General features: G+C 44.9%; 1 protein-coding gene and 1 long non-coding RNA gene across 3 annotated transcripts; both read left to right on the top strand.

The window, feature by feature from the left end:
* The first annotated feature begins 4,803 nt into the window (after nucleotides 1-4,803).
* LOC310763171 lies at nucleotides 4,804-10,154 on the top strand. Its single transcript, XR_014548525.1, has 3 exons — nucleotides 4,804-4,853; nucleotides 7,060-7,192; nucleotides 9,932-10,154. It is a non-coding gene; the product is annotated as an uncharacterized lncRNA (long non-coding RNA).
* An 8,943-nt stretch (nucleotides 10,155-19,097) lies between these two features.
* TLX1 (T cell leukemia homeobox 1) lies at nucleotides 19,098-39,304 on the top strand (the record flags this gene model as incomplete). Of its 2 annotated transcripts, none has more annotated exons than XM_083614287.1 (3): nucleotides 19,098-19,617; nucleotides 24,644-24,845; nucleotides 37,917-39,304. In XM_083614287.1, 3 exons carry the CDS (start codon nucleotides 19,098-19,100, stop codon nucleotides 38,137-38,139), a joined length of 945 nt encoding a protein of 314 aa, XP_083470413.1. In that variant the 3' UTR covers nucleotides 38,140-39,304. The 2 variants fall into 2 exon arrangements, with proteins under 2 accessions (XP_083470413.1, XP_083470412.1); XM_083614286.1 differs by having other exon boundaries at nucleotides 24,608-24,845.
* Nucleotides 39,305-72,089: the final 32,785 nt, after the last annotated feature.

Here is a 72,089-nt window from a genome sequence, read left to right as displayed (position 1 = left end):
GGAAAGAAACGAGGTTCTTGTCGGTTGATGGACTTCCGAGAGAGCTTGGTAGGAACTAATAAATAAACAGGAGCATTGAAAATGGATGGCTTGCTGTTTGCAACAGGCGCACTCTCAAGGAGGGCAAACTGCTGACGTGAGGCTCCGCCAACCCAACCCAATGCCTTCTCATTTAATAAAAGCAACAAGGCACAGTAATTACTAGAGTTTCAAATATCTGCCACATTCTGGATTGCCTTATTGGCCTTTGGCTTTCTTACGCTCAAATCCCCAATTATTGCAGATTTCTCCTTGCTCAAAATTTAATGGAAATGGAGTATTGGTTGGTGGTTTGTAATCTAATGCTGGGTGGAATTGACCCACCTGCCAGAGGGAGTGGACGTAATTCGTATTTCCCAGCGGCAGATTACTTGCTTCTGCTAATGTTTCCCATTTATTTGAAAATCTGAGCTGCCCCTATATGTACATAACTGCCATTAAAGGCCTCAAAGGGAGCCAACATTATGACTTAATACATGCTAAAAAGTTTTATTTTTTCCAGAGTAAACTTGTGTCTGATAAGCACATTCCAATTTTACTATAGGAAATGAAGAGCTAATGACCTCCACTGCAGAGTAGGCCTATCCAATTAAATTATGGAACATTTGTCCTGGTTCTGGCCATGCAGCTATTGTTGTTTAGCTAATTGCTGGAGATAATTGCTAAGAGCATCCCCATCACCTCCCTTGCCTTTATTTTGCCAGGTCCAAGGAAAGTTGGAAATGTTAGGTGATCACAGTGAGAGCTCAGCTGGCTGTACATCAGTCTGAAGAGGAAGGCAAGGAAGTGGAGGAATGGCTTGGTTGTTTCAACCCAAGGAAAATGGTAGTATCTACAGAATGTTATTTGACAGCTTTTTGTGTGGTATGCACATCTAGAGAACTTTTATGGACACTCCTGATCAAATTGTTGCTGTGACAGAGCCTATTCTTACTCATGGTCCCAGAATTATGCCAACTGGCTTTGTTGCACATTTTGAATTCACAGATGATTAGCTCTCTTGACAATTGTGTGGTATCACTCTAAGGTTGAATATGATGTAGACATCACTGGATCAATATGGTACTGTGTCTGCTTGACTGGCCCTAGATTTAGGGACATGCAAAGGCAGTAATTAAGATGGGAAAGTCAAACTATATAGTGTATATAATGTTGTGTTTCAGACTTAGTCAAAATCTACACAGACAAGAGTTTGTTTCTTTGGCTATGCTAGCCAACAAGGCCAACCTTCCCACTCATTTTTGTTGACTGCTTACACTGAGGGTTTACCACTTGACAAGGGTTTCATATTGGCAGCGGACTTGATGAAAATATTGAACACTAAGTGATATAGACCTTGCACAAAGATCTAACCATTTACGCAAGAAGATCAAGATGGATGAATCAGAGGGAAGGGATGGGGTAGGCCAAGCTGGAGGTAAGGGAAGTGGAAATATTTGCTATAAATAAGCGAAAGCAGATGATAAGCTGAAATGAGGGAGTGGAAACAACTTAATAAATAGGGTGAGTGGCAGAGGAACAGGAGTCAGATGTTAGAGAGGGATGAGGGGCTATCAGTAAGCTGCCAAACAGGGGAGCAACTTGTGAAGTGGGGAAGCAAGGGGGGGCTATTCAAAGCTAAAGAGGTGGAGAGTTTTAAAGGTAAAGGTAAAGGGACCCCTGACCATTAGGTCCAGTCATGACCGACTCTGGGGTTGCGGCACTCATCTCGCTTTATTGGCCGAGGGAGCTGGCATACAGCTTCTGGGTCATGTGGCCAGCATGACTAAGCCACTTCTGGTGAACCAGAGCAGTGCACAGAAACGCTGTTTACCTTCCCGCTGGAGCGGTACCTATTTATCTACTTGCACTTTGACGTGCTTTCGAACTGCTAGGTTGGCAGGAGCAGGGAGCGAGCAATGGGACCTCACCCCTTCACGGGGATTCGAACCGCCGACCTTCTGATCGGCAAGTCCTAGGCTCTGTGGTTTAACCCACAGCGCCACCTGCATCCCTGGAGAGTTTTAAAAGCTATGGTTAAAAGCTAGAAGTGGATGGATGCAGAACATGATAGGGAACTACAGTAAAATCTTAGGATGAGGTGGAAGGCTGAGTATTTAAGACGAGTGCAGGTGGGTAAGATCATCTAATCCAGATTCCTGTTATCCCAGTGGCCAGCTGGAGAACAGGGTGTTGGACATTTGGTCTGATCTAACAGGGCCCTTCTTAACCTCACTCCTCCTCCCATTCCTCTGCTGTGCTGCCTTCTATCCCTATTCAAAGACATTTTCAATTGACTGGGAAAGGAATAAGTGGTAGTAGCAGGGAAAGCCAACAAGAAGTAATAATCAGGATGATGTTTAATGCATATTAATCCACTTGTATAGCTATATTTATATTGTGCTGTTAAATCTCCTTGAAGTTAATGGGGACTCTGCTCACTGGTTGGATCACCTCCAGATTAAGCAAGTTAAACAAGACTTAATTTAACATATATATTTTTAATGTTGAATGGTGCAAAATCAACTGTGTGATTAATCTGATGGGAAGTTGTAATGGCAAGAACAAAGACAATGTAATCTATGTCAAGGGGAAGATTGGTCACAACAGCGCAGGCAGGCAAAACCAATTGGAGCTCATCCACACAACTAGCCCAAACTGGTTTAATAGTCATTCCCTCTGCCAGGAAGTCCTGGGAACTGTAGATCTTTGTGCAGCTGAGCCAAAAGTACTCCCTGTGTTTAGTGAACATTGTTAGAAAAATCAAGAAGATCCCCTCCCTTTATGCTTTCTTTTTCTGGCTGTTCCAGAATGATCGCCTCTTGGATGGAATTATCTTCGTTTGCCTTCAGTGATGTAATAATGTAGCTGAATCTGATTGGCAGCATAGTATAATGCTACCACTATATTAATTTTGTTAGGATCACCATGTGTCTAAACCAGAAAACATTGCCTTCTCCCTGAATTATATTTACTTCATTGTTCAAGTATTTATAAATTGCCTTTGGCCCTAATTTGGAAGGTTGTATATATTTAGTGGGTAGAATGTGTTAAACCTGCCTTTTATATGGATTAATGTGGGTTTTTTAAAAAAAAAAATTGATTTGGTTTTCATATTTGTACTACTGTACTTTGTAAGTCACTTTTGATTACCTTTTGTAAAGAAAAACTACTAATAAGTGCAATGAATAACAATTATAATAATCTCATTAACATATTTTGATGTGGAGCGATAAAATAATTAAAACATCATAAAACTGTGAAATACAGAGAAAATGACCACCACTAAATCAAATCAAATCGAATTGAATTTACTCATTTATTTGTTTGTTTGTATATTTATTACAATTATTTATAAATCTGCAGGGCAATTCAGAATCAATCTGCAATGAGCTTTTGCTTTTTGAAATGTAACCAGTTTCTCAAGAAGCACTTTTCAGGAGTAAAACATATGCAATAGATCTAGACTGTGTGTGGACTACATGGGCGGGGGGAGTACTCAGTCTCCACTGATTTTAAAATAAAATGTCATGTGTACAGTCCCTGGTTGCTTTGCTCAGCTGTTCAGGGCACGGTCTAATGTTAGTCCCCTTGGCTATTAACTTGGACCTGCATTTCTGTAATAATATCTTTCTTCCAAAAGAGTTAACCTACACCATCCTGCCAGGCCTTGGAGTGGCCACAAGGCACTCATAAGAAGAATCACAAATCCCCATCTCAGCCATAATAGCTCTCAAGTTATGCTGGGTTTGTATTTGTACCAGTGATCTGCCAGCATGAAGCTTTACATAGTATTCCCCAGCCTACCACCAGAGAAATCCAGTTATCCATCACAGCTATTTTTATGGACAGGCAGAGGGGAACTTTGACAACCACTCACTGCTGTTATCAACAGGTGTATACTGTTATTAAAGAGACTTCAGATACAGCCAGGCTTAGCAGGGTGGGAATGGACAAGGCTTTGGAGATGAACTTCAGCAAGCATTGTGCCAGCATCAATTTGCACAGATAGAGCCATAGCTGGACATTTAATGGTTGCTTAAATCCCCTCTTCCCATGTCGCCTGCTAAAAATAAACAGCTTAGCCATGAAACACCAGCAGAACAGTTGGAATAAATACTTAATTCTGCAATCCTAAGCATTCAGACTTGGGAATGTCCCATTAAACTCGGGGGGGGGGGGGCTGACTTCTGACTGAAGCAGACATAGATAGGATCACACAGTTAGCTCTCCTTAAATTTTTTGATGTGCGAATTACACAAGTGCAGCACTGTAAACAAAACCCAGAAGGAAGCTCAAAGGACTGTATAGTATTTTTAAAAATCATACAATGTCCCTTTCCCTTACTTATGAAGTTAGACAGACACACACCATATCATATCTATATTACTTCAGGAGGCCTTTGCACCTTGAATGCTTCTCAAATGCCCTCCATTTTGTAAATACATATATTTATATAGATAGGATTTTAAATTCTTGAATTTTTTTAAAAAAATTGGAAACTTAAATAATGTTTTATTGTATATTTTATTCTCAGCAGCTTTGGGACTTACATGGCAAAAAGTGGGATATAAATTTTAAAATAAATATAAATAAAGAAACAAACAGTGTATTACAGTGACCTTATTTCAGTGACAGGATTTGCCGTGGCAGCTTGTGAAACTTGAGTCAATTTTCTACCTCCTCGGTAGTATGATACATGTTAGATATTACTGCTATTCTGTTTTTGTTTGTTTCGTTTCAATTACGATTATTTTATTTCTTTGTTCTCCCTTATGATTCATGGGTGAAACAATAACCACCAATCAGCACAGGCAGGGCAACTTATACAACAGGTATATTTTGTATACATAAAACATAATGCATGCTGTCTTGAGCTCCCATGAGGAAAGGCAACTTATAAGCAGGTTCTTATTTTTATTGGGCAGCAAAGCAGCCTCTGGAGGCTGAGGATTTCAGTGGTGGAGCAGCTGGGGAGGGGCTACTTAACCCTTTCCCTTCCAGATACTTTTCTATTTAAAAATGCTCCCTCCGTAAGTTGCTTTTCCTTATTTGTGGTGTGGGGGCGGGGGGGGGGGGAAAGATGTGGTGCATTCAGTTGTATCTTTTTCTTTGTGTGGTGATCAGCAGCTTTGAGGTGGGATGTTGAGTTTTAAGACAACATTTCGGAAGGGTTAAATAATCCTCCACAGGCTATTTTTATTGTTCTTTTTTAAAAAAATGGTGCTGCATGAAACATCTATTTTGGCACTAAGAAACATTGTAAACAACATCCTCTTCCTGTACCCCAAATCCGAAGATACAGTATAAATAATAATACGTAAATGATCTGCTGGAAGTGTAGCCATTATAAACCAATCAGTATGCTGTTTGGTTCTGAGCCAATCTAAAGAGCTCTGTACTCAAAACGAAACAATTGTGTTATTAGGGCAGGTCAATCACATTGGCATAAAGTTGTCAACAATCATGTTAGTTTTCCTTCCGTGATCGGAGTGACTGAATCCCAAGCCCTCATTCCAAAAGCGCACTCAACGGGTTTCAGAGTTCCACCATCAGCTGATCTCTAGTTATATCGTAGGCCTACAGAATTATATTCAGCTTAACAATACAAAAGCAGAAGGGGGAAGGAAAAGATACGAGGATCTCTGTATAAACACCTTAATGCAGATGTGAACTTGCAACCTTCACATGTTTGTCATGTACAAGAGTTTCAAGTCTGCCCAAATCTGGTCAGAACCAGGGCCAGCTCAAGAGCCAGGAAGCCAATAAGCTGGCAGATGCTCCGATGCCCACCTTTTATCCCACTTTTCCTCCCATTTGGAGATCACAAGTGGCTGACAAACTCAGGAATGATGATGATGATGCATCAGAGGGAGAAAAGGGAAGCTGGTCTATTCCTCCTGCTTTGCTGAGACCAGCTGCTCATGGTTTTTCTCCTTCATCTGTCAGCCAACAGCATCGATTCCATCAGGCTACCAGAGCTCTTTCCATCCCAGCTGGCCACTGTAAAAACTGATGCTGAAGTTTGCTCTCACCCCCACCCCCAGCTGAATCTCTTTAACCTTTTGTAATTTTCAAATGAAGGACTTTATACAATTTTAATAAATAAAATGTTTTATTTATTAATAAATAAATAAATAAATAAATATTATTTATTAAATATAAATAAATATTATTTAATAAACCTGAGGACAGGGACTGCCTTTTTTATTGATCAGTAAGTTGTTCTGGGACACTTTTTGCCAAAGAGTGGGATTCTTAAAATGCTTTAAATAACAAACTGAGCATTGAAACCATGTTGAGCAGAGCAACCTAAAGCAGGGTTTACTCAGAGGTTAGTCCCCTTGTGTTCAATGGATCTTACTCTTGAGTAAACATGTTTGCAGCCATGTAGGATATTTCTGAGCATGCTAAATGGAACTTACCCCCAGGTAAGTGTGCATGGGATTGTTAAACATGTTATAATAATACTTACCATTGGGACAATGCTTTCAGATATTTGAAGTGCTTCACATGCATTATTCATTGTAATCTTCATAAGAACCCTGCAAAGCAGTATTTGCCAACGTGATGCTCTCTGGATGTTTTGGACTACAACTCCCATCAGCCTCCACCAGCATGGCTAATTATAAGAGATGGTTCAAACTGTAGTCCAAAATTTCTAGAGTTGGAGAAATAAGTCAATGCTACTATCACCTTATGCTGCAATCTATGAAGTGCTAAGCCTACTTGTGAGCAGTATGCTTTTGTACAGTAATAACAGGTAGGAGACACCAAGTACAACTCAGGAGGTTGAATTTTGCATCATCCATGAGCCATATGCAAGCTGCTCTCTCTCTCTGCCTCAGGCCTATCTGCAGTATAGAAGAGAATAAACACTGTCATCTTACAGGGTTGTTGTAAGGATTGCAACTAAATAATGGATGTGAAGCGCTCTGAACACTTGAAAGCAACACATCTGTATTAAGTAATACTATTATTAGCTCCCCATGAAATGTACCTTCCATTTCCTGGTTTGTTTGTTTGTTTTTCGTACCTAAGAAACTGTTCACAAGGCGGATGGATATTAGAGAGAAGAGGGATGGCATCTGCATTGTTCCAGCAAGTCTCTTCACCCCCCAGATGCATACAATAGACAAGGTGGAGAAGAAGGGGAACGCACATCCCATTGAAAGTAAGCTGGACGTGCCTTTGAATTTGGATGCGGTCCCTCCTCACATACTTTGAAGTGGAATCTTATTCAGATATACATCTTGAATGTACCCACCCCAGTGATAACATAACTACAGGGGACCAGAAATGGATCGAGGCTCTTTTACACTGCTGGGATGACACACACTATACAATGACACAGAACGGGGCCTTCTGTACAAAGGAGGGACCTTGCTTGTGGCATGATCTCCCTTTGGAAACACACTTGGTTGCTGACACTTCTGTCATTTCAGCAGCATGTAAAGACCCACCTGCTGCTCAGACATCTAGAGTATTTTAGAGTATGACCGAGAGTGAGTAGGCCACCTTGCACCTTTAAGCAGCATTTTTCATTTCAATGAGTTCTTTCAAGGTGCCCTTACATTGATTTATACTTTTGATTGTTTTCAGCTGATTTCATTTATTCAGTGTATTTTTAATGTGTGTGCTGCACCTTGACCTGAGATCTATTATGATGATGAAGGGTGGGCTAAAAAATATCCTTAAAAAATAAATAAGACTCAAAAATTGTCCTGCAGGGGTCCCTGGCCACTAACTAACCAGCTAGCACGGTGTAGTGGTTAAGAGTGGTAGTCTTGTAATCTGGTGAACTGGGTTTGCTTCCCCTCTCCTCCACATGCAGCTGCTGGGTGACCTTGGGCTAGTCACACTTCTTTGAAGTCTCTCAGCCTCACTCACCTCACAGAGTGTTTGTTGTGGGGGAGGAAGGGAAAGGAGATTGTTAGCAGCTTTGAGATTCCTTAGGGTAGTGATAAAGTGGGATATCAAATCCAAACTCCTCCTCCTCCATGGCTAGACAAAGCAAGTACACCTGTCCTTGCCTGAGCAAGTGGGGATGGAGGTCTTTGTTTGCCCAGTATATCAGGGTTATGAATAGGCAAGAATGCTAATTCAAAATGCAGTGTATCCATTTCTTTAGTATGTTGATACTCTAGGCTTTCCATAAAAATGCCCAAAACAAAAAAAATCCACATGAAAAAAGTGACCAATAGAAACCCATTTCAAAGTGCACCAGAAACTGAACTTCGCTAAAGTGCCTCGCATGAGAACATGCACACACAGTGCTGGATTTACGTATAAGCTAAACAAGATATAGCTTAGGGCCCCACTCTCTTGGGGGCCCTCAAAAAAATTAAAGGAAAGAAAGCTGGACATAAGATAAAAAACAAATAAAATAAAACCTACATACAGCAACAGTGTTTTGTGTTGTGTAGGCTCCTATGATGTAAGTAATGATGCAAGCCTCCTGTGATGCAAGCCTGCTCGCCTGCTCCCTAAAATATCACTGGTTTGCTCATTTCTATATACAGGGTGCCTACATTCTGTATGGACTGTTATGTGCAATTGGCTTTAAAAGGTAAAGGGACCCCTGACCATTAGGTCCAGTCGTGGCTGACTCTGGGGTTACGGCGCTCATCTTGCTTTATTGGCCGAGGGAGCCGGCGTACAGCTTCTGGGTCATATGGCCAACATGACTAAGTGGCTTCTGGCGAACCAGAGCAGTGCACGGAAATGCTGTTTACCTTCCCGCCAGAGTGGTACCTATTTATCTACTTGCACTTTGACGTGCTCCCGAACTGCTAGGTTGGCAGGAGCAGGGACTGAGCAACGGGAGCTCACCCCGTCGTGGGGATTCGAACCACCGACCTTCTGATCGGTAAGTCCTAGGCTCTGTGGTTTAACCCGCAGTGCCACCCGCGTCCCTTTGTATACAAGCACCCTGTACATATTCTATATACAGGGTGCCTACATTCTACATGGACTGTTATGTGCAATTGCTTTAGGTACCTATAATTAGGTCCATAAATTACCATATAGCATATATTCAACACAAAAAAACAGCAACTAATTGTTGTTGACAAAGGACAGCTGGGCATATAAAGGACCCCATTACCTTCATTTCCCCATTACCAATATCGAGGGAGAAAGTATGAGAGGACTAGCCTGAACCAACCTCCCACCCAAGCGAAACTAAGCTTTGAAGCAGGCTGCCTATTGGATGCTTCCTTGTCACTGGGTTGCACTTTTTTGAGGGAGGTGAAGTGTATATTTATCCACCTTTCTAGGGATCAGCCTCCCATTACACAACAAGGCAGAGAGGGTGGGGTGGGGGGAGCCAGATTCCCCACCAGTAGCCTCCGGGAGTGCAATTAAACCCTTGGGGGAGGGAGGGAGGGACCCCCTTGAAGCAGTCATCAGCTCCTTCCTCCCTAACCCCCGAAAGCTTCAGCTCTCCCAAACCACAAGGACTTTGGATGATGGAGCTGGCGCCAGCAGGTTCCCTAAAGAGTTCAGAAGTCAAGAACTTGAGGCAGGTAGGGCGGGTGCGGCGGGGGAAACCCGATCGCCTACAGACAAGGCGCTGCAGGAAGGAAGGGAAGGGGAAGATCCTGCTGGCCAGAAGAGGGGGGATCAGGGCCCTTTCTCTTGGGAGGGGAAGGAACAACAGGATATAGCCTCTGAGAGGCGCGGGGAGGGAGGGAGCTGCGTGTCAGCCTGTCTGGTGTGGCACGAGGAGGTCGCGTTTTCCCATTGCTTCAAATAGAAACGAGTGGCACTTTTCTCAAGTTTAGCAGGCACAGCTTTGAATGCTGGAATGGGCCTCTGGCAGGGCTTTTCTTCTGTTATTATGTCAGATACGTAGAGTTACCATATTTAAAAGAGCAAAAAAGAGGACACCTTTGCCGACTTCTGCTTTTAGCTATGGATCGCTTTGACGACCCCACCCATGAAAAGGAGGACGTGTCCTGGAAAAAGAGTCCTGACTAATTCGAGGAGTTCCTAAGGATTAGCTCCAAATACAGAGGCATTCAGATGTTCGGTTTTCATTAATGAGAAAGCCCTCGAAGGTCTCTCTCATTTTCACACACGTGTTTGCTGACAATCTCGGGATAAACAAGGCTTGTGGCCCTGCGTGTGGATGACTGAGTGTGTGCCGGCGAGTAGAAATTAAATGGCTGTAAATGAATGCGAAATACAGATTTCTGTGCAAACAGTAAAAAGAACTTCTCACTGTGTGAGAAGCAGATAAGGCTTGGTTTGGGCCAGGCTTCACCCTCAAATTCTCGCAGCTTTTGAAAGCACCTGCCTTTCAGCATATACACCTGGTGCCTAAGAATTCAGCAGTGGACGCTTTTGCATTTGAGGTGTGCGCGGGTGCGCGTGCCCACGCGTGTACATTTCCCCGTGTATTCCAACGGCTGCTGTTTTATTCCATTTCCTACTTTGAAAAACACAGCTGGCCAAAATGGAAAACCTTCAAATGCAAAGTAAAACGGGAGTGGAGGGTGGGGGTAGAGGGAAGAAAATGAAAACATTTTAGATCCACTCCTGTTTTCTTACTCGTCGCCAGTGGAGAAATCTAGCCCTTGGGTGACTTGGAGTGGGAAAGGTCGGCAAGGAGCGGCTGCGGTTGTGGGGACGCTTCTTATAAATTGGAAGTGACACGGAACGAAAACGTCCTCGCAAATATTTATTTGGCACTTGGGAAGCCCGGGCTGGGGTTTCCTCGGGATACTTGAGAGCGCTCAGAGGAGAGCTCCGGCTCCGCGCGAGAGGCGAGGCCACGTTTCCCAAGTGAGGGGCAGGGGAGGGTTTGTGCCTGAACAGATGCTCTTTTCCCAATAATATCGTCTCTCCATCACTTAGCATCGGGAAAGCAAGAGACCATCTGGTGAGGGCCTGTTATTCTATATAGCCTGGGGGACAAAATTTGGGGGTCCCGCAAGCAACTGGGAATCGAAGCACTATTACAAACTGAAGAGTTTGGTTTATTTATTTATTTTCCTTTTTTAAAAAAAGAAAGACCTGTACAGATATACCAGGATAAATAATTTGAATTTCCAGTATTTTCTAGTCCTTCCCAAATGGACTGCAAACAGCTACATGGTCACACCATAATGGGTCGTGGGCCTTTTTTGAACATATTTGGAATTCCCTTTCAGCTTAAAAATAAAAATACAATTTTCTGCCTAGGCGGTTGAGTCAAAGTAAAGATCTGACTAACTGTAAATTTTTGATTTTCTCCGCTTCTGCTATGACTAATCAGAGCTGTCAGTTAATTAAAAATTGTTAGTCACTGCATTAAAGTTGCTTTAAATCGGTGCAGTTAATACACCGAGAATATTTTGATAAAGAATACGGTGTGGAGAAGTGTAAAAACACACACACACACCAAAGGATAAACAATTATAAAGGCTAAATGAAGAGACGGGTGGTGTTCGTTCTCTAAGATGCGCTCAGTAGGCTGTCGCGGAGCACGACTGGTACTTATTAAAATCTGATTTAGAGTCCACATTCTATAAGATCAACGTGTGACTCGATTACCCTAATGATTAATCGATTAATTCCATCAGACCCATTAACAACTCTGCAGTGGCAGTTTTTTAAAAAAACAACAACTGTGCTTATCAATGTAATAGCAACCCAGCGAAGAATTCGACCTGCCCTTTAAAGTCCATTGCCTACCACCTTTTAAACTCCTTTGATTCCTACGAATTAAGTTCAACGGGACCTAACTTTCAAGGATGTTGCTTCAGAATCTGGATCATACATTACCTTTAGCTATTTCTGTAACAGAACTACTAAACAGATCTATAAATGCAAATTCGAACCGTATATATAAAATCCAGCCATATATTTTTTTCCATTTCTTTCTTTCTCCAACAGAAACACAAACGTTCCCTTTCCCACATTTGCCGATTGCGTCTCAGGATCTTCCAGCAAATAGATAATCTTCATAATAATTGGAGGCTGACAGCGCGATATAAACGTGACTCTTGGAACTAATTGTTGTTTCCGCTACCTGCTGTTAAGGGAGGAGGTGGGAGGAAGAGCTATGGCTTTGCGTGTTCTGGCATTCTGCAGGCACTCGGAATTAATTCCTGTCTGCTGAGCTTCCCCAAACAAACCTCGCTCCAAGACGCAGCTCTGCCGTTAAGTTTGCGCGCCTGCGTAAGCGCGTTTCTGCGCGCCTATTTCTACCTCGACGCGCGCGCGCCCCCCCACCCCAAGAGTTGCATTTTGTGCCTGCGTGATAATGGCTCCCGGCTCTAAATAATCCCCCTGGCCTGGTAGGCTAGCATTTCTTTTTAATTATTTACCTGTTAGTGAAAGTGCTACCGCTCCCCTCCCCATTATTATTTTTTGCGTGCTAATGGTCCCTGCCCCTTTGGGCTGACAAGCCTTCTAAATCTGGCCAGCAGATCATTTCATTAAAGTTTAATGTCCGTCAATTGCCCGACATAAAAAATATAGACTCGGATCCCATCTAAAATATTAATACTTTAATGCTTGCTGTTAAATAAGCCAGGCCCCCGAGCGCCCCAAATCAATTCGCCATAATGCACTCCTCATTTGGCCACCGGCTCGGAGACATTTTTCTTGCGCTGTTATTAACTTCTGTCAATTGCTCACCCAATTAGTGCTCGCGAGAGGAGGAGGAGGAGAAGGCTTTGGAAAGAGAAAGCCTCTCTCGGTTCCTTTGAAAGCCAACACCGAAAGCGAGGAATGCTGTGAACTCTCCGGGCCGCAGGACTGGAACAGGCAAGGAGGCACTGGCAGCAATCTAAGGATGGATGGATGATGGATGGATAGGAGAGCCAGGAAAAGACTAGCTCCTGGATAGAGGTGCTGACTTTTGTTTTGTTCCAATCCCATGTCTTCATTAAAACACCCTAACAGTGCAATCCTGTCTGTTGAGTCCAAAGAGGTTTCCTCGCTTGGGAGCAGCTATAGGACTGGACCTTAAGTCGTTATCTACAGCTGCTGCAGAATGAGAATGGTAGGGAGAGTAAGCGCAGGCGATTTGGGAACGGGGTGTGTGCTGTGATAAGCGAGTAAGCAAGCCCTCCTCCTACTGTTTTTCATTCAGGGGGTTGTTTAAGAAGTGTGACTCCCCGACCCCCCATGCTAAAATGGCACAGTGCGTTTTGGCTCACCAGGGCTCTGCCACTTCCCCACCTCATTCTGCTAGATGTGTAGACCCGGAGGAAGCGAGGTGTAAAGAGAGAGAGCCGGTATCATCCTTGTCAAAAGCTTAGCCTGATCCTAAATACTGCTCTGAAGTAAATCACACTAAGTTCGACGTTGCTGTTTCCGAAGCCATTTCGAGCACTGGCCGGGTGAACAGATTCCACTATGTTCAGTAAGTACGGTACCTTTAGAATGGCAGCCTCTAACTTCAGTCTGGATCCCTCCCCTCCTTTGCCGGGTCGACTCCTTGTGGGGCCTTGGACAAACCTCTACTTTTGTCGGGCTGCTGTAAATCCCTTGGCAAATTTGTAAGAGCTGCGGGAATGACACCCTGCGGGAGCAGGAAATATTAGCGGAATATTTGCCCTTGAAAATGAATTGCGGAGAATTTAGGCTGGCCTGCGAGTTTATAGACCGGAAAGATGAACAACAAATCACTTTCGAGAAGCTCAGAGATAATTGCCACAAAGCTTTGTATCCAAAATTAAGAAACAAATACACAAACAAACAAACAAACCCCTCTGCCTTAAATAAATATGGTGATGGATTGTCAGACACTGGACCAAAACAATAACAACAACAACAAAGTTGAAATGTTCTGAAAATATTAACGAATTAGAAGCACGGTTGTGGAACGACACGTGATGTGGTGGGTGACAAAAATGCTTTTTATGTCGATAATGCGATGGGTTGCTGGGATCTCCGTCTGCCACTTACTCTCTCGTTCTTCATCCTGAGAATATAAACCTCTCTCTCTCTCTCTCTCTCTCTCTCTCTCACACACACACACAAAATCCATCTCACCAACTGCGATCAGATGCGCTCTGATTTGGTACCGTGGAGTTAAACCTTTCCTTTTTAGCTATTTTATCTTCCCAGGCATATATGCCTGTTGACATGCCAATTTAGCAGACGGAACGGTCCGTTTCATTCAGTTTAAAAACAATTATTTCAAACAGAAATACTTTAGCTCCTTGAAGCTGCCACAGCGTCTGGTCAATTTCAAACAGCCAAACGGTCTCTAGAAGAAGACGGAGTGGGGGGGGGGGAGCAAAGGAAACGCCACGTGTTGATTTACAGAGGTGAAGTTTCCGCCGATCCCCCCCGTGACACAACCTCCATAGTGAACACATATTTTAAATAAAGTGTAAGCAAATCTGAACAAATGGACAATTGACTCGAGTTCATCTTAAAGGGTTGCTTTCTAAGCCCATGAAAACTGCTTGGCTGTGTTTTATATTATACAGAAGTTTATCCAGGCTCTTAATTTCGAAAAAGAAAGATCTGCTAACTTGCTTCATTGTTCCGAAATGGATAATAGCTGTACTTATCCAATAATGAGGGTCACTTTCAAAGCACATTCTCAATAAAAAGTCTGCATTTTTGTCACCATGGTTTTGGTTTAAAATTATGCTGATTTATGCCTTTGACTTTCACGAGAAATCGGCTTACATCTAATAAAAGGATTGCACTGAGGTCTTTGTTAAATGGTTTGAGCGAAATAGGGGGGAAATGGTTGCATGTGTATTTATATAGGCTTGCGCACTTTCCTAAGAACAAATCCCTGTTTAAACACAATTGGATGTGCGTCGGGTGACGAATACAGTTTGGTCCCAAATTAATTTCAGTTCAAGTATAACTGAATCAAATTGAGTAGTAAGGGAATCCCTTGAGTCCAGATAAAAACCTGCTCTCTCCGTCTGCTCTCATTGGAGAGATGGGAGGGGAAGAGAGGAAGTTCCACTTGAGAACTGGAGGCAAACAAGGTTCCATCTATGGCAGAGTTGACCAAGTTAACAGCAGGACTAAGAACGGGATCTGCATTCTCTGGGAATGTTTTCAAACGGGTTATGCTGCCTTGCGTACTTGTAGCGAGGTGTATGTGTGCGGAAATAATAATGGCAGTAGCAAAAGCAAATGTTGTAGTGGTGTAGTCGCATAAACATCACCGGGTGGAATTCAGCTTCCTTGAATAATAAGAAAGTGAGAAGAGCCCTGCAGGATCAGACCAAAGACTCATCTAGTCCAGCATCCTGTTCTCACAGTGGCCAACCCGATGCTTATTCTGGGATGGCCGCAAGCAGGACCTGAGGGCAACAGAACTCTCCTCTATGTGCCTTCGAAATATTTGGGTTTCAAATTTCGCCGAGTGACATTGACTTCCCTGAGACTTAAATCACCCTGAAACCAATAAAATAAATTTAATTAGAGATGATTGTAAGGTTAGTGTCTTTGTTCTCTGACTCTCAGTCAGTGAGGTTTTGGTTCAAGTCCCACCCACCCCTTCTTTTGTTTGTTTTAGATTGTAAGCCCCTCGGGGGAAGGGACCTGTCTAACCTGATTTTCTAAAGCGCCACGTCCATAGATGGCGCTATATTAAGAATAACAACATTAGCCTGATCCTGCTTGGGAAGAACTGGCCAGTCCATCGGTAGCTGCAGCAATTAGTAAATGTCGAAAACTTTCTGGCTTATAAATTTGGAAAATATGCAAACTATTTCCTCTGTGAAAGTAATTCTAAACTGATGTGAAAGGGGAGGGCTGCAATCTGAGGCAATAAGAAGGGAAACAAGGGGGAACGGAGATGATTCTAGGTCCTGGGAAATGGGGCTCCCAATTTCACTCAGCTCTGAATGGACCCAGCAAAGCACAGAAACAGGTGTAGTGGAATCATCTGGAATCAGGAAAAACCTTCTAAGCAAGTTCCCCCCTTCGCCAGTGTAGGAAAATGTGGTATTTCCTACATGTATCCTATTCAACTTGCATAAATCCGTGATGGTTTTGAAAATGTCTAGGAAACTCCCCTCCCTTCTAAAACAATATTTCCTGGACACAATTCCTCGAATGGTTAGTCAGTGTGGTTTAGTGGTTAGAGTGCTGGACAGGGCCACGGGAGCTCAAATCCCGACGCAGCCAAGAGTAACTTTGGGCCCAGCACTACCTCTCAGCCTAACCTACCTTCCAGGGTTATTGTTGTGAGGATAAAAACACAGAGAAAGAAGACCATGTGTGCCACCTTGAGCTGTAATTAATTAATTAAGTCCTGCGCTTTCTGACCTGACCTGGAAGCAAGCGCCCTTGCCGTCAGTGAGACAGCGCCTGAATCAATGTGGATAAAATTGGGGTTCACACGCAAGAGACTCATTTCTTTAGTTCTGAAATCGTCAATGCTGCTCAAAACAATATTCCGTAGAAATATTGGGGGTTTGGGGGTGGGGCTTTTTATAGGAGCGTTCAAAAGTGCCATTCTCAACCCTTTCCTGTGGTTTTCGTTAGCAGCAGCAGCAGAACTAGCAACAAGCTTTCCATCATAGCTGCGTAGACGCGATCCTGAACTTTAACGAGTCTCCTTCTTTGCTAGGGGTTGCGATTGTATCTGTAAACGCGTTTTTAAAATGAAATGATAGCTCCAGTCCTCTACACACTTGAACTCAATGGGACTTAATTCTGCGTAGACGTGCATAGGGGCTGCTCCATAAACTTCTTAAAAGTTTGTGTTGTTGGCACATTACTTTTAGAGGACGCAAACTGCTTGGTGGAAGGGGTGTGTGAACTCCGGGGGGGGGGGACATCTAGAATCCAGAGGAATGATAATTTTCGCGTCATTACTTTACAGGTTTTCAGAAGCTCAGTACTAGAGCTACTTTTTGAGTCATTGTTGTACAGTGGGGAACGCTGGAAGATTTGGGTTGGGGTTGAAGTCCTGTCTCTATATCCACCTTGCCCCGTGGAGGGAATGGGAAAGTGCAGCACATAACATAGTATTCAACTAAGTTTTACCCACTGAAATTAATGAGCACGACACATTATTTCAGTGGGTCTATTTAATGGACTTGCCACCCCACGACTATAACCTCTGCGTTTTAGCGGATTCGACTTTCTTGTTCTGAGATCTTCGTGGTCCAACCTGAGAAAACGCTACGGGGGTTACCCTGCCTTTCCTACCAAAGCTCCAGGGACCCCAACTCCTTGAGATCTAAATCACAAGCCTATCTTATTAAGAAGATTGTTGTATTAATAGACTAAGAGGCGCGGGGGGGGGGGCAATGCTTCGGTTTAGGCCCAGGTAGGACAACCTCGAGAACTGAAGTAGCTCTTGCAGAATTATGAGGGCACAATGGAAGGATGGGTAGTTGAGGGGATTCCTTGAAGCTGAGGTTCCATGAGGCTGGTAGAAGCCGGAGTGGCTTTCTCTAGAGGGAACCCTAAGACGGAGTTCAGCTGGCTTGGAATCCACTTGTTCGACGCACGGACGGTCTGGACTCCTTAAATTTTCTGCGCCTGCCCGCCCACGTGGACAGACCAAACCTTGCACTGGAAACCGAGTCAGCAGCCAGAGCAGATCAGGCCATACTCTGAAATACATTATGCGGGTATAAGTCTTGTTGAAGCACCTTACTTCTGAATTTTGAAAAACAGCTTCTAAAAAATTGCCCTGGGACTGTTGAGCTGAAGGGAAGGACATCCTGCGTGGTCGCTGGTGCCCACTCTTCACCAGCTCCATTGGCCAGAGTTAGAATCCAACAACACCTGGAGAGCCACACGCTCCCTATCCCTGGCATAAAGTGGGTGGGGTGTGTACGTCACTTGTGCATGTCAGATGATACTTCAGAGATTATATAATTTCAGAAGTTGGTACCCGAGTTCCCCTCCCCTCCCCAGTTGTCCATTACATTTCGGTGTGAAGATCTGATGAACTCCAATATGTTCATTTTTCTTCTTCCATCTGATCATGAACAACAAAAAAATATGTATACAAAAAGCAGTAGCTGGGTTCTCAGCTTTGTGGTTTTTAAGAGGTATGGAAGCGAAATTAAAATGAAAGACTCAGGCCTTTAAAAAATTAAACGCACACCCACTAAATCATAATCAGAGTAGACCCTACTCTAAACGGTCTTAAGTTCATTTATTTTAATGGGTCTGTTGTGAGGACGACTAACGTTGGGTATCACGCACTGTGTGGAGAAGTATGAATGGCCCTGGAGGACATGTTCCGCTTAGGTGGGGTCGTGTAGCATGAACCTGGGGATCGGGACCACGAAGTGGCCCATTGGAAAGCCGTAGCCGACCCATCAACTTGACCCTCCATGCTCCATCTTCATCTCGTCCTCCGTCTTGCCCGCTAACTCCATTAGACCAGGCAAGTCCATGGACGGTGCGCAACTTAGCAGACTCGGGTGCCCAGCCTCTGCGTGCTGGGCCTGCAGTTGACGAGGATCTCAAGAAGAAGGAAAGGGCCTCTTCCTTTTCTTTCCCCTCCGTGGCTTTTAACATTCCCTGCCCCGCCACCGGCTGGGTCTGGGACGCACGCGATGCTAAAAAATAACGGGGCGCAGAATTGCGGCCGCGCGGATAATGCGCTGACTCAGGCGGGAGGTTGCGCGGGCGCTTCGCCGTCTCCCCAAGCGCCAGCGCTCTGACTCTGCTGCGCAGACGACTCTTCTTGCTAGGGTCCCTGGGTGCCTGGCGGGGCTCCCCGCTTGGGTTTGGCTGGGAAAGAAACTCCTTTTCTTCTCCCTCCCTCCCTCTTTCTCCTCGGCTGTCATTCATCCAGCTTCTCCGTGCTCCAGCCAATGGCGGAGCAGGGCCTAGCAGCACCAGGCTTTTGGCTAACATGATTGATGCCCTCGCAGCTAGGCGAGAGAGGGAGCCCACGGGCGCGCACATCCCCCACACCCTCCCCCTCCCCCTTCCCCCAGCTTTTCCTTCCTCCGCTTCCATCCTCCTTTTTTTTACCTCTTTGGGATCAAGTGAAGCGCGACCAGGAAAGCTGCGCGTATTTTGAAAAAACCTCTCGCCTGGAAGAAGAAGGGAGGAGGAGGTGGAGGTGGTGGTGGAGGTGGTGGAGGGGGGAGGGTAAAAGTCGCCCTCTTTGGGGTGGCTGTGGGCCCAGCATGGATCACTTAGGGGCTCACCACCTCCACCAGAGCCACGCCGAGCCCATCAGCTTCGGCATCGACCAGATCCTCAACAACCCGGACCAAGGCAGCTGCATGATCTCCAACGCGCGCCTGCAGGACGTGGCGGACTACGGCCTGGGAGGATGCGTGGTGAGCAGCGCGTACAACCCCATGGCCGGCCACTACGGCTCGGCCACCGGCGGCGGAGGCGGCGGCGGAGGCGCAGGAGGAGGAGGGTCGTCCTCCGCCGGAGGTTACAGCAACGGCGGGGCTTGCAGCATGGCTTCTCTGGCGGGGTCTTACAACATGAACCTGGGGGTCGGGACCATGAACGGAAATAACCTCAACGCGGCCGGGGGCGTGATCCGGGTGCCGGCGCACAGACCCCTGACCGGAGGCGTCCACCAGCCTCTCTCCACGGCCGTGCCCACCGTCCCGTCCGTGAACAATCTCACGGGGCTGACTTTCCCCTGGATGGAGAGCAACAGGCGCTACACCAAGGACAGGTTCACAGGTGAGTGGGTCTCTTTCCCTCCTGCTGCACACCTGCACTGGTCTCCCCCGTCGCTCGCTCACTCGCTCACTCGCTCACTCGCTCTCCTCTCTCTTCTCTCGCATCCGAAAAACAAAAACAAGCTTACTGGCTCGGAGATGGAGCGTCCCTTCTCTGCCCCTAAGCAACAAACCTACCGGGCAGGCCTTGGGCACGATTTGTAACTGGTTTAATGGCATCGATTGGCGTGATTTATAAATAGCTTTGATGGATTGATCTTAGATTTATGGCCCACTAGAGCGCTCATATATATGCCTGGGATTTGGCGGTAAAAAAAAGAGAGGCCTCCGTAGTAGAGAACTTTAATCACATTGATTATCATTATTAAATTGGCTGTATTTGACAGCACTGTTATCCCGAGGTTCTAATGTTGTTGAAATTTCCAGGGAAGAAGTAGGCTTTCACCCTCTCGAGCTACTCAAGTATTTCTCCCAGAAATGGAATTGACATGCTAATAATCCGTAGTTTATCCATACTTCGTTCAATGACATTCATAGGAGCTGAGGTCTCCTTTATTTTTATTTTTAAATTGGTGGAATGATCCAGCAACAGTACTCACGCGAATGAATTTATAAATGATGCATTCCTACTGTAGCTGGATTCCCCCCTCTCCCTCGCATGGCTATGTCTCTCTATATCTCTTAAAACTGTGACAGATTTATTTATTTTAAAGGCTATAATAAATACTACCACTAATAGCAATAATAACCACCACCACAACAGTAACTTATAATGTGGTCAGGCGAATAGTGTATGTGTGTAAAATATAACATTTTGGCAAAATAATTATGTTTATAAAAAGTAATAATAATTCATCTACTGCCGAAAGAACAGCCTATTCCAATGTTCAAGTAACATTTTAATAACCTTCACGACTGTTTTCAATAGAATATACAGCACACGTGCGCGTGCCTTTATAAAATAATTTATATACACATATACATATACATGTTTCCCAGCCCTAGACAGACGGCATTACGTGATACTGATCTGTAACATAAATAATGAAAAGGGGCAGGATCCAGATGCGAATGGCAGGGGCGAGAGTGGCCGATCAATAGTCTGGTCTTGGGAACTACGTCTTCCTTTTGCGCCTCCTTTCGGATCCAGTCTTTTCTCGAATCTCTGGCCTGTAAATGGAGAGATCTGCGCTGCTGTTATACATGCACGAAACAGAATACGTGAGCCGATCAAAATGTATATTAGCTCAGAGGCAGATCCGTTCGAAGGAGAACCGCCACATAAACCGGTGGCTTTCGGAACATCTCGGGGATTTCCTGCCCCGCTCCCCTCCCACTGCAAACAATGACGGCCATAATATTTCAGTTTTAATTTAAAGAGTGAAACCCGAGCTTCATCAATAAAATCCCCATTATCTTTCGCTTGGAGAAGGATAGGATTACCCCAAGGGCTGGCAACTTACCTATCTCCCGGGGGGTTGTAAAGTTCAAACCAATGACTGTTTGGAGAGCCCCAAACAAGACAGATGGGCAGATAAACACCCGCGCAGTCGGGGTCTTTCCACCGAATAGAGCGCGCCCACCGCGCCGCGCGCGCCTAGGCCTGCGATCCGCGTTGTGATTGAACCTCGAACCCTCCGCCCCGCTTCGGTTTCAGGAGGGTTTCCGGGATGTTGTTATTCCACAGCAGGGAAAACGCCCCAAGGTGGGGAGAAACCGGGGGTTTCGTTGGAGGAGCGAGGAGAATCCCAGGAGCAAGACCCGTAAGAACTAGTCTTTTATTACAGATGACCCAATAAAATATAGAAATGTAGATGTTATCTTGCATTCCCTCTGCAGCCTTTATTTTATTTTATTTTATTACGTATTGCAGCCATGATTTCCAGGCCTCAATGAGACGGCTGCAGCACGCGTGGCTCTGTGCCGCTTGCTTTTAGAGCACGATTTTTAAAAAGGTTTTTTTTAAAAAGCGCAGTCTGATTTATTCATTTATTTCAAGGAGAGCGCCTTGGGCTCCTAGTTTGTTCTTCCGACGAGGCTCCTGTAGCAAGTTAGAGGCCTACCTCTTCCTCTCTCCGCTTGCCTTCCGCTGAAAGCATTCGGGCAAAATAGGAAAATTGTTGCCGTTAAACCTGAGGGAAACACGTGTGTGTGTGGATTGGGAACTGTGCGATAAAATATACGGAGCGTTTGTGGAATTTATTTTCCTCGCTTTGCTGTGGAACGCTTCTTTAATATTCATAAGCAGCGCAATAGCATGCACATTTACTCGGAAGTAACGCCCGCTATGTACAGTTTCACTAACTCTTAGGTAAAAAGTGGATTGCAATCGAATCTAGCCATAAATAAAGATATTTTGAAAAGTCTCTTAAAGTCTTCGGATTTGCCACTAAACTATAAATCAGCGTTCAGATATCCTAGGACGGGGGGGGGCGGGTTTACAAATACTAAAATAAACTCATTTCAGATTTTCACCTATCGCCTTCCCCTTACTTCCAACTTATTTCCAGTTCTCCCAATTCAGGCTTATGGTATGTATTTCGCTCCATGCTGCCCCTATAAATGCCTGGAGTATTTTTGTTTGTTTGGAAATTAAAGGAGAAAAAAGTACATTAGGCCTGAGTAGAGAGGTGTTGGAGGATCGCGCTGTTAAGCGTCCTATTTAAAAGAATAATTCCCAGTGGAACTTGGAACCAGAGGCAACACTCCAAAAGGTCCCCGTCCTCAACCCCCAAGTGACTCTTAAATCCTTTTGTTTTCCGCGTCGGAAAGTTTAATGTAAAAATCTTGCCACAGTGGTTTTTGGAAAACATCTTCCATAGGAAAGACTAATCACAAGGGAGAGGAAAAGTTGAGAAAGCAATCTAAATAGTATTTTGGGGGCTTGCTTGTTTTTGCTCTGCTTTGTTACTTACATAGCAGATTGTTGTTGCCATTTGAGAATGATTTCACGCCAGCATCGGAAAGGTCGGAAAACAGGCCACATTGCATCGATTTAAAATCAAAACGACAACCATATGAAAAATCAAAAGAATATCTTTGATTACGCGGCCCATTTCCCATTCCTTCCCCCTCAAACACACGCGCGACTCATGCCACCCGCTTTTTACCTAATAGTCTTCGTTCGTATTCTTAATAGTTTTTACGAGCATTCCTTTAAAAGCAACCCGCAGGTTTCGTGTGCGTGTGAATTGTATTTTTAAAATTAAACAAGCAAGTGCTCTCAGTATTTCATGAAACGCTGTATCGATTATATCGAACTGCATCCGCTTGAGACACAGTAACACCCAAAGAGCAACGTAGTTTTTCGGGGGGGCGGGGGGAAGGGAGAAGTGTAGCCCAATTCTAACCACGTTCGTTCTACACTAAGTCCCACGATGGCTGCAGTTCTGTGCGCACTGATTCGAGAGTAAGCGCATTTGCATTGGGTGAGACTTAGTTCACTGGTAAGCCTTACAGCGCAATCCCGCGCGTCTTTCTTCGGAGGGTGTCCCATTGTATTCAATGGCTTTTTCTAGCTTAGGGCTGAGGTTTACAGCAGGGATGAGTAACCTCCAAATGTTGTTGGGTCACCACTGCCATCATCCCTGTGCATTGGCCCGGGCCTGATAGGGGCTCCAGGATCCCCAACCCTTACAACTTTACCACCGCTGCTCATAGCCTGACGCTCTGCACCCTTTTCTTCCGAGGTAATTCGACCCAATGTTTATGACCCAGTCCTACGTTTTATTTCGAAATAAGCCCCATTGATTTCAGTGGGCCTTGATTCGTGTGTTGAGAGTCACCCGTAGCAACGTTTTTTGGGGAAAATAAACCAAAGTGGTTGTTAGGGAAATGGCCTGAAAGTCAGAGCTGCTTCAGCCTTTGCAAAATTAAAGCCTTCGGGGGCAGGAGCGGGTGCGGTGAAACATTAATAGGATTTAATTGCTGCAGTGATTCGTGATTCCTGCGAGGCCCAGATGAGTTTTGTCCTCATTTCGCTCGCGGTGTTGCTCTGCGCTGGCCTCCGGGCTAGCGAGGCAGCAAAGCCCAGCCTTAGAGGATTAGCCAACGTTTTGCACGATTACATATGTATTTTGAAAAAAGTCGCGCCCGAGTCCCTCGATGATCATCCATTTACTGTCATGTTGCCCATTCTGGGGTTGTTGTTTTATTGTTGCTTTGCGGGGGGGGGGCGGAATGCTGAACCCCCAGAAAGTGAATGCTAATGGACCAACCTAAGGTGTTTCACCCTCGGTCACCTCCCCAAAGTCAGCTAGGGACAAGCCCTTCTCATCCTTGATTCCCTATCTGGGAAAAGGGACGGAGATGTTTTGTGGATTGTTCCACTGGAAGCCTTCGATAAATGTGCCCTGTGGACCATTCAGTCTAGTTTTGTCTTACTTCGAGGGGTGAGGGGGAAAGGGAAACCCCAGTTTCAGTCTTCAAGGGCCTGTCTGCTTGTCTCTAGAATATCCCATCTCTGGAACTCCTTTCCAACTCGTCTCCCGGCCCACCAAGAGCCCCCAGATTAGATCTGAAGTCTTTTCAATATCCAGGGGACTAGTCTCGTGGCTAGTTTACTAACTTGATAGATGTCGTCGTAGTGCTCTACATGTGTACGTCTATACCCAGAGGCTCTTGGAGCGATATAAATAAATAGGATGATGTAAATAAAAAATAAATAAAAAACTGGAGAAGCTCAGGCAAGTCGAGATCTTAGGAGAGAAATTTGGAGAGGTTTCCACTTTCCCCTTCGCAAGGCTAAACGAAGAGAGGGTGGGGGTTGTGGGCCATAGCATGTCTTGAGGGGAGTGGGGGTGTCTGCTTCTGTGGCTGGGATTTCCTCCTGTGCTCTCCTCGGCCCACCTCGGCCCAGCCTCGCTCTCTGACTGTCTGTCTGTCTCTTTCTGTCTCTCCTCTGCCGACGCTTGTGGACCCCTCCTGATCATGTCGCCGCTTGCTTCTTTGCCCCCACCCCCCACCCCCGCCCGCCCTGTCTCCCCCTCCAGTGGCCCTCTCACCGTTCACTGTAACACGCCGTATAGGTCACCCCTACCAGAACCGGACGCCCCCCAAGAAGAAGAAGCCCCGCACCTCCTTCACCCGCCTGCAGATCTGCGAGCTGGAGAAGCGCTTCCACCGGCAGAAGTACCTGGCCTCGGCCGAGAGGGCGGCTCTGGCCAAGGCACTGAAAATGACCGACGCGCAAGTCAAGACCTGGTTCCAGAACAGGAGGACAAAGTGGAGGTGAGCGGCCGAGGCCACGCCTCGTGGGGTGTGTGAGTGTGTCTGTGTGTGTGAGAGAGATTCTCCTCTTTGCAAGCGCGAAAGTGCCCTGGGATGCGCCTGGGCCTGCCATCTGATCTAAAGATGCTCTCCCCCTCAAAAAAAAGGGGGGCCCCCATTAACTCTGTGGGCTTCACTTTCCAGCCAACTCCTGCATTAGGATGCAGAGCCAGGTAATGGTACCTCCGCTCCTGCTCTTTGCTTTCCTCTGGGTTTTTTTTTTTCCTTTTGTGGGGGTTGGGGGAGAGATGGGCCTTCGGGGTTGCCTGAACCTCCTCTTTTCCCTGAGGTGTGAGCCAGTTGTGACTCAAACCATTACTGGCGGATGGGATGTGTGTGTGCGCGCGCGCGGCCGCGCGACAGTGGCGCCATTGTATTGACTCGCAGTGTCTTCCGCGCGCGATGAATGGGAGGCTATTGTTCATGCTCTAAGTGGTTCTCCGCAGCCTTGTCTGCACGTGCAGCTTGCTTAATACATGACGACCCTGAAGTTTGAGTTGGTTGGGAGCAGCGGAATACTTTTACCCAGGAAGTCATATCTGCAAGCGGAATCAGTATTAAGGGACCTGTCTATGACACCTATTGAATTCATGTCTTCCTTATCTATACCAATGTATATGTGCGTTATTTAAACCCTCGGTTATCTCTGCCTGCCGCGTGTTCCTTTCGGTTTTTCGTCGAGCCAGTCGCTTCCACGTTTGACAGCCTCTTGCATTCTTTTCAATCCCCGTTTCAGACATCTTTATAAATCTCGGATGTCCCGAATTTTACACACATCATACAAAAACGCTTGTCCACAACCCCTCCCCACGTGGATGTTTTATGATGAAACAGATGCTGGCATCATCTATCTGCCTGCTCTCGCCCCCCTCCCCCAAGCCGTGCGCCTTCTAAATTGTCACGTGCATAGCCTGTCTCACAATTTGCCTTGCTTTCAAAGCGAGAGAATTTGATGGCCTGCCACTGGAAGGGTTAACGCCGTTCCAGTCTATCTATCCATTGACCGCTTTCCGGGGGGAGGGGGTCTCGGAGGTGTTATTGCGTGTTGCCTTTTCAAACAAAAGGATCGGCGGGAAAGAGTCTCAGGCCCGTTGCTATAGTTGCAGAAACAAATCAAGAGCCATTGTATTGAGAGGGTCCAAGTGTACATCCGGCCGTCGGAAGTGAGCGAAGGTTCCTGGAGCCCTCGCGAACTTTCTGAAGGAGGCGCTTCGCTAATCTTGGTCATGGCCAGGGCAGCATGGAGCCGAGGTGAAAGAAGCCCCTGCCAGAGATGCTCTGCAGGCTCTGTATGTTCTTCCTCTGGCTTCAGTGACCGTGTAGAAAAGAGGCCTCATCTTGCACGTGCTCTGTTCTTCTCAACAGAGCATTTAATCGGATTCAAAGTCCTGCCCCACCCTAGGAAAGGAAAGGCGTCGCCCCTGGGTATTTTTGTTTTAATTTGCAGGAGATGGTTAATAGTATTATTAGCACTAGTACTATTGCTACTATTAATAGTGAGAGAGCCGCCTTGGTGTAGTATTGGACGCCTGGGAGACCAGGGTTCAAATTCCTGCTCAGCCACTAAGCTCACTGGGGTGATATTGGGCGCACTGCAGTTGTTCAGCCTAACAGGGTTGTTGTGAGGATAAAATGGGGAGAAAGAGAACCATGCATGGCTCCTTGGAGGAACGGTGGAGTGTAAATGAAGCAATACATAAATAATGGGTATTTTGGGGAGAGGGAGGAGCGCGCGCGACCAGCATGCCAATCAGAAGTATGATTCTGAATTAGACTGCAGTCCAATCCGCTCACGCTTTTCTGAGAGTCCCATTTAACGGAACAGAATTCACTTCCGGGTAAACGTGCATAGGATGTCACTGTTAGGTTGCAAACCTATCTGGGAGTAAGCACGACTGAACGCGGCAGGACCCATTTCAAAGGAAACCATGGCTAGGATTGCGCTATCGCGGGTAAGAGAGCAGCAGGACGAATTCGGAGTAAATGGTTTGCCCAGGCGAGAAGGCATTTACATGAGTTCAAGGGCCTCAAGGGAACCAGCGTTTTTCAGAGTCACTTCCTAGAGAGAGAAAACTAGAATCTTAGAATAGAATCTTAGAATAGAAAGTCTGGGTTTCCAGTTTTAATATAAGAAACTATACATGGAGCGGGGGAGTCTCCCAAATACTTTTACAGTGGAGGTTACAAGCACTAAGCGCATGATAAAACGCTAATGCCCCTTTTGAAAATGGGCGCTATGAAGCCAGCAAGTTTAAACACGTGTTTGTAGAATGCGGAGTTAAAGCCTTTTTGAGGGGTTAGTAAAAAACAAACGGGTGACGTGCGGGTCACGGCTGTGCCAATAGCCTCTCCACTGTCTTTCCACAGCTAGAGCTCAATGGTAGAACATCTGCTTTGCATGCAGAAGGACTCAGGTTTGCTCCCCAGCATCTCCAGGTAGGGCTGGGAGAGGGAACTCTACCAGAAATCCGGGAGAGCCGCTGCCAGTCAGTGTAGACAATACTGAGCAAGGTGGACCAACGGTTCAAGGGAACTAGGGAAGCCGGGAGCCTTCAGGGGCACACGCTTGCGTCCAGATCACGCGTGGAGGCCTGGGCTGAACCTTGGTCCCTTCATACCTTCTGCCTTTAAGAATATAAGAAGACCTCTACTGGATCAGACCCAAGGCTCATCTAGTCCAAGGGGTGCCAACTTTAATAAAATATGGGGTGGGGGTGGGAGTAAGCCCCTTTCCACATCGATCACATGCCGTTGTGCAGGCACACCCTTTGAATGGCAATGCCCATCAACGTGGTGGTGGTGGCAGTGGCGTAGCGTGGGGGGTGCAGGGGGGCCGGCGGCACCGGGCGCAACATCGGGGGGGGGGCGCTCGCACTCGCAGCTCTCTGCCCCCTGCTAAAATCCACGGGTTAGGGGGCGCAAATTACTTGCTTTGCCCCGGGTGCTGACAACCCACGCTACGCCACTGGGTGGTGGGGGGAGAGGACGGGCCTCTCAACCTCGGCCCCTAGGCTCTTAGGTTTAGTCCAGTGTTGTTAGCATAGTGCCCCCTTCCCGAGGCTCACAAGAAACCAGCAAGCAGAACCTGAGATCAACAGAGAATAGCCCCGTGAGCTTACAGGACAAGCTTCTGAAGGCAGGGATGGAAAGAGTTCTTTCTACAGGCTGCCTAGTGATCTACAACCTTCCGGATCGCGTGGAATCCTGTGCCCGCAAAGGTTCTCTGCCGCCCTTCCGACGTGCACCTGAGGAAGCCAGGGGGAGCAGCTACCCAGCGCGACTCCGCCCACCGCGCCCGCGTGTTCTCATGAACTAACAATACTTAAATCGGGTTTGAATCTTAGGAATCCGGCGTTTAAAGCTCAGAAAAGTGGTTTGCGGTTTCCTAGTCTTAAATTAGCCAGACTAGACAGCAAACTTTGCCCTCACTGCGAATGTAAAAGCAGAGTCGTAGCTATGGGGCGGCTAGCCAGCTGTTTTGTTTTGTTTTGTTTTGCCCCTGGAGCCTTCAGAGGGGCGCCATTGAGGCTCCCAGGCCCAGCCTCTGTGTGTGCATGCAAATGCGCATGGATATGTGCCAAACTAGCTCTTTGACCCGAGTGAAATAAAGCCTAGTTTCGCCCCTGGTAAAAACAAGGTAGCCCTTTCCCGAGCAAGTCCCCCTGCGCTGCCCGCTTCGTTTTGCGGTGCTGACATTTCACAGCGCCCAAGAGATTTCGGTCCTAAAACCCACCGACAGAAGATGTATTTGAACGCTTCAAATGGGAGCTCAGTGCCTTTCACATGAAACATCACTGGGCAGGATAAGCAGTTTAAACGTTTTTTAGAAAGTATTGGGAGCAAGGATAGATTTCATCAAAGTAGATTTGACATTTTTGCTCAGAATGAGTATATTCTGCGCTAAGCGGGGCGGGGGGGGGGAGGTTACTGTCGGAATTTTGCAGTTCTGATAAAGAAACAAAAGTCTTACGTCCTCAAAGCGAACCATTATTGTTAGCCATTAAATGGGATTAAACGAACTATGGTGAAAAAGGACATATAAAGACAAGAATTTGCTTTAAGTTTGCGCGATCCCTTCAGTGGATACTAATTCTCTAGGAATATGAATGTTAAGATAAACAACTTCGTTAAAACACAAATTATTATTATTTAATTTATTTTTACAACTGAAGCAATTTCAATGGGAGAACAACTCTCCGGTTTAGAATAGGGGCTTTGTCCCTATTACGCTCCCCGATGTTGCAAATGGCCCCTCCCGCTCGGCCAGATCAAAATCCGCTTGAAAACTGCACACCTATTACAGGACAAAGCAGTGAAAGCGTGGCTTTTCCTTCCTGTAGACCCGAATGCCTCTTCATCCGTTTTCAACCTTTCCTTCAATTTATAGTTTTTAAAAGGCTGGGGGCATAATTTCGCTAAAGTAGAAAGGAGTTGGGTATTAGGGATTCCATTAATCCCCCAATAAACCTCATCTCATAACTGAGTGTTTGTAAGATGAATGTTCCAAATGTTGTCTGTTAATATATTTTAAAATAGTTATCAGTATGTGTTGAGCTATGTATGTAGGTATTTCAACTTTCTGGGTGACTTGGAGGCACACTTATTTCTCCCTGGGTATGATTGTGTCAGCTGGCAGCCTCACAATCTTTTCAGAACAACAAAACTGATCCTTGCAGTGTAATTCCCTTTGCATTGGCTTCAGTAGGGTGAAAAACACTTCTTTCATGGTTGATTCTCTCTCTCTCTCTCTCTCTCTCTCTCTCTCTCCAGTTGTAAACTGCCTTGAAAATTGTTGCAGTTCAAATGCATCCATGAAATTAAATCGCTTATTTATAATTGGGTATAACTAGTGACACAAGATATGTAGCTTTTATTTTATTTTAAAAGCTCAGTCGGATTTATTCACATTGCCTGGACTTTAGGGCTGTGTTCATAATAAAATATGGGGTGGCTTTCATCTAAGTTTTACTCAGAATACAGCCACTGAAATTAATGCATCTAACTTGCTCATTGTCATTCATTTCAATGGCTCTACTCTGAGTAAAAGCTACTTGCATACCACCCATGGTCTCATAGAAGACAACTCCTAGGGGCCGAGGGCACTTCAGCCCGCAATAAAATAGCTGAGGAGCAGGGTCCCCAAAAGTTGATGAGCATTGTCATTCAAATGGGGTGTGTGCGCCTTGTGAGTGATTATGCAAGATGGGACTTACCTGCCCCCCCATATTTTATTCAGGTTGGCACTCCTGTATCTCATTAGGCACATCTGCAACAGTAATCCACTTTAGGGCAGACAGGGCAGTCTATATGGGGTTTGCTGTAGTTGTTATTTCACATTGAAGGCTCCAACCTTATGAATGTATTTCTATTTATTTAAAAATACACATCCTGCTTGTCTCAAAGACATAAACGGAAGTAGCTGAAAACAAAGCACAAAATACAAAATCAGTTCAAGATTGGTGACATGCATTAAGCTGCGATTCAAGTTGCAAAATCGGGAAAGCTACAGCTCTAAAACCACACTACAAATTGAAAATTGGGGGGGCGGCCTTGGTACTGTAGTTCCATCCGCTTGGAAGTCTGGAGGGTGGTGGGAGAGGGAACTTTCTGTGGCAGGAAGCCCCTAAGCTATGGCGCTCCCTCTCCACGAAGGTGCACATGACCCCTTCATTCTACAGCTTCCCAAGAATGCTGAAGATGCATATTGTCACATTGGCCTTTGAGGCTTGAAATGCATATTTTTTAAGGACCCAGACAATACTTCTGATTGGGAATGGTTTTAACTGGTTTTATATTGTGCGCTTATATTGTTGTAACCCACTCTGAAACCTTATGGTGAAGGGCGGGTGAGAAATCCTATCAACCCACAAATAAACAAACGGAGCCACAGGATCAGAGCCAGTCAACAGAAAGCGAGGAAGCATCAAATCAAAGAGCCTGCTTTTAACTTGCTGCCCGAAGGGCCGAAGTGCTGGAGCCGGATGGACCTCCCTGGGGAGGGCATTCCATAAAGGTAGTATCACAACTACCTTTGACTTGTGGCACTGTAATATTTTACCGGGTCAGGCAATTGATTAAGCTATTAGAAGCTTGACAGTGGACTGGGCTATTAATGGATTGACTCCAAGCCAAGGTGCAACCTGATCTTCTGCATCGAAGGCAAGGCCCACTTGGGGTTTACTCGTAAGGAAGCGTGCATAAGCTTCCAGGACGAACCTAGGCAAGTTTACTCTGAAGTGGTAAATCCCACTGAACGGGACTTACCCCCAAATAAAGTGTGTTTAGGTTTTACAGCGTTTAGCTTACTGACAGCGATGAAACTTAGTCGTGACTCCTTTAAACTGCCTTAGACTTCTATGGGACTTAGCTGCCGTGAGTCATGTTCCCTAGATTGGGGTGGGTGGTGGTGGAAGACGGCCTTTGCTGCATTTTCACCGGTCCCAGCGCAGCCTGGGCGGGAATCCTTCCCTCGAGACACTTAATCTCGGTGCTAGGAAGGTTTGCTTCTATCTGCATATTTGCAATTAAGGCGCTGGACGTTCTGTGGCGGAGCTGTAACTAAGCTGCTCGCTTTCCGTTTGCAATCTTGAAACAAATTGGGCTGGGACGCGTGGCTCTTGCTTCTTCTTCCATCTCTCCCTCACCCACCCACCCCCCCGTCTTCCTTCCTACCTTCCAGAAGCCCGGACAGCGCTTCTCTCTTTCTGACAAATTACTCCTTTTTGCCCGCGCCAAGTGATGCTAACTGAGAAAAATGCCCCGCGCTGAAATTAATAATCTGTTTTTCACTAATTATCAAAGCGAGGAAGCAGGGTTGCAATTCTCTCCGAAGTCAAAACAATATTAAATATGCATCAGGAGTGAATTTGTGGTGGAAAGAAAGCGAGTGCATTATTCATGCGGTTCTTTCCTGAAGCGGAGCGAGGCTGTAAAACTCCTTTAGACCTCTCTCCCAGGCGTGGGTGCAAAAGGTGCGCGCGCAGAGAGCCCGATCCCGACCCTTTTCAGACCCTTTTCGTTATGCGTAAATGTGCCCACCGAAATCAGTGGGGGAGTGCCAAGCGCCAAGATTTACGTCTTTGGCTTTTATCTTAGTTGTGCGGGTCTAGAAAGTAAGTTCCCTGACTTTAATTTTTGTTCTAACCGGTGTCTTCAAATGAGCTCAGAGCTCCTTCGCTGCTTTGCCTTTGCCAGATGGGCCAGGACAGCAGCACAGCTAAATTAAAAGCAAACCGGTAATTACAAGACAAACACCCGTTTTTGTTTCGTTTTTTAATTGGGCAGGTCTTCCGCGAAGTGGGTCCTTGAATGTGTTATTAAAGAGGAGCCTGAGATGACTCATGGAAAATTATTCCTCCTTGCCCGCGCGTTCCTTCAATGGCACGTTTTAAAGTCTGATGTCAGGACGCAAGCAGGTGGCAATTAGACGGTGGATAAATAGTTATTTGGAGGCCGAAGTTAAGCAGCGTTCAGGGCCCAGTGCAGTCAGCGAGATGGAGTTTTGCAAGTTCCCTCTCTTCCCATCGAAAACAGACCCTCTTCCCATCAACAATATACTGTACCAAAAGGAACCTGGGATGCTGGGTACCTCTTTGGGCTCCTCCAGCCTGGAGTATACACAATATGGATTTTAAGCTGCTTGTATCTCTATGTCCTCATCTAACTGGCAGCTTGCATTCCCCCCTATCCCGTTAAATTTGGATTTTCTTCACCAATGGATAATTCAATAAAGGAAGAAAATACATTTCACCCAACTGAACTCACAGAAGCTTATTATGTGGGTGGGTTGTGGGTGTTTTTTTTTACATGTGTGGTGGGGTTTCCCTCCGTGGTGTCTATCACTAACCCCCCCCCCCTTCCATTTTGTTTCCATCAGTCCAAAGAAAGGGATGTAGTTTGCCTTTTTACACCTGTTGTTGCTGAAGGCATGTTCCTGGTGTTTTTGTTTCTGAAACAGCTCTTTTGTGCAGAACTGCTCTTGCAGAAAACATCTGTTTTTTTTTTTTTTAAAAGGAGGCAGGGAAGGAAAGGGGGAGGAAAGGAAGTGGGCCTTTCATGCAAGCAACTCCAAATCCTTGCTTGGCATGGAACAACACACATATTGTTATTTAAAAAACAAACACACCTTTTTGTGCAAAACTGGTGTATTAAAAACTTGTGTTTAAAAAATAATAATCTTTTTTAAAAAAAGAAAAGAAAAGAGGGAACATGCACAGGTAAACAAATACTTTTATGCATGCCCACAATGGTTTTCACATATTCTGGCTTGGAATTATTATTATTATTATTATTATTATTATTATTATTATTATTATTGCATTTTGTGCAAATCTGGTAGATGAAAAAACTTGTATTTCAATAATAAATAAAGAAATAAGTGAAAATGTGTGCGTGCACAGGTAAATGGAATACTTATATGTATTTCATCCACATGGAACCAGAACCTATGCTGGGCAGCAAAGTATTAACTGAGGACAGGGCTTACCCGCCCCACATAATTGATCACAAGACGCAGCGCACCCTTTGAATGGCAACTGGGGGGTGCAAGCCCCTCAAATATTTTATTGGGGGATCTGAAGGGACCTTGGCCCCTAGGGGAAAATTAAGGTAGAATTCAAAGCCATAACATTGAAAGTGTTCATACCAAGTGTGTACAAAGGTGCACAAATGCACACATGAAAATAGCAACCGCTTTAATGCATTTGTGTGAACACTGCCTCTTTCCCCCACACCCTCATTTTCTTGACAGCAGTTTAGGTTTTCAAATGAGAAGTGGTCATTTTCTTGTGTTTCCGAGAAGCTAAAATACCTACCGTGATGTGTCACTTTCACTTCCCTGCTCTCTGTCTCTCTCACTCTTTTAGTAGTAGTAGCTATCTATAAATATTCTAGAGCTGCTGGAATCATTGCATTCAGTAACTGTTTAATATTATTACCAAAACTGTAATGGACTTTGAACTTGAAGCACTGTAAGGCGATCAATACTAATAATGATAATAAAAAGGAATCTTCTATAGTTTCAATATAAACAGAGTTTCGAAACAATTTATTACCAAGTGAAAGAGAAGAGGAGGGAGTTGATATAGTAGAATCAGTCAGGTAACCTCCTACACCTGATTAGATTGGCTTGATAAAAAGATGGGAGAGTCTCTTTGGGTCATGCAAGAGAGTGAATGAGCAATGGGTGTCAGCCTGGCATGTCCTCATTTGCCATCCTGCTGATCTAAAATGTAAAGGAATGTGGTCAAAATGTGTCACAGTGAGCCCCAGATTAGTGGGCCTGAATAGTTGGCCCACTTCTGGGGAAAGCTAAGCAAGTCTATGCCTCAGTTTCCCCTTTCACCTTTTGCAAGCCTGGTTTCACAGTGTAGATATTGGGCAGAAACCTTTATGAATAAAAGAGGCCTTAGCATTTTTACTGGACCAATTTAACTTGGCAAGATCAAGAAGAGATACAGCAAAGCTGGGTTTGTCCTGATCTGTAGGCCTGGAAATTGATTTCATTGTAGTCTAAGCACATACTATTTAATAGTTTTTAATTGGCTTATTAATCTGGCATCACAACTGATGAAGTGGATATCATTTTTAAAAATCCAGAACCCACTTCTTAAAGCAAAATTTAGGCAAAGGATTTGTGATTTTTAAAAGGGAGAAGGAAACTGGAAATAATGCCACAGGGAAACATCTGACTCACTCTTTCACCGGAGAGAAGCTCTGTTGAAAGTCTTCAAGAACTTGTAGCTCAGTGGCAAAGTATCTGCTTTGCATGCAGAAGGTCCCAGGATCAAATCCTGGCATCTCCAGGTAGGGCAGGGAGAGATCCCCCTCTGAAAACCTGGAGCACCACTACCAGTCAGGAGACAAGATTGAGTTCGTTGGACGGACCGGTGGTCTGGCTTGGTGAAAAGGGGCTTCCTATGTTCACCACACCAGCCTTGTTTAGACTCTGTGGAAGAGATGGGAGGTGAGAGATTCTTTATAATCTTTCCCTTCTGTTAACCCCCCTTCAAAAATATAACAACAGCCTTTCCCTTTAATGTTTCCTCCTCTTCTTCCATTTTTTCTTCTTTGCCCCTCTTTCTCCTTCCTCTCCCTCTCTCCTTCTTTGTGTCTCCATCATTCTTTTCCATTGTTGCCTACAACCATGAAGATCAGGCCCACTATCTGTTTGAGCAAGTTCCCATGACGCTCTGAACAGGGATGTGCTGTGCTACTCTTTAGACTCATTATTGTGCCATGAACTTTCACGATACCTCAAATAACTGATGAAGCCAGCAAATGGTTTATGAAACTGTGATTATGCCACAATAGATCTGTTGCACTGTGTTCACTAGGGACCTTAGAAGAACCTTCCTGCCCAGTCAGTGGCGTAGCGTGGGTTGTCAGCACCCGGGGCAAGGCAAGTAATTTGCGCCCCCTAACCCATGGATTTGCGCCCCCTACCCCTAACCCCCAGATGTTGCGCCCGGTGCGGCCGGCCCCCCTGCACCCCCCACGCTACGCCACTGTGCCCAGTCAACAGTAATAGCTCAGTACAGGCATATCTTTCACTTTCATCATGTAAAATTATTTAAAGGGGGTGTATAAATACTTTGGGAAACTTTCCAAGTGTCATCCAGGACATTGCCCTAATGAACCAAGCTCATCTACATTCCGTCCAGTCATAAGTGACATCAGTCTGATTCTAATGCAATGCTCCTTCAGCTAATGTGTGCTAGGCGATACCTTCATTTGCATGGGACGCTTTCAGACAGAAGCATTATGGGAGCTTTACATTGCAAATGCGTTGTTTAGATTTTCTATGCACACACTTGGCGCATGAGAGAACAACTCACTGTTTTTTAGTTTTAGGTTTCTTTATAGGTATTCTGCTCTTTCCTATCCATATTATGGACTCTTAACTTGGAAGTCCTAATCAACTTTCTGGAACTTCTGATTAAATCCCATTGTATTATTATTATTATTATTATTATTATTATTATTATTAAGCTCAGGGTATTAATATGGATTCAACTTTGTATCCTGCCCCCTCCCCATTACTTAAATGGGAGAGGAATATGCACTGGGTGTAAACACTTCATTTATAGATGCCAACAGGCTATGAGACCTTTTGCCAACTCTCCTCTAGTTCAGAGGATTCTGTCCTGAATCTTCCAACACGCAACTTATTCAGATGTCCCTGAGTTCTAGTGTTATGGGAGAGGGATAAAAACTTTTCTCTATTCACTGTCTCCTTGTTGTGCATAATTTAAAAAACTTCTATCATGTCACCTGTTACCTTTTCATTAAACTAAAAAGTCCCATATAAAAAGTATAGAAAGGCTTATACTTTAATCCTTGCTGAATCCATAGGCTCAGGGAATTACATTCTAACACTTACTGGGCCCAGGAATTTAGAAGTGTTTATCACCCACAAACTCATAACAATAGTTATAGAACTTATTGATGGCATTCTTACTATCTTTAGCAATGTGTTGCTCAGATTTCTTTTTGGCATCCTGTACTCTCCGCTGGCACTTTTGGGGGGTGGGATGGGGGACAAAGTTCATGTTCCTTTCTGTTATCTTCACCTGGACAAGATTTCATTTTTTGTAAAGGAAGCATTTATGTGAAGGAGATGTGTACCATCTCCACTGAAGACAAAAATCCTTTTCTGTTATGACCAAGCTGACAAGAGTAGTTTCCCCAATGTTGATTTACAGAAGCTTGGCAGTTTAAGAAAACGATTGTTGTGCTCATACATATTGCTATGCTATCAGGAAGTCACATTTATCAGATGGTTGCACCAGGGTAGCCATTATTTCCTCCATGTGTACTTCACTGTGATTGCAGGTTTGAGGGCTGGGCTGCGAATGAGGGAGTGTCTTACTACAAAACCTGGGGGACTGATGATTCTCTTCAAGACCAACCAGGGCTTATTTTATTCTACAGAACTGTCACCCCAAATATGCTTTCATGGAGGCCAAAGCTGACATTGAAAAGACTTTTGGGATTTGAGCTCTGGGGCCCGGGGGAAATAACCCTGTTTGCTCTTGAAGAGGATCCTCACTCCCCAGGTACTGTAGTAAGCTACTCTCTCATTCCCAGCACAGCCCTCTAACCTGCAATTGAAGCATTACAGGGAAGTATGCTGTGGCATTGTTGAGTACGATTTTCTCAACCCAATCTGCAATGTGGAGATAAAACCAGCGGATAGCATTGCAAGGTTGTTGCACTCTCTCCTCTGGAGCTCATCTGAACAAGTGTGATGTGGCCTGAAGCAGAAGCAGAGAGAGCCAGTGTGGTATAGTGGTTAGAGCAGAGGTAGGCAACAGGGTGCCCTCCAGTTATTGTGGAACTACATCTCCCATCATCCCCAGCCAGGGTGGCCATGTTAAGGCAATTATGGAGTTTATTTTATTGATTTAGGTCTTAAATTTTTATACTGCCCTTCATCTGGGGCAGGCAGTTTAAAAACACAAAAAATAGCATAACAACAAACAAAAACAACACTCCACTGCCCATTCAGAGTTTAAAAGGCATAATAATAATAATAATAATAATAATAATAATAATAATAATAATTTATTACTTATACCCTGCCCACTCTGGGCGGCTCCCAATAGAATATTAAAACCATGATAAATACATCAAACATTAAAAACTTCCCTAAACAGGGCTGCCTTCAGATGTTTTCTAAAAGCCATGTAGTTGTTTATTTCCTTGACATCTGATGGGAGGGCTTTTTTAATTAGCCAAAGGCTTGGGAACTGTAGTCCAACAACATCTGGAGGGCATCATATTGGTTTCCCCACGATGTAAGACTAAGGCCAGGGAGACCTGAGTTCAAATCCTCATTTGACCAGGAAGCTTGCTGGGTGTCGTTGGGCCAGGCACAGACTCTCATCCTCACTCTCACAGGGTTGTTCTGAGGATAAAGTGGGGCAAGAAGAACCACACATGATCCCTTGAGCAACTTGGGGGGAAAGGCAGGGTGCAAATCTTATAAATAAAGAGTACTGAAAAATGATACGGTCTGCATCTTTCTCCCAGGCGACAAACTGCAGAGGAGCGGGAAGCGGAGAGGCAGCAAGCCAATCGCATCCTCATGCAGCTCCAGCAAGAGGCCTTTCAGAAAACCATCAACCAGCCCCTCCAAGCAGACCCCATCTGTGTTCACAACTCCTCTCTCTTTGCCCTCCAGAACCTCCAGCCATGGTCAGATGACTCCTCGAAGATTACCAGCGTAACTTCTGTAGCCTCGGCCTGTGAGTGAAGCCTTGACTTTGCCTGTGCATGGACTGTGGCGTCCCAAAATGGCTGCCCTTACCCAATGCCATTGGGAGAAGATCTATGACCCAGAAAAGGGAGTGGTGAACCAGCAACCAGATCGTGCCCTATGCAAGCAAATACTCTCTTAGTGGGCAAAATGTTGGCAGTATTTCAATAAAGGGCATCGCTTTTGCTACTTCTTCTTTGAGATTGCAAGGCCCGATTATGAAAATTCATGAAGGGTCATTTAAAGACTTTTCTGGGGAGAAAAGAATCTTACTGTTGTTCTTTTTTAAAAAAATATTTCCAAGAGAAACCACTCATGTAATTCAGTTTTACTGGCAATGTAGGATTTGTTCTCCCATTTAAACATTTTAGACTGATCACTTGTAAGCAAAATAATGACACCAGTTTGAATTGGAAATGTTTTTGAACAGCCTCTGCATCTTCAGCTAGGGTTTTTTGTTTTTGTTTTTTTGCCTCTAAAGACAGTAAGATCCTGCAGATGAACAAGAACCTCCCTCTTTTCTTTTTCTTTTTAATTTTCAGAGATGAATTCTTTGGGCTTCTCTCCTTTTCCTTATTTTCTCCCTGCTGAAGGAATGAAACCGGAATTATTGTTGAATGTAAACATTACATTGAAACCATTGTGTGAAGGTTGTGATCAGTTTTCCTGGCTACCACAGACTCTGCATTGATCAACTTATAGTTTAATAACTCTGAGGCATCTGTGGCATTTTTGCAGGGCTAATGCAGTTTCACTTGATGGATTATTTTGGTATCGTTTATGATGTTGTTCAATATTTTATTTACTTTTGGGTTGAGAAGTCTGCTTTGCCATGGGTGGAAAAGCCCTCTTTTCCCATTTCCTGACCAGCATTTCACAATTTTCTTTTCATCACGCTGAGGAAAAGCTTGTGATTAATTTAAGCACTTCTTATAGCAAACTCCAAGAATATAGAAAAGATATCTACAGCATATAGTTTTCACTTACTTTAACCTAACCATCACTGCCATTTTAAATCGGATGATACACAGAGCCAGGCAATTTATCAGAAAAGAATATTTTCAGTGAGGTTTTGAAATGCATTCATCAGTTCCCTTTTTTATTATTAAGTTATGCACTTATAAGATGGTTTCTTTTTTTGTGTACTCATTTTCTAAAGTGTTTGTGTAATTTATGTGGAAAAAATTGAATAAAAACGAAAAAAAATAAATCAGTCCAGGTTAGTGGAAAGGGCAAAACAAAATGAAACCCTGACAAGCTGCTCTCTCTCTCTCTCTCTCTCTCTCTCTGGTTTTTGTGCTAATTCTTCTAGTGAGAAATGAGCTCAGAGATTATACAGCAACTGCCTGTGCAAGCTCTGCTTGGAACAAACAGTAAAAGGACTACTGCATGTTCACCAGCATGCAGGGATTATGCATTAATTTTAAGCTCTGATTTCGCAGCCTCAGTGTATAGAATCATAGAATTGTAGAGTTGGACCCCCAAGCCCCTGCAATGCAGGAGTGTGCAGTTGTGTACCTCTTGACAACCTTACGTTTGTGCTTAATTTCAAGCAATGCTGAGCATGAATGAATGAAAACAAACATGTAGACTTTCAAATGGGATATAATGAAAGTAAAGCAGATAGGGCAATATGTGGAACTCCAAGGTGGTTGTTTTTTCAAAAAACAGATGACTCTTTGACTTGAGAGTCAATCTGGTTTGCAATGCAAATGTAATAATACACAATACTGATCAGAACGCTCTTCCCATTACAAATGTTTTGCCTTCACTTTCCCAACACACGTAATGAGAAGACACCTACTTAAACAACTTGAGAAGCTCAAGAGGCAACTCAAGTCTCACATGTGAGGACAAAGGGTTGCATCCAGTGGAGGCTTTTTGTCTTGAGGAAACTTTGGTCTTCTAGCTGCTGCAGAACTACAACTCCCATCAGCACTACCAAACATGGTTAGTGGGCAGGGATGCAACTGTAGTTCAGCAACATCTGGAGGGCCAAAGGTTCCCCAAGCCTGCCTTAGCAGCAGCGGTGGACTTTGAGCTCTCACATTTCAGCGGTATCTTGTGTGACACTAAAATTTGCCCCCCCCCGTTTCTTGTGCTCTGCTCTACAGCAGGGGTTGTGAACTGCGATCTATTCACAGAATTAAAAACTGGCAGTGATCTACCCCCTTTTTTAGGGGAGCCAAAGTTGTTGAGCCACTGATCTACCACAGACGTCCAGTGATCTACCAGTTCAGGATCTACCTGTTGGATGTGCCTGCTTTACAGCATTGCTGTGGCACCTGTAGGGTGGTACCCAGTGCAGCTGAACCGATCACACTATCCTAAAACCACTTCTGTTAGCAGGAAGAAGCATTTCTGGTCACACATTTGGGGCCCTAGATTTTCTCGACCTTCTCACTGTGCTATTGCCTGTTCTGTTCCAGTCTGCTGAACCTGCAGAGCAACTATTGGGAGGGAGACAATGTGAGGTTTAAGTGAGAAGGAGAATTAGCAAAAATTGTGTATCCTGGCTGGTGGCGGAGCCTCATGCTCTGGCACCAGGGGGTGGAGACCAGGTGGGGGCATGGCTGGCATGCGTCCCAGGGGGCATGGCACGCATCCTAGGGGCGTGGCACCCAGCATGGATGGGGGCAGCCACGATGGCGCCCCACTGGGATAGCGCTGCCAGGGGCGGTGCGCTCCCCCCGCACCCCTCTTCCTTTGCCAGTGATCCTGGCCTGCCTAAGCAAAGGCAACACTGGATACAGTCCATTGTCATTGTATACATTACCCACTGAAGTTGCATGGCTTGGCCAGTACTTGTTAGCACGGGAGAAAACGTTTGCTTACTTACATGCACATCATAGCTGCATTGAAAAGCGAGGCACCATATTTATATAATCATTTCCAGCAGGCCAACAAATGGACCAGCAAAGGTAGGATCATTAGTATTTAAGAATCAGGGCAAAGTCTGGTTGTATGGAAGGTAGATAGCAACACAGAGGCACCCATCACTAACTGACAACTGAGGCATTGTATCAACTCCAGATGGACCAGGATCTTAAAAAAAACAGTAAGATCCATGTAGAATTCTCATGACATTCCCAAATACATTTTGGATTTTTAAAAATGCTTTCATGCTTTTTTCTTGATGAGAAATCACTAGAACTAGGAAAAGGAAGTGTGCACTTTAAAATAGGCAACTGTAGTTTTCATAACTATATAATTTTAAAAAAACAAACAAACAGGCTGGGCCGCAGGAATTTCTTTAGGTATCTGAAGAATCTACCTTGTGTATCACCAGATATTGAAGGACTTCAGGTTGGGAAGACATTCAAATGGAGTCAGTTTAAAACTTAATCATCACCAACTCAGCAAGATTTGAAGAGCCTCCAGGCTATTGGTCAATATGCCTGAAAACATACTGAAAGGGAAATGGATGGGGATATTTTGCCTGGTTTCGAACAACTGCACAGTTCAGCAACACACAATTCAACCAAAATTAAGAAGATCATGTTCAAAGAAGTGTTGTTGATCATTCCTCCCCTCCTGCCCACCCCACATCAATTCTGTATTTACACTGAGATGTAATTTTGGTCTGATGCCGGATGATGAAAGGCTGAATTTGTATTTCAGTGTGTTGTCATTTTAGTATTTGCTCTTTTGTGACCATATTGTGGAACGTTTGAATTTTGAGTTATGGCAAAATGAAATGCTTGAGAGACCATCACGGATTTCACAAGGCTTTGAATTGGTTACTTGCTTTCTTCTGTGAGAAAAGAACTGTGTATCTTTCAGCTTTGCACAGCAGAAGTCTGGTGGGTATAGACTTTCATGGCCCAGTGTGTTGGTTTTGTTCATAAGCTTCCTATTTACAATCCCCTTCTTGATTTTTATTCCTTTTGCTGGCTTCATTTATTTGTGTTTATGCACAGGACTGATGCTGATGCTGCTTTTTTAAGAATCATGGCTAATACAAAAAACATCATTACCAGTGTGCTCTACCATTGAACTAAACCACTGGGTCATATCACTGGGCTGTAGCCCAATGGTCAACCACATCTTTACATACGGAAGTTCCTAGGTTTGGTTCCTGGATCTCCATGTTCAGCTTGGAAAAGCTTCTGTCTGAAATTCTGGAGAGCTGGGCTGTGTAGACAGTACTGAGCCAGATGTACCAGTGACCTGAGACTTTGTATAAGTGTGGTGTAGCAGTTAGAGCATCAGATTAGAACCTGGGAGACCATGATTCAAGTCCCCTCTCAGCCATGAAACTCACTGGGTGACCTTGGGCCACTCACTTTTTCTTAGCCTAACCTACCTCACAGGGTTGTTGTGAGGATAAAACAGATAGTGAGAGAACCATGTATGCCACCTGGAGTTCCTCAAAGATGTGCTATAAATGTACTGCAACTACTATTAATAATAATGGCAGCTCCTTAAGACATGAACACATAAAGCCTCCTAAACTGCAGAGAGTCATTGAAGGCCTGGAGCTGGCAGTGCGAAAATACCCATTACCAACTGAATTGAATTGAAGAAGGATGGTAAATAATATAAATTTAGTTTGTTGTTGTTTCTTACTATTAGAATTGTAGTACAGTGGTACCTCGGGTTAAGTACTTAAATCGTTCCGGAGGTCAGTTCTTAACCTGAAACTGTTCTTAACCTGAAGGACCACCTTAGCTAATGGGGCCTCCTGCTGCCGCCACACTGCCGGAGCACGGTTTCTGTTCTCATCCTGAAGCAAAGTTCTTAACCTGAAGCACTATTTCTGGGTTAGCGGAGTCTGTAACCTGAAGCGTATGTAACCCGAGGTACCACTGTATTAAAATGTAATTCTAAGAATAAGAAACAGTAACAAACTAAAAGAATGGTTGGATTTGTTTTGTACTTTTATAGAGCCTTGGAAAATCAGTACAACCGTGTGTGAATAATATTGCTGATTTTGTTGAAAAATACTTTTATGGGAAATTTGAAATTCTACTGTGAAATGTGTGTGGACTGGAGAAGTATCTGGAATGGAAAAGAACAGAGATCTACTAGAATTTGACTCAACATTTTTTGTTTCTTAAAGCCCAGGAGTTTGTAAGAGGAGTCTTCATTTCCAATAGCTAAAAATACATCAAAGGTGGTTTAGGCATTTAAACTCAGCCTGTTTTGGCTATCTGTAAACATGATGCTGGATAATGGCTGAGCTGGAGCTGGTTGGTTCATTTATAAGATTTCTTAACTGCCCTTCACCATAAATTCGTAGTGTGGGTTACAAGATAACAATACAATCTTCAAAACTATAAAACCTACATTGGCTCCCAGTACATTTCCGAGCACAATTCAAAGTGTTGGTGCTGACCTTTAAAGCCCTAAACGGCCTTGGTCCAGTATATCTAAAGGAGCGCCTCCAGCCCCATCGTTCTACCCGGACACTGAGGTCCAGCGCTGAGAGCCTTCTGGCGGTTCGCTCACTGCAAGAAGCCAAGTTACAGGGAACCAGGCAGAGGGCCTTCTCAGTAGTGGCACCCTCCCTGTGGAATGCCCTCTTACCAGATGGCAAAGACAGCAACAACTACCAGACTTTTAGAAGACACTGAAGGCAGCCCTGTTTAGGGAAGCTTTTAATGTTTGATGTATTACGGTATTTTAATATTTTGTTGGAAGCTGCTCAGAGTGGCTGGGGAAGCCCAGCCAGATGAGCAGGGTATAAATACTACTACTACTACTACTAATTAACCATAACAATTTAAAAACACATCAACCTATTCCAAATGGAACAGAACAGTATGAATGCAGAGGACAGAGATCCCATAAAACAAAATACCTTAACTGTCAAAGCCAGGTAAAGAGGTATGTATTCAGCATACGGTGAAAGCTGTGCAATGGAGATGCTAGGTACACCTCTATGGGGAGCTACATGGCACTGGGCAAGGCCTCTTCCTGATGATGTGGTGGCACTGACCCATTTTTCTACTTCCTGTTTTGATAGGTTTTCCTTCTTCTCCTCAATTCTTGCCCAGAGTGCTCCCACTTAATTTTTTGGGGGTAACAATTATCCTCTCCAGTTCTGAGGATGTGACTGAGCGTGAGTCTCGTCAAGCCTTTTTGAGAAATGATCAGGAACGCTCAGGAAGCGACAGCGGAGCGCCTTTCCCCCTTGCCGCCTTCAGAGGGCTTCAGCTTCTGCACTGGTGACAGCGAAGGCTTGAGACAACTTGCTCTAACTGGCCTTCCCAAGAATGTGTCAATCCCTTGTCACTTGAGCACGGCCTGCCGTTCCCTGCCTGTCTCTCAGAGGTTGCTCTCCAGATGAAAAATAATAAGATGAAATACTTCTAGGACGGGGGTGAGTAGGAAGGAGGGAGGGCGTGAGTAGGAACCGAGATGTCAAAAGACAGCTTGCTGAGACCCTGTCAAAGAGAGGCATTCATCAAAATATGGAGAAGCCTTGCAATATCCTCAGGATAAACAATTTTGATAACTTAAGAAAAGCGTTTCTTTTTATGAATATCTAACTTACTGGGGTTTTTAAAAATAAAAAATACCTTTTCATTTACCTTCCTTTTTCACATTCTCAAAGGACAGGACTTTGATGAAAGCTTTCAGGAAGCAGATCACGCTTGTCACTTAAAGTGACTGTGCTTAAGAGTCCAATAGAGCTTGGTGGTGAGGAGTCAAACCCTTCAAAGCACGTTGCTCAATTTTGATCCTGCAAATAACTTAAGCACACACATGCCTCCATTAAACTCACCAAGGCTTAGCATTGATTGGTTATTTATACGCTGGAACTTTTGCATAGGGCTTTCCACCTTTCTCAAATCTGATCTGGCTCCAATGCCCTTGACGGCAGTCTAGAATTCCGTAGTGTAGCTGATAAAGGTTTCCCTGAATTGCAGGGGCTATATGATTCTATGATTCTACTTTTCTCAAGGCTAGGAAAAGCTGCCTTCACCTGCTACATGTCTGCATTCCAGGCTGCTGTTAAAACCAAGAATAAGTGTGAAAAAATGTGTTTCTCACAAACAAACAAACCCAGTTTTGCAAGAGGTGATTATCCTTCCTTCAAAAAGTTAATGACTAATTACAGTGAAACTCGGAAAATTAGAATATCATGGGAAAGTTCATTTATTTCAGTAATTCAACTTAAAAGGTGAAACTAATATATGAGATTCACTCATGACATGCAAAGCGAGATATGTCAAGCCTTTATTTGTTATAATTGTGGTGATCATGGCGTACAGCTGATGAAAACCCCAAATTAACAATCTCAGAAAATTAGAATATTAAATGAAATCAGCAAAACAAGGATTGCAAATAGAGCATTATTGGACCTCTGAGAAGTAGAAGCATGCATATGTACTCAGTACTTGGTTTGGGCCCCTTTTGCATCAATTACTGCCTCAATGTGGTGTGGCATGGATGCTATCAGCCTGTGGCACTGCTGAGGTGTTATGGAAGACCAGGAAGCTTCAATAGCAGCCTTCAGCTCTTCTGCATTGCTCGGTCTCATGTCTCTCATCTGTCTCTTGGCAATGCCCCATAGATTCTCTATGGGGTTCAGGTCAGGCGAGTTTGCTGGCCAATCAAGCACAGTAATCCCATGGGCATTGAACCAGGTTTTGGTACTTTGGGCAGTATGGGCAGGTGCTAAAGTCCTGCTGGAAAATGAAGTCAGCATCCCCATAAAGCTCGTCTGTGGAAAGAAGCATGAAGTACTCCAAAATCTCCTGGTAGACGGCTGTGTTGATGCTGGACTTAATGAAGCACAGTGGGCCAACAGCAGCTGATGACATGGCTCACCAGAGTGGTGCATGCCCTGGTTACCTCCCACTTGGTCTACTGCAATGCGGTCTACGTGGGGCTACCTTTGGAGGTCACTTGGAAACTACAACGAATTCAGAATGCGGCAGGTAGATGGGTTACTGGGAGTGGCCACCGATACCATATAACACCGGTCTTGAAAGATCTACATTGGCTCCTAGGGCATTTCTGAGCACAAGTCAAAGTGTTGGTGCTGACCTTTAAAGCCCCAAACGGCCCTGGCCCAGAATACCTGAAGGAGCATCTCCATCCACATTGTTCAGCCTGGACACTGAGGTCCAGTTCCGAGGGTTTTCTGGTGGTTCCCTCACTGTGAGAAGCAAAGTTACAGGGAACCAGGCAGAGGACCTTCTCGGTAGTGGCACTCTTCCTATGGAACACCCTCCCTTTGGATGTCAAGGAAATAAACAATTATCTGACTTTTAGAAGACATTTGAAGGCAGTTTTTAAGTATTGATGTCTTTATTATATTTTTAGATATGTTGTAAATAAATAAAGGTATAAAATAACAACAGCAACAACAACAATAATAATTTTTCTGATATTTCCCACTAGTCTACATGAAAACTTTTGAACTGTAATACCCAGCAGCAATACTTATATTTCAGCTTTTGTTAAAACATACATTCACATGTTGGAAAGCACACATGTTATCTCTCTCTCCTCTCTCTCTCTCTCTCTCTCTCTCTCTCTCTCTCTCTCTCTCTCCCCTGCTTGCCAGGCTAGGGCAAGTGTGAGCTTCACTTGCCAAGCCATCTGAATTGTATTTTAACTGCCCTTGGGGAAGTTTCATTCATTCTGAGGCATGCTAGAACAATATTCGACAACACATTATATGTATCGCAAGTGGTTGTGAGATGACATTGGTGTATTAAAAATACAGCCACTCAAGACAGCACTTTATTTAATGTTCCCTATTCTTCAACTTGGGTTTATTTACACAAGGCTGAAGGGGACCTATTCCTTTTTATATCTCCTACTGAAACTGGCAATTTCCTCCAGGCACGGAAGGAATGCTGTGCATGATTTCCAGCTCCCAAATGGAACTTGCAATGAAACATGTAGGCTTATTGCTCCCTCTTGTGGCCACTGAGGAAATTATATTTAGGATCCTGCTAAAATTGAAATGTTCAAGTACAGTACACACCCGTTTCATATTTTGTTTGCAGCCCTGCGACAATAATGCTGAAGGACTTGGTATCAATCATTCCAACTAACAAATAAAATAACATGATGGGGCATCACCAGGTAACTGCAACCAACTTTAGGGCAGAAGATCCTGCCAGAACAGCAGGTGCAAAATGTGCTCATATTTGTCAACCAGAGTTAAAAAATAAATAATACCCATTTATATGTAACAGCAAGGATTGTACTGTTTTATGCATGACAAACCTAGTTCACAAGGAGGAGGCAAACCTGTATCCCAGCAGTACCATTTCATACTGCAGGTATGTGTGAGACATGATGAAATATTCTTCTTAGATAAATTTTGTCTAATTGCGGGAGCAGGGCAAGGGGAGAGATTATTATATAGTTTTTTCATATATCATATCATATCTGGGAGGAAAATTGTTTATTTATCTAGTTTCTATGCTGCCGTATGTGGTTCTTCTCCGCCCCTATTTTATAATTACAACAACCCTGTGAGGTGGGTTTGGCTATGATGTTATTTATTTATGTATATATACCTGGCACTTACACCCCTTTTGTAAGGACATCTTACAAACCCCACCACTACGACGGTCCCTGCCCACACGCTCACAATCTAAAAAGACATGGCACGTGAAGGAAAATGGAATGGAGGGAAGAGGGGAGAGCAAGTTTAAGCACATGCTCATCAAGTTATAGTTCTTATAACCCAATTATATAATTCTAGAGGTGCAGGTTCTGACTGACTAGAAGAACAGCAACTCTTTGCTAATGTCAGCGGCGGTTCTGACTGTGCTGCAAGTGATAATAGGCAGTCTCTTCCTGGGAGCGCTCTCGGCCTCCACCAAGTACCTTCTAGGAACAGAGCAGGTAAGAGCACCCAGAACAGGTAAAGATGAAGGTAAAGGACCCCTGGATGGTTAAGTCCAGTCAAAGCAGACTATGAGGTTGCTCATCTCACTTTCAGGCTGAGGGAGCAGGTGTTTGTCCACAGAGAGCTTTCTGGGTCATGTGGCCAGCATGACTAAACCGCTTCTGGTGTAACGAGACACCGTGATGAGTGCCAGAGTGCATGGAAACGCTGTTTACCTTCCCACCACAGTGGTACCTGTTTATCTACTTGCACTGAGGTGCTTTTGAGCTGCTAGGTTGGCAGGAGCTGGGACAGAGCAATGGGAGCTCACTCCGTCGTGGGGATCCGAACCGCCAACCTTCCGATCAGCAAGTCCAAGAGGCTCAGTGGTTTAGACCACAGCACCACTTGCGTCCAGGAGGACAGGGCAGCTCCTGCCAGAGAGTGTGAGTCTTGACAGCAGTTACCACTGGTGGCTGGTGCCCATTGGGACAGGTGGGGCAGAAGGCAGGGTGCCCAACAGTAGGCGGTGCCAGAGCCAATGATAGGCAGAGCCAGCTAGTTCTAGTTTTGTCCCCATCCTCCTCCACCCAGCTGAGTTTGCAAGGCAGGGAGGCTAAGGAGGAGGAAGTGACAGGTTCACAAGAAGGCAGGCAGGTGAGGATTGGCTGAGGCCAGGCTTAGGTTGGTGGGCAGTGCCTCATATGCTCTAAGGGACCAGCCTCCACGGGGCAGGTTTGACAGAGTTACACCCTTCACAAAACATGCACTAGGAACCTCAGCACTCCAGGGGAGGATAAAATATCTCCCAGTGATGGACAAGGGAGGCGGCCACTTTCAGCAGATTGAGCAACCCAGACAGCCATAGCCAATACTTAAGCAACAGCTATTTTCCTCCATCCATTGAGGAATCCCAGAACAGACCTGGGTGTTTAGGGCATTGGAAGACCAGTGGTGGGGAAAGTATTCCTCCCAGGAGAACAGAGAAGAGATGGGGGATACACAAACAGCAGTTAAGAACTCTGCCTCACTTATCACTATTATTATTTATTAAATTTATTCATCACTTTTTTGCCATGGGCAGCTCAGAGCAACTTACAATAGTTTTCAGCAAAAAGCAAACATACATATACATTAAAACCAGCATTTTTTAAAAATCTAAAAGATAATTCTATTATTATTATTATTTACATTAAAACATCCCACCCATGCAAAAAGGTCATTGATAGTTAAAAGCCAAAGGTCAGATGAATGAGAAATGTTTTTTTCCTGGTGGCTAAAGATATGTAACGATGGTGTCAGGTGAACCTCTCTGGGGTGAGCATTTCATAAGCGGGGAGCCACCACTGCAAAGGCTTGTTCTTGTGTTGCAGTAGGCAGTGGTAGGAACTTCTACAAAGATGGCACATGACATGATAAGTATGTCCTGGGTCACTGAGGCCAACCTGCCCTCAGATCAGGGATTGGTGCCCTTATCCAGGTTCACTGACCACACAGTCTCTACCTGATAGGGGCTACTCCTAGGAGCAATCAGTGAGGAGCAGAAATTACACTTCAGCAAAATGTTGAGGTGAGGCAGAGACTTAGGGAAGTTTCTCATGCAAGAGCCTTGCAGCTGTGAAGCAGACACTAGAAATGTTTGTTTCTGTGTCTTTATGGTTCAGACTTAGCCACAAAGATGATATACCGTATTTTTCGCTCTATAAGACGCACCAGACCACAAGACGCACCTAGTTTTTGGAGGAGGAAAACAAGAAAAAAAAATATTCTGAATTTCAGAAGCCAAAACAGCAAGAGGGATCACTGCGCAGTGAAAGCAGCAATCCCTATTGCTGTTCCAGCTTCTGTGATAGCTGCGCAGCCTACATTCGCTCCATAAGACGCACACACATTTCCCCTTACTTTTTAGGAGGGAAAAAGTGAGTCTTATAGAGCAAAAAATACGGTAGGTGGCACTCTTGGCTGATCTCAAAGGGTCATGATGGAACCATAGCTGTCAACTTTCCTCCTTTTTTAAGGGAAATTCCCTTATTCTGAATAGAATTCCTTGCAAGAAAAGGGGAAAGTTGACAGCTATGGATGGAACACAGAAGGAAAGGTAGACTCTAAAACAGAAGATTTCCAAGCTTTAGAAGTCAACCCTGGAACCTTGAGTTTGGCCCAGAAGATACTTGGGGCAGACTGTCCTAGAAAGCCGTAAAGAGTCCCAAGACTGGTCCATATAGCTGTGAAATGAATTTCAGTAACAATGACTCATAGTATGAGAGTCAATTCTGTCTTGTTTTAGGCTAGTTAGGGAATCAACATGTATATGACATTGGACAATAATATCATACTTCAGCAAAGTTCAGTGCAATACTTTTTAAAATAAACCCTAAACTAGAAGAATACTTTAAAATGCAAGTCATATGTGTGTGACCTCAGATCCAGCATGATTTCTCTACTGATGATCATGAGCCAATATTATTTGCCAGGAGCCTCTCCCAATACTTGAAGCCACCAAAAATAGATTCTGGGGGAAAGCATCACTTTTGACCTCTCAAGGGAAGAAAAGTTGCTAGATTCCAAACCAGAGATTGGGAGATCAGAGTTTGGGGGGTAATGTGAGTCAAGAAATCAACCCACCAGCCATCAAAGCTTTCTACTCTGCTATAGCTCTCCAATGGAGTGGGCAAAATTCATTGCAATTCAATGATTTCACAGTGCATAGATCTAAACCTTGAGTTTCACTTGAGGGGTATGGGGTCTGCTATGCAGGTCAATTCCTTCTGCTGCTGAGAGCCTTCTCAATTTGTGCAGTAACTCATCTGATGAATTGCTTAGGAATATGTCTGGGGAGAGATCTGCAGCTCAGTGAAAAAGCACATACTTTTGCATGCAGGAGGTCCCATGTTCAGTCTCTTGCATCTCCATGTAGGGATGAGGAAAGGCTCCTGTCTGAAACCCTGGAAAGCCCCTTTCAGTCAGGGCCAGGAATACTAGGTCAGATGGATTAATGGTCTGATTCCGTATAAGGCAGAGTCTCACCCACCTAACACAAAGTCAGGCCATTGCTCTATTAAGCTCAGTATTGTCTATAATCAGGGTGAGCCATCCTGTTTCACTGCCCCTCCCCCATGACCACCCATCACCACTGCCTTGTCTACTGAGGTTGCACCACACCACAGATTCTGGCAAGATCTCACGAGAGGTCTGTGAGATCTTTTGAGATCTCAGCAGAAGCCGCTGCTGCCACTCCTCACTTATCTCATAGTGACAGCAGGGTCGGATGGGGTGCCCACAGGGATTCTGCCACCTGAGGCAGCTGCTTCAGTCTGCCTCATAGGTGGACCAGCCCTGTCTACAGCAGTAGAGGCCACTGGGTAGGGCTGGAGCTGCAGAGGTGCCCTCTCAACACCAAAGTCATTGTAGCTAACCTGGATGCTGGTGGAGTTGGATATCGACAGGTTAGGGCTGTGTGGGTCCAGCAGTGGAGCCAATCCAGCCCTCCCCCTGGGCACATCCATGCATCCAGACCCTGGCACCATCCTGCCCCACCTCAGCACTATCTAGGCAAGCTGTAACAATGCCAGTGTCAGGAGAGTGGTTCCATGGCTCCACCACACCACATCAGCCACTCTACTGACTGGCAGAGGCTCTGCACCTCACTGTGACTGCAGATGATGCAGTTAACATCATGTGTAGATAGGAACTGAGTGTGCTGGAAGCTGAGGGTGGTTTGTTTGCAGGATACATGCTGATGACTAAGAGCATGAGACTTAGCTGATAGAGCTCCAAAGAAGGTTGAGATGTGGTCCCTTGGGGAAGAGGCTATTGCCTGTTTCTCTGCAAGACTGCAACCCAAACCACAGCATTGCTTGAGGTCGCCACCAGCCTTAGATGGGGCCTCTGGTCTGGCTGGATTATTCTTCTGTTTTATCTCCTCCTTGTACTTGACAGCACAATACAGCTCAAGGCAAAAAATTATTTGCAGACAAGTGCGCAGGCAAGGGGATATATCACCAAGAAAGGTGTAGGGCTGTCGTTGTATATAACAGGCTGGGAACGGTATTTATAGAGCTACACAGGGTACAAATCATAGCTGCAAATCCTTCCTGAAGCAGAGAACTAGGTATAAACTCTAGAACTATTGGAAGCAATCTTTTAGAAGGGGCTGCCCGGTGGCTCCTTGGGCAGTAAATTACACTGTAATGCCATCCGCACCTGGACAAGCTGGTGGAGTGGTTCAAGTGTTAGCAGTAAGCTCCTATTTCATTACTCCTAGCCTGTGATTCAAAGCTGCTGAGGCCGATTCAGAGCCAGGCAGCTCAAATTTGATTGACTAGCTCCTGCTGGGAAATGCCTTATTGCTCATCCCCTTGATGTAACTAGGTCCAAAAGGATTGAACACATTCAAGAGTACCTATAATCTGCAATGTCTTGAGTAGATTCCCCACAATAATCAAAATATTCACATATATCGGCACAATGGGGCAAAAGATTGCTTTTTAAAGCCGATGTCTGTAAAAGTGAGACAGTTTGCTCCATTATATCAAACAGTATTGTGCCATAGACAAAGGAGATGTTGTGATTAAAACAATGTCAGGAGATAACACAAAATTCCCAATGTGCATGTAATTCGGCATGTAGTTAAACTGTGGAACTCACTGCCATGTGATGTGGTGGTGGTCACCAACTTAGATGACTTAAAAGAGGGTTATTAATTGAGGATAAGGCTATCAATGGCTATTTTCTTAAGGCTTCCTGAAATATCAAAAACTTAAGCTGCTGCTTAAAACAGACAATACGTGCTTGATTTCATTAGATAGAGAGTTCCATAACCCCACAAATTTCCCTGTCACACAGTTTCTAATTTTTCGTGCTTCAGACGTGAGTAGTGCCAAAATTTCTCTCTGATGCTTTGCTGTGGTCTTATCGTTGATAAATGGCTATGCAAAAGGAGAAGTGCTAGCGTTTGTGTAATTGTATGTAGGGAGGCAATAAAGGGTGATTGCAAACTTTTGCCTTTTGCCTTGTTTGAGAGTGTTATGATAGAGCCCAGGTATCATGGAAAGGACACAATGAGTGTGATTACATGGAAGAGATCCCGGGAAACTGAGGGTCAAGACAGAAATACTTGAGAGCAGTTGCATAGATGAACCTCTGCTGTTGTCAGTGCTATTTTATATTTTCCTGGAAGCTGCCCAGAGTGGCTGGGGAAACCCAGCCAAATGGGTGGGGTATAAATAATAAAATTATTATTAAGGCCAGCATAATGTTGCTGCTGCAAGTACATAGGATTGCAACTAAATAGAAAGTTCAAGGATAGCTGTAGAAACAAGAGAGAAGTTAGCCATGACAACAGACACTTTCACAGCATCCCTGGCTACTCCAGCACCATCTACCAATTGCACAATGCCCCATCATTACCCATGCCCAGGAGGCACCAATCGATGCACTGTGGTGGCAGAATGACTCCTATTTCAGCCATCCCAGTTCACACAGCACCAAAAAGAGACCACAATCCCCTGCCACTGTGGTCATGTGGGTAGGAAGACTGAATAACAGAGAAGAACCTCAGGACAGTGGCTTAGAGTCCTGATGTAGGAGCCCTGCTTCCAAGCAAAACTAATTCCACTCCACTGGGAATGAGTCATTTGCATTGCTGTTTGTGTGGGGAACTTTTGCAGGAAGAAGACTGCTGGCAGGAGGAAGAACAGAAGCTAGAACAGCAAGCACCTCCAGCTCAGCCAGAAACAGCAATGCAGCAAGAAAGAGATGTGGGTTCAAGTCCTGGGGTGATACTCATGTGGCGAAGCATGTCATGCAGGGTGGTGTTGGAGGACCAACAATAGCTTCAGGTCAGGCATAGGCATAGGCAAACTCAGCCCTCCAGATGTTTTGGGACTACAATTCCCATCATCCTTGACTACTGGTCCTGTTAACTAGGGATCATGGGAGTTGTAGTCCCAAAACATCTGGAGGGCTGAGTTTGCCTATGCCTGCTTCAGATAGAGGGGGAAGGTGACACATGACTTGATCATGATAGCCGACTGAATGCCAGAGATGGGGGACCTGTAGCCCTCCAGATGTAAGTGGACTCGTGACTACCACCAGCCCCCAGTCATTTTGGCCAATAGTCAGGTTGATGGGAGCTGTAGTCTAGCACCATCTGGAGGCCACAGGTTCCCCATCCCTGCTGAAAGTGAAGTTCTAGATGCCTGCCAAACTACAACCCCACCCCCATACATGTGCCATGATGTCACATGGATTATAACATTTCACTTGCTTTCTCTGTGGGATCATTGCTGACAGTGACAATTAAGGGGGTAAGCTCATGAAATCAGGAATTCCCTTCCAGATGGAGACATGACATTTCTTCATGCAAAACCTAAAATGGGAACAAAACTGCAGAAGTAATCGTAGCCCTTGGCCCCTACAGCTCAAGATATTGGAGGAAATTGCAGTCAATTTCAACAAATGCCTATTCTTGCTAATTAGTAAGTTTAGGGGCAAATGACTACAGAGCTGTAAATTTTTAAATTGGCTTACCCAGCTCAGAGCACCATAGGTGGAGAGAGTGTGTGATGTCATTTCCCCTTTTTCCAGTGATGGGAGGAAACAGGAGATATAAACCATTCTCTTCTTCGATCAACAATGGTAGCAGACGTGCCCAAGCAGAAATTCAAAGTCTAAGCATGAGAAAACTGTCTCAGGCTCTCTTTGCTACCTGTCCACACCTCCTGATGTCTCCCCATCCTATGCTGAACACAAGAGATAATCCTCCACCACCCCAACCATCATTATTATTTATTAGATTTATATGCCGCCCTTCATCAGAAGATCTCACAAGCAAAAAATTACAGGATAAAAGCACACAATAAATAGTTAAAGCAAAAACAAAACAATGGATGCCAGCTTTGGGCACCTGGGAGAGGAAGAAACAGAAGGAGAGGAGTGGGTGGGAACTGTGGTTTGTTAAGGGTGTTGAGAGTTGTTAGGAGATCCCTGTTCCTCTCACAGAGCTACGCTTCCTAGAGTTCCTTGGGAAGTGAGGTTGATTGTTAAACCACTCTAAGAATTGTAGCTCTATGAGGGGAATAGGGATATCCTAGCAACTCTCAACACCATTGATAAACTAGAGTTCTCCAGATTTTTGGGAGGAAGCCATGGCTGTTTAAAGTGGTATGAAACTGCTTTAAATGTCTGGTGCAGATATGAGCTTGTCCTGACAGCTATTCTAGTTTAAGTCCACAAGATGCCTTCATTACATTGCATGTATTTTTATTATTATTTCCAAATGGTCTTTATGGCTCTGTTTGGTTTGCAGTGCTAAAGCACTCTTAAATGGAGTGTGTGAATCTGAATTTATTTCTGTGGTTGATCTCTATAGACCATGGGTAGGCAAACTAAGGCCTGGGGCCAGATCCGGCCCAGCCGCCTTCTAAATCCGGCCCACAGAGGGTCTTGGAATCAGCGTGTTTTTACATGAGTAGAATGTGCCCTTTTATTTAAAATGCATCCCTGGGTTGTTTGTGGGGCATAGTTCATTCCCCCCCCAAAAAAATATAGTCCGGGCCCCCACAAGGTCTGAGGGACAGTGGACTGGCCCCCTGCTGAAAAAGTTTGCTGACCCCTGCTATAGACCATGGCATGAGGAAGAAAATTGACATAACTCTAATGTGACCTGAGATATCCTATCGTAAACTCTGGTTCCATCCAGCCTTGCCTCCTGAAAGGCATCAAAGCATATCCTGAGTCCATCACACCTTCTAAAGGCCAAACATGCAAATTTAGCTGCAAAGTACAGGATACTGTACCGCAGTGCCTGGAGAAAGACAGTCTGGTCATGTATCCATATAAGTGACCAGAGGAGAAAAGCCACCGGGAGGAGCGCAGACAGAAGAAATGCCACAGTGCATCTGCAGCAGCAAAACCGGATGCCTTCACCTTCCCCAGCTGCAACAAAACATGTCTATCCCATATCGGTCTTCACAGCCACAGCAGGTGCTGCAACCTTCCAACAGTTTGAGATTGGAGGTTTCCTTGGATGGGGCTCCTATGTCCCCAAACCTGCCCCACTATGCTATGTGAAGACAGGCAGGTTAGTGGTCTTTGTCAAATAAACAGATATAGGCTATCTACTTAAGCACACCCTGTCCCCCACCCCACCTAGGCTGAGTACATGGTGCTTCCATTTGTAGTGGCTTTTAGTCAAACACAATGAATGAATGAATGACTTGGTGATTCCTTGGATGTACAATTGAGTCCCCAGTAACATCTCCAGCCCCTCTAACTCATAAAAAGCCAGCCGCTGGAGAACCAGACAAGGACCCTGTTAAAAACCCCACAGTCGGCCAGTGTGGTGTAGTGGTTAAGAGCAGTGGACTCGTAATCTGGTGAACTGGGTTCGAGTCTCCATTCCTCCACATGCAGCTGCTGGGTGACCTTGAGCTAGTCACACTTCTTTGAAGTCTCTCAGCCCCACTCCCCTCACAGAGTGTTTGTTGTGGGGGAGGAAGGGAAAGGAGATTGTTAGCCGCTTTGAGACTCCTTAGGGTAGTGGTAAAGCGGGATATCAAATCCAAACTACTCTTCTTCTTCTCTTCTTCTTCCAAGGAGACAGTGTCAAGCACGGGCACCAGCTCCAGGGGGCCAAGCCCTTTTGGCCCCCCTATATTTTGGGTGTTGGGACAGCCACCCCCTCAATGTTACAAATGTGTGGAGGTGAAGGACAGAGCCAACCATCATGTGGCTCCAGGCTCCAGTGGGTGGCTTCTCCTCCTCCTCTTCCTGCCATGGAGGGGAAGGAGGGTCAAAGCAGCCTCCTAATGGTGGCAGCATCAAGAGAAGGTGGAGGAGGAGCCACTGGCCATTGAAGCCACACAGCTGCCATGTTCGGCTCCACCCCCAGCTCCTCTCAATGTCCTGACATCACACGCGTGATGTTGCCCCTCCCAATCGCCCTTGTAAGCTGGTGCCTCTGGTGTCAACTGAAGTACAGGCATGGCCAACTTAAAGCTTCTTAAAACAACATCCAAAAACACTTTATTAATGTGTTGGAAATGCTGAAGTGATGTACAGGAGTGGCTCCTCTCATGCCCAGGCCTTCTTTTGGGAGATCTAGGAGCCTTTAATTAGCCAAGCACATTCCTTATCTCATGTTCAGACACCTGCTGATAAGGCAGCTAATTTCTTATCTATCACTTGGTTACAGGCAGCTCTTAGCTGGGCTTTAAGGTCACTGGCATCTTCTCACATAGTCTTGCTTGGGTGAAGCAAGGGAGATGAAATGGAGGAGAATGGAAGGGGAGGGAAAGTATTCCTTGATTCTCCCACTGCTTTCCTCCCTGGCATTTTCCTTCCCCATTTCATCCCCCTTGTTTCAGCATAGCATTTCTCCTCCCCATGATCTCACAGCTCCTTCTTTTTTGTGGGATGTGAAACACAAGAGCAGTCAAGTACAACATTCCTAGAGTGAACATGTTTACACATGGGGAGGAATGTTTGTCCAGCCAGCAGGTAAACTTCCTGTTTCCTTCTGGGCTAGGACAGACTTCCTCTGCATGTGACTAGAGGTGGGCGTGGCCTCATCTGTGCAGGTAACAACAAAAGCACAGGGCAGGGCAGCCATCTCTCTCTCTGTGACTACTTTCATCGAAGAAGCAACATCTGCTTAGCCAAAGATGCTCTCTTGGCTTCTAGCCAAGAGAGGGCAAAGAGACTGTTTCTTTATGGGATAGTTTCCAGGTGTATGTTACTTTCCAAGTCTGCCTTCTGGGATCCGATTGTGAACAGAATGTGAGTAAACTCTTTTTATATTTTTATAGAAGACTGTGTTGTGTCTTATCTTTTATGAGGGAATAAGGGGGAAATACCAGAACAGTTAATTATAGAGGCTTTAGCAAGCCTGAGCAAACGCATCCACTGTGAGTTTAAAAAGGGGAATGTTACTCTGCTAAATTGTGAACTTGTTTACACAAGTTGGAAAGGCTATAATCAAACAATATATCCTCTCCTGCATCCCTGAACATTCCCACATTTTTCGTACCTCCATCAAACCGCTAACCCACAGAGTCCCATTCAAGTTCTGTACTGCATGTGCAGCTGCCTCCTGATGGACAGGATCCCAGCTTTGCAAGAGAGCAGCTTCTGTCTCCAGCCATGATGCAAAGGCGAGAGAGAGCTCAGTAAGCAGAATGGAAAGAGGTGGTGTGGGTTTGGTGAGGGGTAGGAAGTGAGGGCAAGGAAGTGGAGGGTGAGGTGAGCACTCTCCCACTGCCATAGGACCTTCTCTCCATCCAAAGACAAATTTCTGTCAGTAGAAACACTCGAGGGAGCAAAACAGAACTGGAGAAGGGGCCCCAACGGAGAGGCCTGGAGGGCTTTGTTTGCTCCCTGAGCCTGATATTCCCTATCCATGCTCTAACCAAACACCCTTAAAAAGGTACAATTCCCAGGGGGACATCATTTTCTGGTTCACCTCAGGCAGCAAAATATCTTGGGCTGGCCCTGCCCAGCGGCATAGCTAGCCACTCGGGTGTCTGGGGCAGCGTGTACGCCCTGCAGCTGGGGGCGGAGCAAGCTGCCCATGGAGGCGGGGCAAGCCAAGGCAGGGTGCACTGCATGGAGCCTCTCTGCAGCCTCCCCCTCAGCTGTAGGGCGCAGCGCAGAGCTTGCGGGCAGTCTGCCCACTGCCTCCCCCTCAGGAGAGATCCGTGGCTCAGGCACACTACAGGCCCCCCGGTGTGATGCCCAGTGCCCCCCCCGCCTCACCTAGCTACGCCTTTGGATAAGGCAGATCACTTCTGTGGGCCAAGTGGTTTCTTTTGTGTACTTAACTGTGCATCTGTGGATTGCCATTAATTTAGATCCAAAAATTGTTTACATGTATGTATGTTTACATGCATATATCTGAACATGGATTAAGTTTGGTTTTTCTTTTGCTGTGCTGTATGGGTCACTTTGAGAAAGATATTTGGTATCTGTGGATTGCCAACACCTGTAACTCAATCAGTTTTGTGCTTGTCCATATAACTCTGCTTTGTAACAGTTGCTACTCACCGCAGCTACTATTATGCCATAAGATCCACTGTCCTGTAATATCACATATGGTATGTATAGTTATTTATGGTTTTATATTATTTTTGCTGTAAAATATGTGAAATCGTGATATTGTATTTATTTGCATTTCTTAGAGCTTTAAGTACTGATGAAGCCCAGGAGGTGAAACAAGGCCAATATTCCGGAAATCCTTGTCTAGACTTTGTGTAAGGATTTCATGGAACTGCAACAACCTTTCATGTGAATTTTTGGGCCTTACGAACAGACAGATGGAATAGACATCAATACAGGGATGGATCTTATGCATGAACTGACTAAAGAATGATCCTATCCACTGGGTCTTCTGCTTTGTTCGTTTGTTGAACTTTATGAGTTACTTCCGTTGAAATTTATAATTTGAAACTATGAATAGTATACCTTATTTATCTAAGAACACAGCCGGTTACGTCTCATTTGCAGAGTTGGAGGCAGCAGTGCTTCTGGTTTCTGGAAATCACTTGAGGAGAGAGCGCTCCTGCAGTGGCATAGGAAGGGGCATGTGGTGGGTGCGGGAGTTATTTTTTCAAAAACACATATTTTTGCCATTTTTTCACACACACACCCTCAGTGATGACACCTGGGGCGGCCCGCACCCACCACACACCCCTTCCTACACCACTGCCCCTGGCTGGCACTTTGCAAATCTGAAGCAAGCAAGGGTTTGACAGGGCCCTGCCTCCTCCTCTCTTCTTTCACTTCAGAGAAGCACTAACCAACCCTAGATGCACCAACCAAATTCTCCCTTTAGCATTAAGTAAAAACTTCCACCGGGTTGGGTCTGGGATTTGCAGCTTGAGGCAACAGCTCAGCAGGAGTGCGCCTGTTAATGCCATTTTGCGGCAAGCGAGGGAATGAAACTCTTTAGAAGACCATGATCAGGAGACGTCCTTAAAATAACAATTGAATTAGGCTTAATTCATTCCACTTAATTCCCTAATAATGCCTTTAGCAAAATTAGACTATCAGTACTCCCAAGAAGGGGGCTGGGAAACTGCAATAGCTAACCAGCCGCACTAGCAGAGTCCTGGTGGAAATGGAGCTCATGTGAGAATGGAGCACGGAATCTAAGCAGGAACTCTCAAGTGTCTGGCTGCATTTGAGCCCCAGTCTTATCAGCCATAATTCATTAAATATATATATACTATATAACTCCATTCACCCGATTGTGATTTGGGTGTGATTCTTATGCCCAAATATATGAAAATGTCATTTTGTAAACAGAAAAGAATGCAGCCTTGCAGTTAGTTGCTTGCTCATCTACCAAAGAAAATTGGAGAGGCTATGGCCTTAGGATGTCCTCCCCCCATGCCCCCTGACACTAGAAAGTCCATGCATGTATGTTTTTAAAAAATAATAATGAGGTCAAGTTGCTATGGAGGAGTATAATGCGTAGAGACATTCTTCTTTTTGTCAGACTTCATTTTTTAAAAAATGACCGTTAGATTATTAAGCCAGTTGAAATGTCCATTTGTCATCTAGGATGCAATCCTAACAAGGGAACAAGCCCAATGGAACACCTGAAGAGCAAAAGATCTCATGTTCAGCTCTTGCACATGCACACACACACCCAGAAGGATTGTAGGTGTCAGGAAATGGTTGGGAGTGAGCCTGGAGAACCTCTGCCAGTCAGAGAGTAGGCCAGGGCCAGTGCAAATGTTTTGGACCTGGCCATTGGCCATGGTGGCTGCGGGCAATGGGAGCTGTAGTCCACAACATCTGGAGGACACCATGCTGCCTGGGTGGATAGACAATACTGGGCTAGACTGACCAAGGGGCTCATTCAGTATCTTGTGTGCAATAGATGCTCAGAAGAGTGAGAGGGAGTGGAGATCAGGCTGTTGTGCTCATGGCCAGCCTTTCTCCTTGTTGGGAGAAGTGTCTGCCTTTAGTGACCCACCAGAACAGGCACAAGACATTCCAATGAGAGTCTGCTCTGTAGTCAGTGGAGTTCCCCCGCACACCAAGCTAACATGAAGAGGGTTCAGATGACCACCCATTTTGCATGCTGAGTGACAAGGCTGTGGGCGGACACCACCCCCTAACTGCAGCAGGGAGAGGGAGGGATGAGAGAGTGCTTGAGAGATGGTAGGGTGGGAGAAGAGCCAGCCCCAACAACAACTGGAGGGCCAAAACTTTCCCATTCCTGAGCTAAGCCAATCACAATTTGTTTTTTAAAATGTTTCTCTGCTTTTCCTATTTCTGCTTGTTTTCAACTTGTATTTGCATTATTAATTATCACCTTCGCAACTATGGATGTTTGCTACATGGATCCCCCAAGAGATGTGAATAACAGCAAGATCAAGACATGGTTTTAAGATTAAAATCAAGAAGTGGACCTCTTGATGTAGCCTTAATGTTGCTCCCAAGTTGCTGTGTGAAGTAGAAGGCAAGTGATCAAATACAAGCAGGTATTTCACAGCTTTGGCTGCAGCAACTTCTGTTCTTTCTGTTGTAATGGAGTTGAGAAGATAAGGAGATCAGAGAATCGAAACAATTACCATTAAATTAAGAACAGGTGCACAATGACATGGGGAAAGGAAAACGCTATCAAGGTAAGAAGTTATTGGAACATAAAACCCAGTGAAAGATGTAAGGAAAAATGGGACTGTCAGCTGTTTACAACATTTATGACTTTTCCTGTCTTTATGGATCTGCCTTACGGGAGCCTGATATGGCTATACTGCTTTGCCACCCTGCTTCTATAGAAGGTGACAGACAAGGATCAAGCAAATAAATATTTTTAAGTGTTCCTCTTTAGTCACAGAAATAGAATCTCTTCAAATAAATACCGAAGCTTATTTCTGTCTTAAACTTTGAAGAGAATATCTAAGTATACATAGCAAATAAATGCATAAAAATACTGCTTTAAACATGATCATTAAGTGGCATTGGTGAGCCAATTCAATGGCAACTAGCATTATTGCATTCTCTTGTTTTCAGCTGGGTCTTCTGAACTGGCTATCAGGGCAATTCTTTAATTTGAAAGGCAGAGAGCAGATTAGGATTATGTGCTTTACAGAGTCTGCTGGTTAATGTGTTGCTAAAGGATATAGCCTTTCCCCACTCAATCTGCAGCATGTCTACACTGTGGCTAGCATATAAGTCACAAGTCATTGTCACAGGTATTATTTATTCCAAAGCATATCATTTCCATCAGTGCAGTCTTCCCCTTCCAGAGAGAGGATGCATGCAGTGGTTTATGAGCCCCTAGATTATACCCTATTTATTTCCAGTATTTCCTCCTCCTGGCAGGTTACAACTGTAATGGAAAGGGAGGTTGGGAGAGCCTGCTTTTGCCCTTCCTTGCACAACTGTCTTGCAAGTAGACCACTTGTGTGCTAAAACTCTCCAGCAATTGCTGCCAGCACCACAGCTCTCAAAACCCTGGCAGGGATGACCTGGGATGTTTTGCCACTAGAGGAAGATTCCCCCTCCCTCCTGCTGAGTCCCTGGCACCAGCCCCCCCCCCATTGCTATCGGGGGGGGGGGGAGGAGGAGGCTGAAGGTGAGCTAGTGTGCAGCAGCAGGTAAGAGAGCAGGGCTTTTCTCCACAACATCCTTTTCTGCTCACAAAGCCGTTCTGGGGCCCTAAATAAGGCTGCATCAGGCTGTCGATTTCTGACCTTAAAACATGACATACCTCACAGCCAATTGAAGTTATGAAGGGTAAGGATGGCTGAAGGTCCAACACCCTAATTCAGTGTGAAAAGCCAAAAACCCAAACACAGGTGTAAGCAAGTGTGACAGAGTGGTTAGAAGGTGAGACAAGGATTAGGATTAGGTTTAAGCCCACACCAAGTCATGATGCTGACTGGGTGAATTTAGGCTAATCTCTCTCTTCCTCCCCCCCCCCCCTCTGACTCTGCCAACCTACCTCACAGGGATGTTGTGAGGGGAGAATATTGGAGGAAAGAGGATATATAAATGTGATACAAAATGCTGCCGGGCATTTACAGTTGTTTAATTTACTTACGTAATTGAATTCTGAGAAGGCACCTGGTTACAAGGCCCTCCACTGTGGTTATAGCCCCGTTTCACAGCAACAATGTCCACCCTAGGCTGCTGGCACATATATGTATTAATGAGAGAAAAATGCATCATTCTGAAATTCATGAAGTACCTTTTAAAATTCTCTTTCCTTTAGTTTTCTAAATCTCTACCTCCCAAATGGGTGTGGGATAGTTAAAAAGCCCTGGGAGGGAAGAGGGAAATGATTGAATAGGGTGCATTTCACTGCTTAAGTTGTATGCAGCAATGCCACAATTTATTTCTTATTTTTTTAAAAAAAACAACACTCCTGAAATTTCTATTTTAAAAACTGCTGAATGCGAAACGCAGCCATTTCCCCTCTCCCCCACCCCCATCCCTTATTTGTAATACCATCTTCTGACCAGGAGAGTGCACTTTTGGAAAGCAAATGGGCTGTAACATCATTTCGAACAGTTTATTCACTTGAGTAAATGCATTATTCACAGTCCACTAGTACTCTGTATTTCACTTCTCCTGAAAACGGGGAGTGGGGGGGGGATGCCTAGAAAGGCTTTTAGCTTGAAGCTTGAGCTTTAAACAAATTGCTGCTGGAGTGGTTTTATTCGGGCTGATTTTGGCCTCCTTGAAAAATGTCCAGGGTCCAGCTTTGAACTCCATCTGTAAGGTCACATACCAAGAGGTGTGAGAGCGGAAATTTTTGTCATAGTGCCTATTTGCTACATTTGGGGCACCATGATCCATGATTCTTAGGTGTGTGGCATTGAAACCAGACCTGAGGAGCCATCACTCAGCGGCAGAGCATCTGCTTTGCATGCAGAAGGTCACAGGTTCAATCCCCAGCATCTTCAGGAAGGCAGGGAAGGAGGCCCTGGGAAGCCACTGCCACTCAGTGCAGAGAATACTGAGCTACATAGGTGGACCAATGGTCTGATTCAGTGGAAGTATTCCTCTTTGAGAGTATCATTTGACAGCAACTCAGGTGAGCTGTTTCAGTAGTTGGGTTTTGGGTTGTTACCCTCTGGGAATTTGGCACACTTAGGTGAACACAGAATCTTAAAAAAGACTGAGAGGTACTTGAAAAGAAAAGTTTGTTGCCCGTTTGCTGTCTCTGATGTCTTTGTTTATAAGCTTTTTTTAGACAAATGCTTCTATTGTAACTCAGGGAAGATTTCTTGGGGTCTGTACCCTTGGGTCAGATTACTTATCCTCATAGTTCAGCTATCCCTATTTACCAGAGACCATCCCGTTTTCTAGTAACTGTCCCTGGTGAATATAGGAATAGATCAATTCATGGAAGATTAACAATGGCATGATGGCTCTATGACTTCCAGTATCAAAGGCATTATTATTATTATTATTATTATTATTATTATTATTATTATTATTAGAATTTATATACCGCCCTATACCCAGAGGTCTCAGGGCGGTTCACATAAAAAGATCACAGTATATACAATAAAAATAAAAGCAATAACCCAATAATACTCCCCCCCCAAAAAGAGTCCCATTTTAAAAGGGTATGGATGTCGATCAGGTCAACCAAAGGCCTGGTTAAAAAGTAATGTTTTTGCCTGGCGCCTAAAGGTGTATAACGAAGGCGCCAGGCGAACTTCCCTGGGGAGAGCATTCCACAGACGGGGAGCCACTGCAGAGAAGGCCTGTTCTTGTGTTGTGTTCCGGACCTCTGAAGGAGGCAGCACATGAAGGAGGGCCTCAGAAGATGATCTCAGGCTCCGGGTAGGTTCATACGGAAAGAGGTGGTCCTTGACTGCCAGTTCCTGGGTTTAGTGAGTAGGTGAGTGGCATTTCCCCCAAGTTCTGCTGCTGGTGGGCCACTGTAGGAACAGACTGCTGCACTATGTAGGCATTTGCTCTGATTCAGCAGGGCTATTCTTAAACCCTCCCAGATGACCATCCAGCCTTCAATATCTTCCTGTGAAGAAGAGCCTACCGCCTCCCAAGGCAGACCTGTCAAGCAGTACTTTAAGGAAATTTTGCCCAAAGTTTAGCTGGTCTGCTTTCCTGCTATTTTTCTTCACTGCTTTCTTCTGATTTTTATTTTTCTTCTGATTTCCCAGAAGAGCCTTAGCAAACTACAACTTCTCCTTACAAATTCAGTGCTGTCCTTCTCTTTAAGGTATGAAGACATGTAAGTCCTAATTTTTATTATAGTGTTCTGTTCCACACCTGCCCAAGGAGCAGTGTTATTGTGATGCCACTATGCTAAAAACGGGGACATGCATTTCTTAAGCTTCAAGCTAGCACCAGCAGATGGCCACCTTGTATAAGATTTCAAGACTGAAAAGACGCTGACTCTAACAAATGTTGTAAGGATTGAGTGTGCACAACAGAACCAAACTATGAATGTTATTTACATTCAAATTCGTGTGATTGTGATAATTTATTTGGGTTAAATTTAGACAAGCTCTCTGAACTCTCTGAACTCTGAACTCTGGAGAGATAATGGGGATCCACAATACACCCTAACCCAGCCTTACCCAACCTGATGCCTTCCGGTCATTTTAGACTGCAGCTCCCATAATTCCTGACTATTGGCCCTGCTGGCTGGGGCTGATGGAAGTGGAGCCCAACAACACCTGGAGGGCCACGAGTTTCCTATTCCTGGATTAGACATCTGGGTAATAAATAGCTCATTTTAAAATAAGTTGCATTCATTCATGTGGATAAAACCCTACGTTCTGGCAATAGAACTGCAGTCCTGCTAGGAATGAATTAAGTATTTTCAGTGACTCACAGTTCTTTAATATCATGAAGCTCTCATAAATGCACTTTGTAATAATAATAATAATAATAATAATAATAATAATAATAATAATAATAATAGCAGAGGGTAAGCTTTTTGAAGCTCTTATTGTGTGGAAATTACCTTCTGTGGTTTGCTTCAGTTTACCCACATGACCATTCTCATCACTTGGATTTTTGTTCTGTAATCTGAAGATCTGAGATGATGAAACCTGAAAGAGGTCACCAAGAACCCCAATATTTTGCTCAAGTTGGTGCCTGCACCTCCAAGTGAGCTCTGTATAGTTGTGAACGAATGGGCTGGGTACCGCTGTCAAGGTTGCCAAAGCCAATAGCTTCCACCAGCAATTAGATTCACCATCCCTGAACTAAAAATAGATCCGTTGTCCTGGAGAAGACTGTGACCTTGACTGTTATGAGAGAAAGTGCTTTGCTCTGAGGGCTTGTTTGCATGATGATTTGTTCAAGGCTAACGACAGTGTAGCATCAGATTAATTTACATTATATAGAGCTGTATGCGAGGCTGAAACCAATGAAAGGGGAGGGAAAGATGCCAAAGATAACAAAGGCATGTTGCTTGTTCATTTCACCTGGGGAAAACTATCGGTGCTGGTTAAAAGGTCACGGGGCTGTGTGGAACTACATTCTGGGGGCCCTTATGTCTGGTATCTGCATCCCATGATACTTGTGTCGGCACACAGCAATGCTAGTCATGCACAGCTAAGATTCGTCACAGTAAGCATAAGATCAGAAGGAAATCCTGAGTCTCATCTCAGCTGACGCCCAGTACTTAAATTTCCCTACAGCTCAGAGCATAGTCAACAGTCCTGTTATCATATGACAAGAAAAGAGCCACCATGTTTTGCAGGATGTACAATTAAAAGGAAAAAGAAAACTCCAATGTGATGGCCCTGACCACAGTGACTTTGAACGTGATCATCTGTAGAGAACTCAGGTAAGGGAGATGCTCAAGTTTCAAGTAGATGCACAGCTTGCACACCTCTTTCTCCTGCCCCACACTCCACACAGCAAAGAATAAGAATACGAAAAAGAATAAATTATTTATATCCTGCCCATCTGGCTGGGCCTCCCCAGCCACTCTGGGCAGCTGCCAAACAGAATATATAAAAAAGCAACAAAAATCAAACAGTTAAAACTTCCCTAAACAGGGCTTCCTTCAGATGTCTTCTAAAAGTCAGATGGTGGCAGGCGCCACCACCGAGAAGGCCCTCTGCCTGGTTCCCTGTAACCTCACATCTCGCAGTGAGGGAACCACCAGAGGGCCCTCGGAGCTCGACCTCAGTGTCCAGGCAGAACAATGTGGGTGGAGACGCTCCTTCAGGTATACTGGACCGAGGCCATTTAGGGCTTTAAAGGTCAGCACCCACACTTTGAATTGTGCCCGGAAATGTACTGGGAGCCAATGTAGGTCTTTCAGGACCTTTGCCATTGCACAAGCAACCCAAGCAGTTGTTTGGGGTGGCCATGCAATCAGTGGCACCAACAAAGCAGCATGTGATCAGAGAGCATTGTCTGAAACATTGCACTTGGCACAGGATGGTGGCAACATTCCTGAGCTAGCCAGATGTGCTGCATTGTTGGATAAATAAATGTTTCTCTCCATTTTTCATCATCCTAGAGAGGGTACCCATAATCCTTGGGATCACAACAAAATTGATTGGCAGGGCAGACTAGATGCAGGTCAGAGACAAGAAAGCACAGCTTCACGGGTGGGGGAACTTTTTCATCCTGAGGGCCATATTCCCTGCTGGACAACCTTTTGAAGGGCCACATGATAGTGAAGGGTGGAGTCAGAAGAGCAAACATGGCTGGCACAATGGATGTAAATTTCTCATTTGTACAATAGCCTAGTTTGTACAAACCCTTCTCTATCCTTCACCCAGAGAAGCAAGAGGCAATATCAAAGTTCAAGAACACCTTCCAAGCAAGCAAAGTTACTCATACAAAGGCAGGGCAAGTGAGGGGCAGAGTTTGCAGAGAGTTCCCAGGGCCAGAGGGTCTTTGGTTCCCCGCTCCTGTGCAATATATTTGTGGTATAAGCTATCAGAAGATCTGGTGGTGGCCACTGACTAAGATGCATGTGAAAGAGGCTTAGGACAAATTCATGGAGGGCAGGTCTGTCAATGGGTGTTAGATATGGCCCACACAGTTCAATGAAACCTCTGAATTCAGACGGCAGCTTTTCTCTGAATACCAGTTGCCAGTAGGAAAACACTGAGAAGCATGGGATTCTCAAAAGTATCTCATTTGTCACTGTTAAGAGGCAGGGTGCTGGACTTAGCAGGTTCTTATTCAGAGGGGCTCTTATTATGGTCTGATTTGGCTTCCTTTCATGGAAGCAATCATTGTACACACAGATAATTCGCAGACATGAACAAACAAATCCAGCTTCTAAAATACAAGAACCAAAAGGATAAATTGAGAGAGGTGACAAAGGGAGGGGGGATTAACTGTGTTTTAACTAGGAATGTAGCCCACATTACTAATCCAGTGCAAACAACTCTTTATTCTCCTTTGTATCTCTTCTGTGACACTATCCTTTTTCTCCTTCCAGTCGTAATGACATTACTATGCTATTGGATTCAGTAGGTGGCGCTCGGTCCTTATTTGAGTTGCCCATGATGAGTTGCAGGGTCTCTCTGGATGTGTCATATCACAGCAAAGCCTGTTTCTCAGAACGGGATAGACTTCAAAATTTCATTTCTGCAAATGGGGGTGCAATTTTAAGGCATACGCACTGGTTCAACTTAGGGGTTGAACATGATAAGGAGTTGGAGTGAGCTATAGAGCCTTGAACACTTTAATCTCCCAGGACACCCTCTACTTATTATGGTTATTCATGAACCTGAGTCTTTCTGTGCTTGCGAGGACGGCCCTATCATTAGGCAGAGTGGAGCAGCTGCCTTAGGAAGCAGGCGCTGCCTTAGGAGCAGCAGTGAGGTGCTGGAGGAGAGAGCTGTGTCCTCCTATCCTCAAGTACAGTGGAGGACATGGAGGTTCAGTTGCCAGCCCAGTTGCCTGGAATGGGGGACATCTTTTTCTTTCCTTTGGGCAACAAAATGTGATGGGCCAACCCTGCAGGTTAGCCAAATAAGTAGCACTCATGGGTAAGAGAGAGGTATCAACAAACCCAGAGGTTTTTAGTTGCTCAAAAATAAAAATAAATTAAAAAAAACTTGGGAGGGAGATAAGAAGCCGTAACAGGGCAAAAAATAATCAGGACTGGCCCAGTCATTAGGTGGGCTGAGGCTGCTGCTTCAGGCAATGGAAGCTCCTGAGGTGGCATCCCTGCGGGCACCCTATCTACCCTGCCACTTCAGCCACTGGTGGAAAAAAAGCACCAGCACTGATGCCAATTTTGGGGAGATCTTGCATGAAATCAGTGGTGATGCAGGCATTGCTTCTCTGCCGGTGGCAGAGGTGGTGGAGTAGGCAGGGCAGGCAGCAATGACAGTGTCAGGGCCGGGTGGCACTTCCCACATCACCTCAAGTTGAGAAACAGGGCATGCCACCCCAAAAATAATAATTCCAAACAGCTCCATAATAATTCAGTGGCACAGAATGTTGAGTAAGTAAAGGAGGGGGGAGGAACTGGCAAATGAGTGGAAATGGACAATTGACTGGAGTGGCTGGACAGAGCAAATGACCAGAGAAATGGCCATATCACTGACTGGATAGGTCACTTCCCAATTTCCACTGAGGAGGTAGTTTTCTACATGTATGCCGTCTAACTTTCCTGTGGGGCAGTGCTATTTTGCTAGAAAAGAGGTTCCGGAACTCACCACGAATGCCTCCCTTGTTCTCTTATAATGGCAATGATGCCCACCTGGGAGGTGCTGGAACTGAGTTCTGGCGAGTTCCGGCTGAAAAAAAAGTCCTGCTGTGGGGCATAGTAGGAAAAAGCTTTCCAAATAAACTTCCTTTATTGATATTTAGTATCTGACCATATTTGATAGCTGACATCTGGTTTATATACCTGGTTTATATTTGTCAAAATCAAATCAAGAAATGCCAACAAGCCTTAAGCACAGCGATTTAGGATTCTGAGGCGAAAATATAATGTGAAAAATTTCAAATGAGCATATCGCCCCTGAAATTTTGTATTTCGGAATTCAAACAGTGAACATCTTAACTGTAACAGATATTAAATATTTGTGAATGTTTGTTTTTGTTCAACTCTGTGGGAGATTGCAGTAATGATGTCCTACCTTAGAAGATGATCCTGTGTGGATTATCAGGAGGTTTTTTCCTTCCTTCCAGGCACTATGATTCTGTAAAACGGGAGTTTTCTTACAGACCTTCACTCAAAAGTGCAGGTAGTGGTTTGCTATATTACAGAGATGCTGAGTTTTAAATGCAAGTTTCTTGACAGCCCATTATTACACAGGCTCTTTCTCCCTCAGACTGGGGGAAGAGAGAGGAAAGCCCAACCCATCAGCAATAACAAAGAAATGTGGTCTCTGTCTCTAAATTGCTATTTGGATGCAGAGCAGGCTGGGAGAACAGTTGTTTCTGAATTTTCATTGCTACTTGATGGCTTTTTAATCTGGTAGCTTAGCTAGCAGGGTAGCTTGCAATCCTTCCCAGCCTCCCTTCAGAAGGTGCCTGCCCAAATCCAGGCAGGCAAGCACACAAGCCAAAGCCCCTTCCTCACATTTGGCTGTAAATCAGACCTCGATGGGCCTGCAGTGTGTGTACCTGGTAAATTGTGGAGAGAAGCCGTCACTCACAAATCCATCCTCCCGGACACAGCGCCCCATGAATCACAGCGGCCATAAGAAGGAAGTTATTTGTGAGTTATAAATTAGAGCTCATGCAAGCCGCAGACAGCTGATGCTGTATTACTACGGTCCAGGGAAAGGGTTGTTTTTGATTTCCCATCCCCGTTACTCAGCCAAAGAATAATAATAATAATAGTAATAATAAAAACCCCATCAGGTATTCACTCTCTTTATGTCCCTCCATCCTATTCCTTAGCATGTGTCCCAGGCTAATATATTTCTTTAGGGGCTGTGGTTTCTATAAGGGAAAGGGGGTTCTTCCATGAAAAGAACATTATGATTTCCTTTTCGAGCATGATTCACAGTTGCTTGCCCTGAGCTGATCTGCGTCAGTGCTTAAGTTCTCTGAAGAAAAGGTACTAGGACTCAAGCAGAGCCACCCCTGCTATTAGGCGAGGTGAGGCAGCTGCCATCTCAGATGGCAGATTGCAGGTGACAGTAAAGGTCAGCAAATTGTAAACTATTCAATTATATTTTTACTGCCAGAGAAGGAAAGAGCTCTTCACCCTGGGCACCAAAATATAATGGGCTGCCATACCTGTTTGCAAGCCATGCTTCTTAATCCTAAATGTGCAATTTCAGTAGATGGGGGAAGGCACTCTGCACATGCTAAGTGAGGCATTGCTTATCATTACTGATTAATTGTTTTCATGGCCTGTTTTTGAAAACAGATCCAGGGGTACAGGCTTGGTACAAATAAATTCTCTGTGTAAAAGTGCTGGGTAACAGAACAGAATTGTCAAATTATTAATGTGTTGTCCTGGGGCCAGATTCATGTTCGCATTGGTCCTCCTTTATTTATTATTTTGCTATTCTATCATTCAATCCAATACTGCTTTGCCGTTTCATGCTGATATGAATGGAGGAAGCTAAGCCTGCAGTCCTATGCACACTTACCTGGGAGTAAGTCCTATTGAATTTAATAGGGCTTCCTTCTGAGTAGACTTGTATAGAATGGAGCTATAAATGGAGTGAAGCCAATGTACATCATATGGAATGGTCTCCCCTGAGGTATAAAAATAAGCCCGCTCCAAGGAAGCATACATTTCACCCCCTATTTACTAAGCCATTCCTTGAATTTGGCAAGCATCTCTGGCATGGAGCTTCTTGTTTGCTCCTGCTCTCTGCTTGTGGCACACTATAAGCTGGAAGACTGCTAATGCATATTGAATCCTGGCTCAGCGCAGAAGATCAGAGGAACAGATCTTTGGGTCCTTTCCAAACGGAGGATTATAGGATGGCAAATGACACTGTGGACAGATCCATGATTGCAGGGATTTACACAAGCAGAAAATTGAAAGCCTGGGCGAATAGACATCCTGTGTGGCTCAATCCTAACTGCTGTTCCTGCTCTTTCCTCCTTGTGAGGAGTAATACTGAAAAGTCACCATTAAGATCAAACCTCCAAACACAGGCAGGAGAAACCTCTTCAGCTGACATTTCATTTGGTCCACAAAAGACCTATGTTCTAAACCTGTTTTGGTCTGAGAGCCTCATTCCTCTGCAGG

Source organism: Podarcis filfolensis (assembly GCF_964270895.1).
Source record: "Podarcis filfolensis genome assembly, chromosome: 5".
Lineage (NCBI taxonomy): Eukaryota > Metazoa > Chordata > Lepidosauria > Squamata > Lacertidae > Podarcis > Podarcis filfolensis.
This window is presented reverse-complemented; position numbering and strand designations above follow the sequence as displayed.